Consider the following 72,089-nt stretch of genomic DNA (forward strand, 5'->3'; position numbering starts at 1 on the left):
TACAAATGGCCAGCATCAGATGATTGTAACAAGACACACAGGCACAGGCCACTGTGAGTATGAACAAGGAAAATCAGGTCAGGCTGTACAGTGGACACTTGTACTACATTTCACGTCAATATACATGGTGCCAGGGGACAATGGCACAGAGCACAACCTATGCTGTAGACACTGAGAGTTTCCACATTTTGTGATGACACACATGACACCTAGGAAAATATGCCCCAGGGGACAGTAGTGGCCACACAACTCCATGGTCCTGAATGGGAATGACTGCAACACACGCCACCATCCCTGCACTATGCGTATCGCACACTCATGCACATCATGTCACAGGCCACAACATAGTACATGCGCGCTGTAAGGCATGACACTTGAGAGACTAACTCCCATGTCTGGACTCAGCATCAGTGCCAACTGACATGGAACCCACATGCAGTGAACTGGACAGGGCACAGGCAAGGTCCCAAAACCTGTTACACACCACCCCCACACATGATGCTACAGGCATAGTTCACGTGGAGAAAGCGCCAGCCTACATTACCTTGTAAAGGAGTGACTACACACAGACCAGGGAACACATTGCAAGGAGGGGAAGGGAGGCAGGAGAGCACCGCTATACTGTGGGTAACAGGATCTGCACAGCACCTTTAAACCCTGGCAGTGTATCCATGCAACCGTGCACTTACAAATGCTGGTGACACACAACAAACACACATGTACCTACCCCCTTCCTGCTGCTGCTTCTCCTGTAAGCGCCTCTCCAAGTCTGGAAATACCAGCACACGCTTGTGGATGTGGGTCAGACAGCGGCGCCCGCGGTTCTTATGGGTCTCAAGTGAGTCCCCCAGCAGGACCCGTGCGATCCTCCGCGTCCAGCACCGGATATCCTGCCAGCGTTTCCTCACCTGGGACAGGCGCCGCTTGCGACCATCCGCACTCCTCACGGCACTAACGGCGGTCAGCCATATCTGCTCCTTGGCAGAGGCGCCTACCTGTGAGGATGAACAAGTGACACTACATCAATACACCAGGCACATGTCACAGAGAGACATATTAGAACAAATTTGCTGTTTACAACAAGGCATAGTATGCATCCAACGCATTGCACCTTTGTCATAGGGACATGATCCTCTGGGGAAGGGCACAAGCAGTATGTGCCATTGAAAGTACACAGGTGGAATTAGGGCAACTACACAATCAACGATCCAGGCTCACACTGTGCATCACACCCACCCCTCCTGCGTCTGGGCACTGCTGTGAGGACTCTGCACCCACCCCTCTCATGTCTGGGCACTGCTGGGAGGACTCTGCACCCACCCCTCTCATGTCTGGGCACTGCTGGGAGGACTCTGTACCCACCCCTCTCATGTCTGGGCACTGCTGGGAGGACTCTGCACCCACCCCTCCTGTGTCTGGGCACTGCTAGGAGTGATAGGCACACACCCCTCCTGTCTCTGGGCACTGCTGGGAGGACTCTGCACCCACCCCTCCTGTCTCTGGGCACTGCTGGGAGGACTCTGCACCCACCCCTCCTGTGTCTGGTCACTGCTGGGAGGACTCTGCACCCACCCCTCCTGTGTCTGTGCACTGCTGGGAGTGATAGGCACACACCCCTCCTGTCTCTGGGCACTGCTGGGAGGACTCTGCACCCACCCCTCCTGTCTCTGGGCACTGCTGGGAGGACTCTGCACCCACCCCTCCTGTGTCTGGGCACTGCTGGGAGGACTCTGCACCCACCCCTCCTGTGTCTGGGCACTGCTGGGAGTGATAGGCACCCACCCCTCCTGTCTCTGGGCACTGCTGGGAGGACTCTGCACCCACCCCTCCTGTCTCTGGGCACTGCTGGGAGGACTCTGCACCCACCCCTCCTGTGTCTGGGCACTGCTGGGAGGACTCTGCACCCACCCCTCCTGTGTCTGGGCACTGCTGGGAGGACTCTGCACCCACCCCTCCTGTGTCTGGGCACTGCTGGGAGGACTCTGCACCCACCCCTCTCATGTCTGGGCACTGCTGGGAGGACTCTGCACCCACCCCTCTCATGTCTGGGCACTGCTGGGAGGACTCTGCACCCACCCCTCCTGCGTCTGGGCAGCACCTCAAAGCAGTCACATGCCACAGGCCACTGACGTTACCTCAGCAGAGTACACAGACACACACAGGCACAGGACATTCACCTGCCATTGCCAAATGCAGCGACAAACCTCACTCTGCACATGTGCCACTAGACGGGGGGGGCTCACAGGTGTGGGCCTGGCCCTGCACATCAGACACACAGCACTGCTCCCTGCTCACATCACATGGGCAGGGTATATCCATCCCTCATGCAGCCCGGGTGCCACACTCCACATATGCACCCACCCACATGACAGGGGACTTACACACACACCGATGTCCAGGGTACGAACACATCATGTGGACACTATCAGCACAGGTACACTGAACAAACACACATCTGTGGGTACAGTCACCTGTCACACTGGTCTGAGCACATAATCACATGAGGACTGTAGAGGCTACATTCCCAGGAGGACAAGACAGGCAGAATGTGGCATTCACCATGCAGTGATTGTCACATTAAACACAATGCAAGTGAGGACGGCAGACATGCACCACAGCATGCTCTGGCTGGGAGACATCACGCATTCCCCCCCCCTGAGACTCCCCCTACAGTACATAGCATGTGTGTCACACCTGGACACAATGGCAGAAGTCACAGTCACAAAAAAGGGACACAGTCTGTGCTAGTGGACTCTGCACTCACCGGATACCCTGGTCGCCCATTCAGCAGGGGGTACTGTGGGAGGATCACATCCAGCAAAGCCAGGTTCTCCTCCAGGGTGAAAGGCTGTGACCTCTCCACAGACCTTGACATGGTTCCAGGGAATCAGTAGCAGCAGCTGGGTCGTCGAATACAAAGATGTGCAGGCAAGTGCTCCCTCATGGGACCTGGCTGCCTTATATCTGCCTTGCTGGCCTGTTTCATGCACAGGAGTACAGAGTGATTGGTCACTCACATTTGCATCCTATGTTTCCTCCAATCCCTTCAAACCTAGCACAGTCAGTGTGTTCTTATTGTATTTTTTTCTTGAGCATGATGTCAACTCCAGAACCACATTGCAACAAAGTAGATTCATTCAAACTGACTACTGCTGTGCACCTGCTTTAAAAAATTCAAACTTTAAACTTGGTCTCCATGACAACCAGCATGCATGTAGGCCTTTATACTTGTCCCTCATGTGTCCCCTATGTAATTTGGAGCTTCACACACAGGTACGGTGCGTCCCGGGGCCCTAGGGCACCCCAAATGCATATCAACGGCTCGTACAGGCGTGTGTACGGTCCGTACCACTATGGGTACGCATACGCGAGAACACCCATAGTGAGACGGACCGTACACACGCGTGTACGCTCACTATCACTATGAGTACGCATACGCGAGAACACCCATAGTGGTACGGACCGTACACACGCGTGTATGCTCACTATCACTATGAGTACGCATACGCGAGAACACCCATAGTGGTACGGACCGTACACAAGTGTGTACGCTCACTATCACTATGAGTACGCATACGCGAGAACACCCATAGTGGTACGGACCGTACACACGCGTGTACGCTCACTATCACTATGGGTGTTCTCGCGTATGCGTACCCATAGTGGTACGGACCGTACACACGCCTGTACGCTCACTATCACTATGAGTACGCATACGCGAGAACACCCATAGTGGTACGGACCGTACACACGCGTGTACGCTCACTATCACTATGGGTGTTCTCGCGTATGCGTACCCATAGTGAGAAGGACCGTACACATGCGTGTACGCTCACTATCACTATGAGTACGCATAGGCGAGAACACCCATAGTGGTACGGACCGTACACACGCGTGTACGCTCACTATCACTATGAGTACGCATACGCGAGAACACCCATAGTGGTACGGACCGTACACACGCGTGTACGCTCACTATCACTATGGGTGTTCTCGCGTATGCGTACCCATAGTGGTACGGAGCGTACACACATGCGTACGCTCACTATCACTATGGGTGTGCTCGCGTATGCGTTCCCAAAGTGATACGGACCGTACACGCGTGCGTACGCTCACTATCACTATGGGTAGACATACGGCAGCACTCCCATAGTGATAGGGAACGTACACAGGCCCACTTAGCGAAAGTACGGTGCCTTTCACACATCACAGTGGTGACAGGCAGCACACAGGAAGGAATAGGGCTGACATACTTGTCCATGGATGGACATCAAGGCATTGTCTGGGCAGTACTACATGTGTGGGGCACAGGTGTGAAAGGCTGTGATGTGGCACATGACTCCTGAGTCGAGAAGGCACCAGATGTATGATGAGATGTGTACAGATGTTATGTGTGACGGTGCAATGTGTGCCAGGCATGCCCTTGACTCCTTTGACATGTGTGCATGTCGTACTGCACACTTGGGATGAGCCTCACTGGCATGGCACGGTCAACAACACACGCAAGTGTCCCCTGATGCCCGCTACAGGGGTTACCACACCAGACATGTCACTACCCACGGTGCACGATGTGACTATGTCATGTATGTGTCGGGGGTTCATATTAGCTTGATGTTGGAGCTCCCTCAAAAGCATCAGTTGTTGCAGCAACCAACATGTGTCTGTGCGTAGATGGACATGGCACACTGTTACGCACACCAGGCCACATGTGGTATCGGATGTGAGGTGCGTATGTATGCATGGGACACGGAGTAGCGTAACAAGGACATGTCTGCATCCTCTCTATGAATGTGTGGTGAGTCATTACATGTACACCTTCATGGCAAGGTGTGTGGGCTGTCCTAGTGTAATGTCATGTGACCTGTGGCTCTAGTGTTCCGCTACCAGTCTCTGCAATCGACATCCTACTTCTGCTGATGTGTGGATGTATGTCACTCCTGTGTTGCGTCTGGCTGTTCACTTATACTGGGACACAGCTAATCCCATGCCATGGCATGTGGAGGTTCACAATCTCCGTGTGTAGCTGGGTCTTGGTAGGAGTGTCACCTGGCAGCCATACGTGTCCAGGGCAAGTGGCACATACCTGACTCCGTATGTCGCATATGTGTATTGACAGATTAACATGTGCTCAGCACCAAAAAATTGTTGTTGTAGTGCACTCACTCTTCCTTGTCACTTCCAAATTACTGCAGAGCGCCGCCTCTTCCCAGAGCAATTCCGGACTTGGCTGACATGCGGGAGAATGACTGTATCCGGTGCTACCGCTTCCCCCAACCGTTGATTCTGGAGTTGACGGCGAGGCTGGCACCACACCTGCAACCGCTGCACAGGTATCCTACGGCACTGACACCCAAGCTGAAGGTAATGGCAGCCCTACATTTTCTTGCCACGGGTACCTTTCAAAATACCATTGCTCATGTTGGTGGCATGTCCCAGAGCATGTTCTGCCGTGTGCTGCATGATTTCTTAGAAGCCATGTTGCTTCACCTGGATGAGTTCATCCATTTCCCAACCCCTGAAATGTTGACTGGTGTCAAGCGTGGATTCTATGCCCTGGGAGGGATGCCCCATGTCATTGGGTCCATAGATGGGACACATGTTGCTTTGGTACCACCACAGGCACAGGAGGTAGCGTACAGGAATCGCAAACACTACCACTCCATCAATGCCCTTGTGGTGTGTATGTCCGACATGGTGATTTCACATGTCTGTGCTCGTTTTCCAGGATCAGCACACGATGCCTACATCATGAGGCGTAGCAGGGTGCCTGAAATGATGACGCAGCTGCGCAACGAACGAGCATGTGTTGTTGGTGGGTACACTCTGTCTGTCCTGTATTTTGCGTAGACTTCCAGCACGACCGCTTCTCCTGTCCTACTTATGTCCATGTGCTTTCCATGTAGGGGACGCTGGCTATCCCAACATGCCATGGCTGATCACACCTCTCCGCAACCCCATCACGCCGGCCCAGCTCCGCTACAACACCGCCCATGGCCGGACAAGGCGAGTGATAGAGAGGACATTTGGCCTCCTGAAGAGCCGATTCCGATGCCTCCACAAGACCGGCGGCGCCCTCCCATATGCCCCGGCGAAGGTCTGCAAAATCTTCATGGTGTGCTGCATGCTGCACAACATGGCAGTTGAGAAAGCTGTGCCACTCATCCTGGATCAAGATGATCAGGACCATCCACCCGTGGAGGACGAAGGTCTTGGCAATGGGGCTAGTGATGTGGAGGATGTGGTTCCGCAAGAGGACATCCGGACTCGGCTCATACGCGACTTCTTTACTTAGTGGTGAGTACCAGTGTCTGTGTGTGCACGCATTGGTCCCCGTGTGGCATGTGTTGCGATGTGTGTGTCCATCTGCATGTATGCCACGTGAGTCAGAGGTGTGTGTGGATGTGTCACTGGAGTGATGGTGCCAGTGATGTGAATTTCCCCAGTCATAATTGTGACGTAGCATGTTGTCATCCTTACATGTGTCGAGTACATGCACATGCAAGTGGCTGTGCTTTTTGTGGCTGACTTCTTGTGTGTCTCTCTTCCCCAGGTACTTGCGCATGCCGTCTGCTGGTTGCATTGTTGTGGGACTGCTATTCCTCATGGACACGTCATCGTGTGCTGACTCAGCGCTACATGCACGGACAAGTTTGGAAGTCTCCTTAGGGTAAGGGATGCATCAGGGGTGTATTGGGTGTGGCAGTTGTTTACGATGTATGCACACTGCCCCTGTCGATGTTTGGTTCCTCTGCAGACATGTCGCATCACCATGGTACACATGACATGCAGCTGGGTACACCTGAATAGATGGTCAGACTTGTTGACAGTCATCAGTGATGGGATTGTGGAATGTGATGATGGCATCAATGTGTGTTACACTGCCCTCGGACACATACGGTTTGCATTGGCTTGACATGGTGTGGGACTTCCACATCAGCGGATCAATGGTGTATGGCAGTCTCTCCGTGAGCAGCAGGGGGTGTTTAGCTGGTAGTTCCATGGCTATCACGCATTTGTGCTGCAGAAGGGGGGTGCCAGTGTTGGACCCACATGTTACTCCACATGACCCGTTCATGTGTACTCCGAGTTGCCTCTGCAATCCCAAATACATGACTAATAAAGGTGTCCCTATGCCTCCAAGGTGCCTCTTCTCAGTCAATGCTGGTGTGTTGCCATGGTGCATCCGGCATGTCTGGCATGGTTTTCCGCGATAGTGGCTATGTGTCTATGTGTCGAGTAGCAAGATGCAAGCTGTTTGTGTGGGATTAGACTGTGTATTGTGCATGATGTCCATGACTGTGTGGGTATTGTGACATGTGCCATCCCCATGCATCCAACGTTGGCCAGGCCACCATTCTCTGCATCCACCTGACTCAAGCTTGCAGGACATGGTTCTGCCACCTGTCCACAAATACCTGGGTGCCCCCCCGGACACTCCACATGATCCCTGACCTCTGCGCATGGCTGTCGCTGTACTCAATATGTCTGTCGGCACTGTTGTGCGGCCACCCCCTCAGCTGGTTGGGCCCATCACGGGTGTGTATGGTGCTCCATGTCTGTCTTGCCTAATACAATGTGACCCATGTGTGTCCTGTGCCAGACCCAGGCCCTAGGGTGTGGATGGTTGAAGTCAAATGATAACTCAGGCATGGTTAAACTTTACAAGACACATGTAAGGTAATAATGCAAGATGTAGGCATCATCTCTTAAGCGTGTTAGTTTTTATTTGTGTTGGGGTAGGTGTGGGGGGGGGTATGTCAAGAGGGGCTTTCTGGGTGTGTGGAATCCAAAGTTCACTGGGGGAGTTGGTGTCCTTGCCATTGAAAATCCTCAGGGTACATGCCACAGTCTTTTGCCACATTGGTCAGACGGTGACCAGCAAGTCCATGTGGCAGAGAATGTCATTTGCTGCTGTGCTGCTGTTGCTCCAGTGGGCCAGGTGCCAGGCCAGGTGTCCTGGGAGATGGTGCTGGTGCTCCGACCCTCACGGTCTTTTCCGTGGACGACCCGCCCTCCTGCGGGAACCCTCAGAAGCAGGCCGTGACGCTGCTTGCGAAGCTCCATCGGATGTTTCCTCCTCCTCCTGATCACTCCCTGTGGGTGGTGATGTTCTTCGCCTGGTGGCACAGGGAGGGTTGCCCATGTTGTCGGCTATCCGACGGAGTGAACGGTCAATTCCCGTGAACAGCGTCACAAGCTCAGCCTGTCTGTCCTCCATCCGCCCTTGGTGTCGCAGTAGACAGGCATGTTGCTCCGCATGTTGCTGGGCCTGCTGGGTCTTGATCTCCTCGAGTATGGACACAACCTGGGCCATGCCCGTGGTGTCCTGCCGGTATGTGTCCATGATGTTTCTGACATGGGCATATACTGGTTCCGCAGCCAACTGGTCAGGCTCGCGCCTCCGCTGTCCTCCACTCCCACCACCCCTGCCCACTTGCGCCTGGCCTGCCCTTGTGGGCACATCGGGTCTCCGGGACCCCTGAGGGGTGGCATTTGCGTTGTCGCCTGCCTCCTCCTGGGTGCCTGGTACACCGTGTCCCTCCTGGTCAGCCTGGCTGCGTTGTGGTGGAGGGGCAGGGATCCTGGGTGTCTCCTGGGATGTGGCAGGAGTGGGGGTGGTGGTTGGCCCAGTTGTACCTGACGCAGGTGCTGCAGGTGGTTGGACACCAGAGGGGCCAGGTTGGTCGGGGTCGTCCACAGAGTGGTGAGAGTCGTCACTGCCGGTGGGGTCGTGTTGGACAGGCCACACGAAGGGCTTGCTCCCTCCCCGCACGACAGGGCCCCAGCTCCGGCCCGCCAGGCGTAACCCACGAAAAGCACCTGCACCCCGTCTCCCGACGGATCTTCTACCCTCGGACTCCACACATCACGGGCCCCAGCCCCATCGGCTCCCCCGGCCGGGTCAAGCCGCCATCTTGGGCCCTGCACCACGAGGCCGCGTGGCCTCGGCCCGACCCTAACCCCGGGCCTGGCCGGCCCCGACATCCCGGCACCGCCATCCACCCAGGAGGTGAGCGGACCACTTGGCAGGTCAATGGGAGAACGAAGCGTCAAGAGCTCTTCCCCCGCCAGGTGCCGATCGCCTCCAGCTCCCCCAGGCGCTGGCTCCACCCCCTGCTGGGTGTCTGGACACCTTCATCCCGGGCCCTCCGACCTCCAAGTGCGAGGGTCCGGACATCAAAGGGCGCCTGCCCTATAACTGGGGCAACTCCGGAGCAGGAAGGCAGTTGTATCCTGGAGTCGAGAGACACCGAGAGAACTCAGCCTTGACGGACTACTGGCGCTGCCGTAGCCTATCCTGCGAACCATCGTCCTGCCTGCTGGCGCTGCCGCGGCCTTCTGCAACATCTATCCTCGTCGGGACCTGCTGGCGCTGCCGCGGCCCGTTGTAACGACCATCTTTCCGGGACCTGCTGGCGCTGCCGCGGACCGTACATCGACCATCTTTCCGGGACCTGCTGGCGCTGCCGCGGACCGTGTACCGACCATCTCGACCGGGACCTGCTGGCGCTGCCGCGGCCCGTACCAGCTAAACCACCAAGCTCGAGGATTGTGAGCTAATCATCACCTCATCCGAACTACCTGACTGGTAAACAGACTGTCCCGCTACCCCCTTCCCTACCTTGAGAGACTTGAATCGAGGGGACCCCTGAGTCCAGACCTCCTTGTACCATTCCACCGTACCTTAAGAAGTGCTTATAAAGAACGCTGAATCTTATCCTTGAGTGGTATCTGTCTGTGGGGGGGGAAGTTACTTGTCTGTACGATCGCTGGAGACGGCTCTCCCCGGAGACCTCTCCCCCTGACCTCGGCCGACCCTCCCGGTCCGTCTAACCTTTCTAACATTGGTGGCCAGCGGCGCGATCCGAATCAACGCGTAATCGTACAAAGAGTAGCTCACCCCACGACAAAACCACGATGTCGGCCAAAGATAGCGGTTCCACTGAGAAATTCCAAATGGATAAGTTAGAAGAATACAGCCACCGCGAACTGAAACAATTCTGCATAGAACTTGGCATTGCTACCACCGGCCTGAGTACCAAAGATGATCTAAAGCGCGCCCTTGAGTCGTGGACAGAAACTGGGATCGCCGGACCCTCCGACCAAAACAGTGTCGCACCAGAGGGGAACGCCACGGCTCCCGAGGAGCGGGGAACGGGCCTCTCGCAGGAGGAGATCCGAGAAAGAGAAAGAACCAGACTGCACGAGTTGGAAATGGCACGACTCAAGATGGATGGGGAACTCAAGTTAGCCGAACAGAAACTCAACCTAGAGCATATGCGGCTCCGAGAAGAACGAGAAGAGAAGCAGAGACAGAGAGAGCTGGAGGAGAAGAGAATAACACTCGAACACGAGCGCCAACTGGCGGAAATAGAACTTCGGAAACAGAGTAAAGAACTGGGGGTGCCTGAGCGACCGCACACCCCGGGGCCAACTGAGAGAAAAGTCCACATCCCCAAGGATGTTGTCCGCGAGTATGTCCGGGAAGACGACATACAACAGTGGTTTAAAGCCTACGAGATCGCCATGACCTCCCACCGGATCGACCGGAGTGATTGGGGAGCCGGACTATGGGGGAGGTTCGTCAACGAGGGTCGCGATGCCCTGCTGCAGCTTCCAGATCACCAAATGTCGTCCTACGACCACATGAAGGCTGCCCTCCTCACCCGCTACGGCCTCACACCCGAGATGTACCGCCAGAGGTTCAGAGATTGCACCCGGATCCCAGGTACAACTTGGGTAGAATACGTGAACTATTTCAGCCGTGCCTTCGAGGGTTGGATCAAGGGGAGCCATGTCACCACCTACGAACAACTCTTTAACCTTATGGTATGGGAGCACCTGTCAAACAACTGTTTCGTCGAGCTCAGGCAGCACCTCCTCGACAGTAAGCTGACTGACCCCCGGCAGCTCGCCGCCGAAGCTGACCGATGGGAAAGCACCCGAGTGGGCCGGAAAGGGCCACACGAGCAGAACAGAAGCAACCAAGGCCAGCACCGTCCTCGGGGTGGAGGAGGAGGCCAGGGGCAAGGGAGAGACGCCTTGCCGGCAACCCCCGTGGCCAGCACCCCGCCTCCGGCCGGCCGGAGCAACCCCCCGTTGCGTCCTGGGTTCCGGGCCAACGTCACGTGCCACCGATGCCAGCGAGTCGGCCACTACGCCAATGACCCGAGCTGCCCGCAGAACCAAACACCCAAGCCCCGCCAGGTAGCTGCCGCCGCCCTGGGGGAAGAGCGATTATCGGAGGAACCAGAAGAGTATGAGCCGGCCCAGCAAGAGTGGGAACCGGCCGCCATGGTCCTGGCGTGCTTAGGGGGAAGAGACATGATCCCGCGGGCTCCCCTACCCGCTAACACCCGGAAATACGGTCAGTAGGTGACCATTAATGGACAGCGAGCCGAGGCCTTGCGTGACACAGGCGCTAGTGTGACGGCCGTCCACTGTCACCTGGTGAAGCCCGAGCAGATCCTGCCGAACATTCTCTGCCCTGTCCGCTCGGCAGACAACTCTGAAAGTATGTGTCAAATGGCCTGCGTCCCATTCGAATGGGGAGGGGTCTCCGGCCTGTTGAAGGTGACGGTCCGGGACGATGCCCCCGTGGACTGCCTCCTGGGGAATGACCTCGAGAGTTCCCCGTGGGCCACAGTTGAGAGAAGAGAGCACCTGGGGATGCTGGGCCTCCCGGACTGGGCCTGCATAACCACCCGGTCCATGGCCGCCCGTGCCGTCCCCCGATCAGAAGAACCGGAATGGCCAGCACCTCCGCCCCCGGTCGCCCCAGTTGAAGACCACGACGAGGCCAGCCCCCCAGAGCCAACGACCGAAGGGGACGCGCAACCCCAGGACCTTCCCGGCCTGGCTCAGTGGCGTCAAGAAGGGGGGCCCACCCAAGAACAGTTCCGCCAGGAACAAAAGACCTGTCCCTCCCTCGAGGGACTCCGCCAACAAGCCAGCGCCCAGAACGCAGGGGACTCCACCGGAACTCACTGGGTCTACTGGGATAACGACCTGCTATACAGCGAACAAAGAATCGCCGAGCTGGGGGCCGGTCGAGTACTGGTGGTACCTCTCCGCTTCAGAGACTTCCTGCTCAACCTGGCCCACGATGTCCCCCTGGCTGGACACCTGGGCCAGGACAAAACGTACAGCCGCCTAGTGACCCACTTTTTCTGGCCGAAAATGAGGAACGACGTCCTGAACCACTGCCGATCTTGCCCCACATGCCAAGCCAGCGGGAAGAGTGGTCGGAAGCTGAAAGCCCCTCTGCAACCCTTCCCTGTGGTCACCACCCCGTTCGAGAGGGTGGGGATAGACATTGTGGGGCCTCTGGACCCCCGCACGGCACAAGGACACAGGTTCATCTTAGTACTGGTGGACCATGCCACCCGCTACCCCGAGGCGGTGCCCCTACGGACCGTGACAGCTCCGGTGGTTGGCCGGGCCCTAATGGGGATCTTCTCCCGGGTGGGCTTCCCCCGAGAAGTCGTCAGCGACCGAGGCACGAACTTTATCTCCAAATACATGAAGTCCCTCTGGCAACAATGCGGGGTCACCTACAGATTCACGACCCCCTATCACCCCCAAGGGAACGGACTAGTGGAGCGGTTTAACCGCACTCTCAAGGGGATGATTGGGGGATTGGAAGAGCCCCTCCGTCGCCAGTGGGATGTACTACTCCCGTGCCTCCTCTTCGCCTACCGAGAAGTCCCCCAGAAATCCCTCGGCTTTAGCCCTTTTGAACTCCTGTACGGGCACCCTGTGCGAGGGCCCCTCAGCCTAGTCAAGGAAGGTTGGGAGATGGCCCCCCTAAAGACCCCTCCAGACGTCTTCAAATACATCCTGGCCCTACGCAGTCAGGCCCGGCGCTTCAGGGAGCTGGCCAAGGCGAACCTCGAGGCCAGCCAGGAGGACATGAAGAGGTGGTATGATCACAATGCCTCCTCCGTTGAGTTCGAGCCTGGTCAACAAGTGTGGGTGATGTCCCCCACCGAACCATGTGCCTTGCAAGATAAGTGGACGGGGGCCTTCAAAGTGGTCGAGCGCAAAAGCCCCGTCACTTACCTCATCGACATGGGGACCTCCCGGAACCCCCTTCGGGTCCTCCACACCAACAGACTCAAACCACACTTTGTGCGCTCAGAACTCAGCCTCTTGATGGCTACGGACAGTGGGGCAGAGGAAGACTCCGAACCCCTCCCGGATCTTCTGACGACTCAGGAGAATGACGGCTCCGTGGACGGGGTCCGGCTCTCTGACGCCCTCACTTCGGAGCAACGCCAGGGCTGCCGGAACCTCCTGCTGCAGTTCGCTACCCTGTTCTCCCTCACCCCCGGGGTCACCCCTTGGTGTTTGCACGACGTGGACACCGGGGACAGTCCCCCTGTCCGACACCGGGCCTACCGCGTACCAGATCGGGTACGGGCCTGCATACAGGAGGAAGTGGCCAAGATGCTCACAATCGGGGTCATCGAGCCCTCGGACAGTCCCTGGGCCAGCCCGGTTGTATTGGTTCCCAAAGCCGCTGCCCCCGGCACCACACCTGAACTGAGATTCTGCGTCGACTACCGGGGTTTGAACGCTGTCACCCGGACCGACGCTCATCCGATTCCCCGAGCAGACGAGCTGATCGACCGGCTGGGGGCCGCCCGCTACCTTAGTATCTTCGACCTAACAGCGGGCTACTGGCAGATCGGCCTCACACCCAGGGCTCAGGAACGGTCGGCCTTCTCTACCCCCGATGGCCACTACCAATTCAAGGTCATGCCCTTCGGCATGAAGAATGCCCCCGCCACGTTTCAACGCCTTGTGAACCAGGTCTTGGCGGGGCTCGAAGAGTTCAGCGCTGCCTACCTGGACGATATCGCTGTATACAGCCGCCACTGGTCCGACCACCTCCTCCACCTCCAAGAGGTCCTACAGGCCCTCCAGCGGGCCGGCCTCACGATTAAGGCCGGCAAGTGCCAAATTGGCCAAGGGTCCGTGACCTACCTTGGGCACCAAGTGGGAAGCGGGCTGGTGGCCCCGCTGCAACTTAAGATTGCTGCCATCCAGTCCTGGCAGCCCCCCGTCACCCAGACCGAGGTCCGAGCCTTCTTGGGGCTCACCGGCTACTACCGGCGGTTCGTGAAGGACTACGGCAGCATCGTGGGGCCCCTCACGGGTCTCACGTCCAAGAACCAACCGAAGCGGATTAACTGGACCCCCGATTGTCAAGCGGCCTTCGAGAAGCTGAAGGCCGCCCTGTGCACCGCCCCTGTGCTCCAGGCCCCCGATTACAGTCGGGAATTCGTGGTACAGACCGACGCCTCCGACCACGGCATCGGAGCCGTTCTTTCTCAGTTAAACCCCGAAGGTCATGACCAGCCGGTGGCCTTCATCAGTCGACGTCTCCTGGCCCGAGAACAGCGCTGGAGCACCATCGAGAGGGAGGCCTTCGCAGTGGTGTGGGCCCTCAAAAAACTCAGGCCCTATCTCTTCGGTACCCACTTCCGGGTACAAACCGACCATCGACCCCTGCAGTGGCTGATGCAGATGCGGGGGGAGAACCCAAAACTATTGCGCTGGTCCATTTCCCTGCAGGGAATGGACTTCACCGTGGAGCACCGACCGGGCCAAGACCACGCCAACGCGGATGGCCTGTCACGCTTTTTCCGCCTCGACGAAGAGAGTCCCCAAGGAGATGGGTGACTCTCCCCGCCTTCAGCTGGGGGGGACGCATGTTGGACAGGCCACACGAAGGGCTTGCTCCCTCCCCGCACGACAGGGCCCCAGCTCCGGCCCGCCAGGCGTAACCCACGAAAAGCACCTGCACCCCGTCTCCCGACGGATCTTCTACCCTCGGACTCCACACATCACGGGCCCCAGCCCCATCGGCTCCCCCGGCCGGGTCAAGCCGCCATCTTGGGCCCTGCACCACGAGGCCGCGTGGCCTCGGCCCGACCCTAACCCCGGGCCTGGCCGGCCCCGACATCCCGGCACCACCATCCACCCAGGAGGTGAGCGGACCACTTGGCAGGTCAATGGGAGAACGAAGCGTCAAGAGCTCTTCCCCCGCCAGGTGCCGATCGCCTCCAGCTCCCCCAGGCGCTGGCTCCACCCCCTGCTGGGTGTCTGGACACCTTCATCCCGGGCCCTCCGACCTCCAAGTGCGAGGGTCCGGACATCAAAGGGCGCCTGCCCTATAACTGGGGCAACTCCGGAGCAGGAAGGCAGTTGTATCCTGGAGTCGAGAGACACCGAGAGAACTCAGCCTTGACGGACTACTGGCGCTGCCGTAGCCTATCCTGCGAACCATCGTCCTGCCTGCTGGCGCTGCCGCGGCCTTCTGCAACATCTATCCTCGTCGGGACCTGCTGGCGCTGCCGCGGCCCGTTGTAACGACCATCTTTCCGGGACCTGCTGGCGCTGCCGCGGACCGTACATCGACCATCTTTCCGGGACCTGCTGGCGCTGCCGCGGACCGTGTACCGACCATCTCGACCGGGACCTGCTGGCGCTGCCGCGGCCCGTACCAGCTAAACCACCAAGCTCGAGGATTGTGAGCTAATCATCACCTCATCCGAACTACCTGACTGGTAAACAGACTGTCCCGCTACCCCCTTCCCTACCTTGAGAGACTTGAATCGAGGGGACCCCTGAGTCCAGACCTCCTTGTACCATTCCACCGTACCTTAAGAAGTGCTTATAAAGAACGCTGAATCTTATCCTTGAGTGGTATCTGTCTGTGGGGGGGGAAGTTACTTGTCTGTACGATCGCTGGAGACGGCTCTCCCCGGAGACCTCTCCCCCTGACCTCGGCCGACCCTCCCGGTCCGTCTAACCTTTCTAACAGGTCGTCATCCCGCAGAGCCGGGTCCTGTGAGTCTTCCCCCCCAGTGTTGGGGGGTGATCCACCACGTTGACCTGTGTGTGTGAGAGACAATGTTATTATTGTTCCATGCAACATCCATGTTTCATTCGTTTCAAAGTTTGCACATTTCCTCTGGGTATTTGGATATGTCTTGCATTCCACTCACAGTGCACTTGTGCATGAGTATGTCCCTTGTCCACAGCTTTTGAGACTTTACCTATGTGTGACACAGTCTTACTTGCTGCGTCAATTGTGACTGCAGTCAGCAGTGGAGTGGGCAGGTGTGGCAAGCCATGCATTGGCGCCTTCCGTGTTGCACTGTACGTGGGCACATGGAGTTGTTCCACACTCTTATGTAATGCAGGTAGCTGTCGGTGTGCTCGTGCACAGGTTGAGACATGGCCCAGTGTTTTGCCATGGAGAAGAGAGGAGGATTCATGCACTGGCCACCCTTGTCTACATGCACGCAGTCCACCTGCTGACGAGAAGACATTCCCACACCACCCATGGCTGGATTGTTCTCCCTGTGTATCCCTTTCTCACTCCCTCTCTGTCCCCCTCTCCCTCCCTCCCTGTGTCAGCCTCCTCCCTCTGTCCGTCTCCCTGTGTCTCCCTCCCTCTCTCTCCCCCTCTCCCTCCCTCCCTCCCTCCCTGTGTCAGGCTCCTCCCTCTGTCCGTCTCCCTGTGTCTCCCTCCCTCTCTGTCCCCCTCTCCCTCCCTCCCTGTGTCAGCCTCCTCCCTCTGTCCGTCTCCCTGTGTCTCCCTCCCTCTCTCTCTCCCTCTCCCTCCCTCCCTGTGTCAGCCTCCTCCCTCTGTCCGTCTCCCTGTGTCTCCCTCCCTCTCTCTCCCCCTCTCCCTCCCTCCCTGTGTCAGCCTCCTCCCTCTGTCCGTCTCCCTGTGTCTCCCTCCCTCTCTCTCCCCCTCTCCCTTCCTCTGTGTGTCACCCTCTGTCACCTCAGCCCAGCGTCCTAGGCACACACTGTTTGCAGATCTTTGAATGGCCCTTGGCTTGTTCATGTGAGTTTGTTTCTGATCTCCAGGCACCCATTGGGTGTAGTGTCTGTGTCTGCGCTGCTGCTGTGGTGGTGTGTGCTGCCACTCTTTCACAGTATTGGCTGTTCATTAGCTGCTGTCATGTGCGAAAAGTGCCTTCACCCCCATGTCTTCATGCAAGGCGTGCGCCATTTGCAGGCAAGTCTTTCCTGTGTGGGGACACACTGTTTGTCTGGCTGTGACCTAGGCCCTATGGCCTGAGGGCATAGTTGGCTGCTTCTGAGTTGCACTATGTGATTTTTGAGGCCCACACTCCCGCCATCCGGGTTCCCGTGTCTTGTGTTGGTGTTTTCTGTGGCCTGTGACTTGGGATTGTCCAGCTGGGTGCATGTGGCATGGTGGCGCTAGTGGCATGTGCGTGTTTATGGAGTGTGGGTGAGTCATGCGATAGCTTGGAGTGGTTGCGTGCATGATTGTGAGTTTGGTTGTGGATGACGTTCCCCCCATGTGAGGTGAGTTGTTTGTGTACTCACCAGGCTCTCGGAGTCCTTCTACTCCGTCGACTGCCACCACCGGCAGTATGGCCATCACCCTCTCCTCCCAGGGCTGGTAGTGTACCGGTCTGCGGGGCGGCCCTCCTCCAGTGATGGTGGCCTGGTTGTGGTCGTCGGTCATTTTGGCTCGGACCCTCCTCCGCAGATCGTACCACCTGGATTGGCATTCCTGCCTGGTCCTTCTGGTGGCCGCAACAGCATTCACAGCATCGACGATCCTCCGCCACATGGCTGTTTTGTCGGAGATGCTGGTCTGTCTGACCAATGTTCCAAAGAGGTGTGGCTCGACTCTGAGGATTTCATCGACAAGGACCTCCAACTTCTCGGCTAGTGAACTTTGGATTCTTGTTAGTGGGCATGGTGAGGGGTGTGGGTGTGGATGGTTGTGGGGGGTGTGGGTGTGGATGGTTGTGTGTGTGTGGGTGTGGTTGTTTGTGTGTGTGTGTGAATGTGATGAGGGGGTGTTTGTGAAGGTGTGTGTGTGAAGGTGTGCAAGCGTAAGGTGTATTAATGGTTCAAGTCTGGTGCTGTAGGTTGTCTGTGGGGTCTGGCAGCAGTGAGTCTGTTGCAAAGGCTCATGGTTTGTGTCTGTGGGCCCTTTTTATTGGTCCATTGGTGGGTGTGTCTGTGTTTGAACTTTGGGTGGGAGTGTTATAAGGAGTGGTTGTGTTTTGGGCCAATGTTTTGGATTTTGGCATTTGCAGGTCAGTGAATGTGTTGTTTTTGTGCTTGTTAGACATGTTTAGTGGCTTTGTGCCATTCGAATGGTGTATTCTTGTGTTGTTTTGCTTTGTCCTGGTTGTGTACGTGCGTTTTTAACGTGTGTACGGTGTGTACTTTGGGCATTTTGTTGTACGGTGCTGTCCTTGTGTCTGGCTTGGTACGACTCGTACATGCGCGATGTTGTGTGAAGGTGCTGGTGTTGGGGCCTGGGGTGCGCTCCGGTTGGGGTGGGGGTACGCTCCATGCATACGCGGGTGGGGGTACGCATCGTACATGCAAGGTTGGGGTGGGGGTACGCTCCATGCATACGCGGGTGGGGGTACGTGTCGTACATACATGGTTGGGGTGAGGGTAAGTGTCGTACATACACGGTTGGGGTGGGGGTACGCTCCATACGTCTGCGGGTGAGGGTACGGGTCGTACATACACGGTTGGGGTGGGGGTACGCTCCATACGTCCGCGGGTGGGGGTATGCGTCGTACATACACGGTTGGGGTGAGGGTACGGGTCGTACATACACGGTTGGGGTGGGGGTACGGGTCGGACATACACGGTTGGGGTGGGGGTACGCTCCATGCGTACGCGGGTGGGGGTACGCGTCGTACATACACGGTTGGGGTGAGGGTACGGGTCGTACATACACGGTTGGGGTGGGGGTACGCTCCATACGTCCGCGGGTGGGGGTACGCGTCGTACATACACGGTTGGGGTGAGGGTACGGGTCGTACATACACGGTTGGGGTGGGGGTACGTGTCGTACATACACGGTTGGGGTGAGGGTACGGGTCGTACATACACGGTTGGGGTGGGGGTACGCTCCATACGTCCGCGGGTGGGGGTACGCGTCGTACATACACGGTTGGGGTGAGGGTACGGGTCGTACATACACGGTTGGGGTGGGGGTACGCTCCATACGTACGCGGGTGGGGGTACGCGTCGTACATACACGGTTGAGGTGAGGGTACGGGTCGTACATACACGGTTGGGGTGGGGGTACGCTCCATACGTCCGCGGGTGGGGGTACGCGTCGTACATACACGGTTGGGGTAAGGGTACGGGTCGTACATACACGGTTGGGGTGGGGGTATGCTCCATACGTCCGCGGGTGGGGGTACGCGTCATACATACACGGTTGGGGTGAGGGTACGGGTCGTACATACACGGTTGGGGTGGGGGTACGACTCGTACGTACACGGGTGTACATACACGGGGGTTCGACTCGTACGTACACGGGTGTACATACACGGGGGGGTACGACTCGTACGTACACGGGTGTACATACACGGGGGGGTTCGACTCGTACGTACACGGGTGTACATACACGGGGGGTACGACTCGTACGTACACGGGAGGGGGTTCGGCGCGTACATACGGGGGTTGGGGGGGTGTTCGGCACGTATGTGGGCACATGTCTCCATGGTTGCTATGGGAGTTCGGTGCGGACGGTGTATTTTCCATCCGGTTGTAACATCGGACGCACGGGATGGATCGTGATTCCGCGGTCGGACTACACTTTTCACATTTGTACGGTAAATCGTCCGAGGACGTGTCGGACACATTTTCCGACCCGAGGACGTGTGGGGAATAATTCCCAATGCGGTTCGTATGGACTTTTTACCATGCGAATCGTGATTGGCAGTTTGTACGGCACTTGTACGATTCGTACGGTAAAAAGACCGGATACGAGTCGTACGGGGATTTTTTTTACCGGATCGTAATCGGCACCTATATATATTATATTTCGATATTTCTAACAAAACTTATTATTCGATATTATCTACAAACGATATTACTACATCGATATTTCATACTTCGATATTTTACAAAACAAACAAAAAAACAATATTAATTACATCGATATTCTACACTTCGATATTAATGTTATAGGGATATTTCTTCATCGATACTATTGTTATTCGATATTTAAATTTCGATATTATGTCAATATCAGGAGGGAATATTTCACGAATACTCATTTGTTGAATAAGCTCATTACTTGTATTTGCAGTACAGCTCACCGCGCACTACATTAGGCACATATCACAACAACGCTCTCCAGGACTGAGAAGAGATATACCTACGACTCCAAGAAAATGGTGTCTGATCTGAAAGGCACGCAAGTCTCTGTTTGGTATTTTGTCCCAATCCCCTTCCCGTCTGGGGCGACAGTTGATTCACGGTCAAAATTCTCTGATCAAGCCCCACCCTGAGAGAGATAGGAGTCTCTGCGGACAAAAGTCAGGTGAGTGATATGACACTGAGCTCTGCCAGCTCCAGCACCACCTCAGGTGCACAGATCACTGCTCCATCCCTCCTGGCCAACATGATTTCCAAGCCTCTTCTCCCCACAATCCATGACAGCCAGCAGTCGAGGCGGTGGCGATGCAAGCAGTCTCGTCCCTGCTTCCTCACACAAAAACTCCTTTTCAAACAATGGGGCATTTTTACAAGCTCCTATCACCACAGGCACATCACCTTTATCAATGTTCCTGTGGTGATAGGGGCTTTGCCTCATTTACAAGGCGCAATTAAGCCACTTACGTGGCTTAACACCGCCTTTATAAATAACGCACCTTTTCACGCTATACTTAGTGTGAAAGGGGTGGGCAATGGGTGTTGGGCTGGGTGTTCCACTGCAACACCCATTGATTTTGACGCAGTCCAATATTTAAAAGGGTGGCATAAATATGGGGCATTACCGAAATTAAGACCAGGGAATTATTGTTTATGTGCTGGAAGGTGTCCCTTCCTGCACATAGACAATCATTTTAAAAATGATGCGGTGCAACTTCTATGTGAGCTGCATAAAGCAGCACACATAGAAAGTTACACATTGCCATTTATGATTGTTTGTGTGTTGGAAGGGACACCTTCCAGCACATAAACAATAATTCCCACAATGCAGGCACCCTTGCACTATGCAAGGGTGCCTGCGTTGGTGCTAGGCAGCTGAATTTAGCTCCAGTGCAGGAAGAAACACAGGCCCGCACCGTATTGTAAATACGTTGCAGACCTGCATTTCAAAAGTGGCGGAGCGCAGCGTTAAACCAAGAAGGCTAACGCCGCGCTCTGTCATTTTTGTAGAAAATAGGCACTCATGTGTTCAGTAGTAGTCTGTTTTTCACATTTGTTACCATTAGTTTTGGGGTTTAATAGGCATGATTTTCCAGAATAACAAATAGGGAATCAGGAGCTTCTCAACTATGCGACCAATCAGCCATGTTGCTAGGCCGTTTGAGTAAATGAAAAAAAACTTTTCCCCAGTCTTTACCACAGGGAGATCTTCATCAGAGTGGCAGAGATCTCCAGCAATGGGGACAGAGATCTCCACCTACGTGTGAAAAGTTACAAGTATTAACTTTACAATTATACAGTTGAGTCTGCCCCTATTTTCAGGGGACTGAGTCATGTAAGTCTACACTTTGGAGTAATTTTGCACTTAGAAATTGGATATTGTGAAAAGTCAAAGTAGTCAATTTACTCCAAAGTGTGAGAGTAAATTTACTTTTAATGTGCCCAAACATTTCTTTTCGGCCACTTGCAAACAGAAGTAGGCCAAAGGCTCATCAAAGATTTCTCTATTTGTTCTAGGTCTGCAGACAGGGCAATAAGTCTGGGAGCAGATCATCCAGCAACAGCAGAGGCATGAACTGCTATGGAAATAATAAAGGGGTGTACTCAAACTCTGCAGAGAACATTCTGTCTCTTTTTGAGAATTCAACAGGCTTGGTTGCTCTGGCTGGGAAGATTGTTAAAACCTCTGGCAGATTTGACCATGTAGGATTTAAGGAATATGGCACTCTTTTCATGGGACTATGTCCCGGTATCATGAATATCATAGTTGTTATAAGAAGCTGCTCAAGTTCCAAGGTGGATGAGTGGCATCAGCACCAAATTGACTATAAAAATATTTCCAGCAATTGCATCTTTCTTTCCATATTACTGACCAATATAAACTTTCGTAACTTGCCCACCCTTACTCTCACAGGAATGTACCTCACTTCCACTTATTCTCTAGGCTCATGTTCCTGCCATATGAAGATTGCCAATTTGGAAGAGCAAGCTCTCTCCCTCAGCACTCTACCTGTTTAGGTTCACAGACACTGCTGCTGAGTGATGAGGAAGAGGCTGGATTGGTTTTGAGTCTTATTGAAGTAGTTACACTACGCAAAGTTGTACACTGATCCCTTCCCAGTGCAATGTTATTATCCCCATTCTTCATTAGCAGATATCTGACATCTCAGGAAATACCAATTCACATACTTACTGAGAGGCTGCTGAAATATTAAAAAAGTAAGAGGTGATTGTTTGCTCATTGTAATACAATTTGAGTCTTGACACTGTGTGTTCTGTTTCTCCTACAGGAACTTGAGGCTTGAAATAGAAATGAAAGCCCACAACTCAACCACAGTGACAGAGTTTATCCTCCTGGGCCTCTCCGATGTTCCAGAAATGCAGACCACACTATTCGCTCTATTCTTGGCACTGTACCTGCTCGGGGTGCTGGGCAATGGTACCATAATCCCACTCATTACTGTTAGCTCCCAACTTCACACACCTATGTACTTCCTCATTGGGAACCTATCGCTGATTGACCTCTGCCTCATGACAGTCATTGTCCCTAAGCTTTTGATCAACATACTCTCAGAACAGAAGACCATCTCATTTGTCAATTGCATGATCCAGTTGTTCATCTTTCTTTTATTTACTGGGATGGAGTGCATCCTGCTTGGATTGATGGCTTATGACCGCTACGTCGCCATCTGCAACCCTTTGAATTACTTCATGGTCATGAACAGGAGTGTGTTTGCTCTCTTGTTGGTCGGCTGCTGGATGACTGCTCTCTTGAACTCCCTTCTGCACAGCGTGGCAGTAGCATTGCTCTCCTTCTGCAGCTTGAACAAAATCGAGCAGTTCTTCTGTGACATCCCACCACTGCTAAAGCTCTCCTGCTCCGACACCACCACCAACGAGCTCCTGCTCTTAGTTGAAGCTTCAGCCATTGGTATGATCTGCATTCTTTCCATAGTTGTTTCTTATGTCAACATCATTGCTGCCATCTTGAGGATGCGCTCTAGTGAGGGGAGACATAAGGCCTTCTCCACCTGCTCCTCCCACCTCATCACTGTTACTCTGTACTATGGCACTCTTGTTTTTACCTACATCCGCCCTACATCCGCCTACTCGCTCGAAAAAGACAAGGTTGTGACCGTAATGTACACTGTTGTCACCCCAATGCTGAATCCTTTCATCTACAGCCTGAGAAACAAGCAGGTGAAAGAGGCTTTGAGAAAGGCCATTGGCAGATCTCCTTCTCAATAGAAAGAAACATCTCTTTTTTACTTGTGCACCTATGCATAATTTCAGACTCTAACACATTATTTATTATATCTGACTTTTGCATTTCTCCCTCTGAAACAAAATCATATGCAATCCCTTTACATGTCAAACCACTCTTTCGCACAGGCTACTCTAGGAGAGTAGATCCAAAGTATACGATTTATTGCACTTTCCATGAGATGGCATGCTGGCTGTCTCAAAGTGAGAAGTTTCGACCGACTGCTGTCTCTTCTCCAAGGCCATACTTGAATTACTTTTCTTGTGTGACTGAGAGACACCTCTCCACACAGGTGACTCTGTCAATAATAAACCATACTCTTTAATTCTATGTAAAGGTTCTAGGTTAACTCTTTATATCCATGTTTTGCTTATAGAAATAAGCATTGACAGGTCCAGATTGGCTGTCTTTTTAAGTGTATGTGTTTTGTATTATTTTAGAGTATTGTTTTGAGCGGAGATTGGATCAGTGTGTGCTTTGGAATGGATTTTTTAAACCAGTGTCTGAGTAGGTTTGATACATATGTTTTTTATATGTTGGGTTGTATGTTTCTTCTGGAGAGATATTTAAATGGGTGTATTACTGTTTTAAAGTGAGAATGTTAGCATCTGCCAATGGTTCCATCATATGGGCAGGTGCAAAAAAAGCTGAGCACAGGAATGAAAGCTGTGGCATTCACTGCGCTTTGTAAATAATTATAACATAAGAAAACAAATGATGGTCTCTATTCTATGGGGCATTGACACCACTTTGCTATATGTTGCAAGCTCGCATTACCCATCGAGGTCCATCCTCACATAACATCTGCTCCTTTGTGCAGTGCATAGATAGACCAGGCTCGACTAGCCTCTGGTACCATCTGGAAGTATGAAAATCTGAAATGAGTGTGCTGTTCCCTTAGTTAATCAACTCGACACTGGTGTTGGTACTACACATCTGATACTAGAGGCACACAAAGCTAGGCACAGGGACATTCTCGACTGTTTGAGCAAAAGATCTCTGGCAAGGAGCCCCCTTGTAGATGCCCGCTGGGCATTGCAGTGTCCAGCCAGTGAGGAGCACGGCCTGAGGATGAAGCATGCCGCTACGATGGGTGAGGGCCTGCACATCCTATGAAGGATCACTCTAGTGTCAGGCAAGTAGGACCAACACCAAGGAAATAGCACACTCATTTCAGATTTTCAGCAAAGGAAGAGGGGACATATGCTGGATGGTCTAATACTCTTCATAACACTACTCTTGTTTTTTGGACATCTGGAAGAATGCCTTGAAATATCATGGCATACTGACACCACTAGATCTACTTCTAATCTCAAAGATGGAATTTGATGTCCATGTCACATCTATCCTACTACCTAAAGCAGGAAAAAATGTATTCTGTCATGTAATGACACCTGAACCCAGGAATTATAGAAAGCAAGTTATTTACACACCTGTGTCAAGTAAAACTTGCCTACTTGCTCATTTACCTCTAGTGAATGCTACATTACCATAGTGATGGTATACAACACAACTCATCTTGGTGAAGGGGGAGTGGTGTGCTGTTTGAGACCCCTCTGCGAGGAGGAGTCTTTGGGTTCTTTCCCTGTACTGCATTTCTCTGGTACACCCCCACATACTCGTGAGTTGTGAGGAGATGTGCGAGTGGTAACTAATAGATCTGCTCTGGATAAGGTCAACAATAGGTTGGTCTTATGTAAGGAGTGTTCAGTCTGTCTGTACTGGCCCTGTAGTACCAAATGACCATTCAAGGCTGCAGAGTATGTGGGAGGGCAGTCGCTGCATTTCTAGATACTTTTTACTAACAAACATTGATAAATTGATCAGTGCGCACGGGTCGTAGCTGGGGTTCAATGCTTTGGGGGCAAAACTAAAACATAAAAGGGGCATGGGGTTTGGACAGGGTTGTCCGCTCGGCACACAATATCCTTTAAAAAGTGTCGCAATATTGTAAGATTTTATAGAACATAATATTTTGTTTGTGCTTATAATAATCTATCTTTAAATCCGTTTGTTGTAAATGGTGTCTTTTAAAGCACAGTGTGCGAGGAACATTCGGAAGTTTCTGCAAAAGTGTATCAGATGCTGATGGAGAAAACTGAACAGAACACAAATGTAACTATACATATTGCTGTGTGACCTTTCTTGAGACGCCTTTGAAGAAATGTGTGGCAAATGCTGCATTTTTAGTTACATTTTACTAACAGACTGGTAATAATTGAGGCTCTTATTTATGAGGGCTTGCACCGCCGTTGCATCACATTTTTTGTGACACTACAGCGGCGTAAACAATGCGCCACACTGCGTCCGATTTACATAGTGACACGTCTAGGCAGATGCGTCACTTTGTAAAGCCCTGCTCTAGATTATACCTGCGCCAGTTATAATGTGTGCAGGGTGAGCGTTTCCATGTAAAAAAGAGATTTCACTGCACCACTTCTACGACTAGACGACATCACAATACTTACGCCTGCTTCAATCAGGCAAAAGAAGTGATGCTGGGCTTTTCACATGGGAATTGTACATGTTCAATGACACATTGCCGGAATTGTGTCTGTTATCGGACACACCCCTGCAATGCATCATTATTGCTCCAGCAGATCCGTCAGGATTCCTGATGTATCTGTTGAATCCTTGCATTATGGACTACTCAAATCGATGGTGGCGCAAGGATGGTCCAATGAAAAGTGACAGATCACTGTTTTACCCCAGAGATGCGCCACTTTTCATAAATGAGGCTTCAAATGGGATTTAAAGGGAGTTATAAACACTATGATACGTAGTTATGAGTACAGAGAAGTGGTGTCAGTGGTTAATTTGCAAAGCTGGCACTATTAAATATGGGTGCATTGAACACACAGGTTGCATTAGGGTTTAATCCACCTAGTGTATGAAAAAGGGCCCCATGTAAATGTTAGGTGCTCCTAGAACAGGGAAATAACTCATGAAAAAAGCAGCATTTCTAGGTAGCAAATAATTTAAATTTATAGGTTTAAATCAACATAGGAATCTGATCTATTGAAACAGTGTACTCTCACAAAAAAAAAATATATAGATCTTTTTATTAATTTTAAATAAAAGTCTGGCTATGTGTACATAGATATACTTCAGACAGGTCACATAAGACATGAACAAAACAACATAAAGCAATCAAAATGACAAATCGTGATACATAAAATCAATACTTAACAATATATACAATACAACACATAATGGCTTGAAAAACAGTAAAAGATGTTTTTTTCAGTAGAGTGATGTAATCCACCTAATGCTGTTATCTCGCTTGTGCAGGGGCCTGTTTTCTTCTTTTGTGATGGTTTTTCTGTCTTTCTCTTCCTCCTTCTTAACCTTTTCTGTGTTTTCCCCCTCTTACTATTGAAAAATGTCTGATGAGGAAAAATAAGTGCTGATCCCCAAATATTAGCGCCTCAAATCCCCCCACCCCCCTCCACCAGCAACTACCTGCTCAAATTAAGCACTGGTGGTTGAAGTAAAAGTCATGGTTCAACTGTCAGTGAGCACTGGCTTCTGCAGGTGAGACCTCGATGTAACAGTCAACAGAGCAGGTGGACAAAGTAGGCAGAGGGGTTGTGGGAGCATGGACACACAACTCAGGAAGTGTAGAGAATGTGGCGACGAGCCAACTTCCGCCAGTCACAATAACAAGAACTCACTAGGCAGCCACCCAGTAATCACTCCTGGGCCATAGAGCAAGTGCTTCATTTGTGCACATGGTTGCAGAAAGTTTTGGGGCTCCAGACATATTTTCCATTGTCAGTCTTTGACCGAGCCCAAAAGAGACAAAAGCAGAAAATGGGAGAATGTCGGAGGTAGAGAAAAATAGGAAATCAGTGACAAAGGGGAAAAGTTGAGGACGAAACCAACCTACAACTAAAGAAAGGGAAAGGGAGTGTATGGTGGTGGAAGAAAGCAGCATGAGTTGGAATCAAAACTAGACAGCCTTACTTTTCAGCAACCTCTACTTCAGTAGTGCTGGTTATGGATTCCTAAGCAAAGTGTCAAGGAGCTTCGCTTATTATTATTATTATTATTTTATTATTATTATTTATTTACAAATTAATTACTAATTGGACCCTACAGTCACTCACGGTAAGTGGAGATGATACATTTTTGGGGTCAGGACCCTCAGTACTGGTCTCTATCTCTCTCTTCCTCTATGTGGCTCCCTGCACACTCTTTCCAAAATTACTGGGCAGGTGGTAAGCAGTACAATTCCTACGATGATAAAAGCTCACCTAATGAGGGAAAAAGCTCCCCTCTTCTTCTCCACATGCAACAAGCCTAACCTGACTGAAGCCCCCTCCCCTTTGTTTACAATGACAGCAGAAGGCATGTGTCCTTCTCCAAGTGCTGCCAACTGAAGAAAGTGTATTCTGGGAACTCACATTGGCTGTGGCAGGGGCTAGGGTTATTTTTGAAAGGGTTGATTGGACATCTTGTCTAGAAGCTGATAGGCTGCCCTATTTATGGCAGGTATAAAGGTAAGGACGTATTGTTGATGAGTAGCTTTTGCCAACATTGTGCCCACAAGTGTTAAGTTGGGGACACAGGCTTGCATGTTAATATGTTGATGATCTAGGTGTCTGTTGTATCCTGGCCTGTCTCTCAGGCCTAGTCTTTGCCTTCACAGATTAGTTAGTGCCCCTGTGCCCTTTTGTCTAACTCCCAGCGGCCTTAGGTAGTGTTCCATCCCTGTGTCTGAGACCCTATGTCTCTGTTTCTTCATCTCCTAAGGTCAGTGTTACACTGTTAGTAAGTCAGTGTCAGTCACAATGTCTTTCTATCAAAGCCCGGCTATCATTGTCCAGTTTTCATTGTCCTAATGCCCACATGTGTCTCTTTGCCAATGTCAGTGTTATTGTCCCAGTGCCTATATCCCCATATCAATATCACCATTCCAATATAATTTTTCCCTGGTGAATTTACCTATTATAGGGTCAGTGTATCCCTGTAGATATGACTTTGTCCCAATAGCAGTGATGGAATTCCCAAAGTCTGTGCTAGTGATCCAGTGGCAGTATTGATAGCCCTGTGTTGCTAGCCCAATGAATTATCTTATCTATGCTCTTTTGTCAGGGTACCAGTGTCACTGTCCCTGTGTCAATGTGCCTCCTATCGGTAATCATGTGCAGGAGTTCATGCCCCAGTGTCTGTGTGCACCTTCCTAGTTTCCCTACGTCAGTCACAGAAGCCGGCTCATCAAAATCCTTGGGGTAGCGGAATCAACATTAAGTGCCCTCTGAATACCTGATGTCATCACATGAAGTGACATCATATGATCTTAGACCCTGCTTATACCATTTGAAGAAATGTCATGTTATCTTTAACCTTATTCGCAGTACAGGAAGTGACTTTGCTGAAGCTAGAAATAACTACAATAAGTAATAATGAAAAAAAGCATACTAAAGTAGGTAAATGTACATTTTAGTAACCATCTATGTGCTAAGTAGGTTGCTGTCATGGTATAACAGGGGCCCCAACATGTAAAGCCATCATAGATTAGGGATAATCCCATTATAGGCCAGCTACAGACACCATGGGGCATATTATCAAGCAGCAGCGATAATTATCGCTGGACGCTGTTAGTGTGAGATTTATTATCGCCGGCTATCGCTGGAAATTATGTTATGTTATGTTATGTTATAAAAGCTTGTATAGCGCGCAGCTACCTCCAACGGAAGTGTCCAGGCGCTGTAACTAATCATGAGGACCTGAACTGAGAAAGGAGCTGTGATCAGTAGGAGGAGAATTAATGCATAGGAAAAAGCCAGGTTTTCAAGGCCTTTCTGAAAACATTTTCTTTCTCCAGTGCTCTGAGATCCTTCGGCATAGAATTCCAGATGGTAGGTGCCCGGACAGAAAAAGACCGACCACCCATTCTGACCTTTCTAAATTTAGGTACCTTAAGAAGGTTCAAATTATTGGATCTTAGAGATCTATTTTGTGCGTATCTTTGAATTCTAGCCCTAAGATATGGAGGGCCGGTATTATGCAAGGCGCGATGGGTTAATACCATCGCCTTGAAAATCACTCTTTTCCTCATAGGTAACCAGTGTAAACTGGCCAGATGAGGAGAAATACTATGGCGGACAGGAATATTTCTGATTAATCTAGCTGCTGCATTTTGAATTAGCTGGAGCCTGTTTATCAGATAGTCTGGAAGTCCAATAAATAGACTGTTTGCGTAATCCAAACGTGAAGTAATGGTGGCATGTACCACCGTTTGACGACAATCTACAGGCAGAAAGTAAAGAAGACGGCGTAACATTCTAAGTTTCCAAACTGCGGAGAGCTGAGCAATGTGATCCTTTCCTGAAAGCCATGCTAGCGCTGTATTAACAACGCATTGCGCAATGGCGATAATTTTCCAGCGATAGCGGTGTTTTCCATGGAACATCGCTGGTTTTTCAGTGATGTTCCATGGAAAACGGCGATAACCTTGCTGATACCCTGTGGTCGTATCAGCATAATCCACCCCCAATGGTAAGTATAGCTAAGTCAGGATTTTAGCAGACGTTAGTTTTTGGCGAAAACCACGGTTTTCGAAAAAACTAACGTCTGCTAAAAGCCTGAGGGCCACCTTGTAAATATCGCAAAGGCCCGTCAGCGATATTTTACAATGCAGTTTCACGTGGCACGCCTACCTTGCATCTCATTAGCGATGCAAGGCTAGGCGGAAAGAAGCCGGGCGCTAAGGCAAAGAAACACGCGCTGGCGTGTTCTTGCTAATAGAGCGATAAAATTATAGCCGCTTTTCGCCTGAAAACAGACGCAAAAGCGGCGATAATTTTATTGCGGCCCCTTGATAATATGCCCCCATATTCCTAAACATAGCTTCAAATGCCCAGTCAAAGCCATCATTGGCTACCCATCAGACCCATCATTTGGCAGGGACCGCCACATTATGCATAGACATAGCAGCAAATACATGCGTAAATCTTTAAAAGCCTAGACAGAATCTCTTCATGTGAAGGTAAATCTAATATATGCTCTTGCAAAACCTCATATGTAGGCCTAGGTGGAATTTCAATTATGGCAGACTAAAAGGAATTTTGGTAATTCCGCATTACTCTGTGATGCATAATTACTGATAATAACGAACATTTGGCCTCTTGCATAATTAGAAGTAATTTGAGGGAATAAACATCCTACCACAAGAGCACGTTTAGCAAATGAAGCTTAATCCCCACCTCTACTCATATGAACTGATGCATCACCTATGAATGCTAACAATTATATCCAACACAGGTCCAGGAGAGTTTGATCCCAGCCCAGTTTTCAGGATATCTATTGGCTCTGCAAATATTTTGCATTTAGATGAATTCATTGTAAATTTATGTTATGTTGCAATCATAAAAATCTGGTATGGATCAAATTTGCTTGGATCTGTGTTAGACCGCACTGATATGCACTTATTTTGTTAGCCGTGTGTATAACGCATAACACAGATTGAATTGTGCTTTTGACTTTAATAATACATGTCCCGCAACAGAATATATTTCTTTAGTTTAAGAGTTTGTACCTAGCCACTTCCACGCACACACCCAAGTACCTCTCATGTGTGCACCTATAGTTACACACCTCTAGCTTGAACGCACCTAGCTCTCCGGTTCCTGCATTTACTAAGCTATATATCATATATGTACTTCCCCTTCTTACGTTTATCCCCACAGAACATGTCCATAGCCTTATCTCAACTATCTGCATCACCTATATGTGTGTAGATTCTTCTCTCAGGTTTAAAGCATGTCCATTTTAACTGTGTGTGACTGTGCTTATCACTGCACCCACTTAACACCATTCACCTATGTGCAAATAAAACTCCCTCACCTATAGATGTGGGGTTCCCATTAGGGCATCTTTCTTTCTCCTTTGAGCGCCTTACCCATCACCAGTTTGCACAGAGCCACACACAGCTACTCAGACTTATTTGGGACATATCAAGTAAGTTTTTCACGGTCACACAATCCCTCTCATGTAGCTCCTTACATCCTTTGTGCACATAACCCTACAGCCACGTGGATAAACATATTTTCTGTTCACCTCAGTGCACCTAATCTCCATTCATGAGCGGGCATTTAGCCCTTCTTACCTGTGTGCTTATGGCTCCTGCTGACCTGTAAGCACTAATCCCTCTGTGACCACATGCAGCTAACCTCAATCATCAATGTGCACCTCATTTTTAGATTTCGCTTGTACATCGCTTGCGCTCTGCTTGTGAAATCTATTGTTTTTAATATAAATCTTAAAAGGGACTTACATCCCGCCCGCTCACCTTCCTGGCTTTTTTTTGGTTCCTGTGCTTGCCACTGCCTCTTCCTCCATTTCTATTGCTGTAGCATATTCCTGCATTTACCAATGCTTGCTCCTTGTCTGCTTCTCTTATCAGTTTCCCGTAAGCAAACTACTGTTAACATCCCTTTGGTGGAATTTTTTTTTCATAAAGTTTTGCCTCTTTCTGCTTTTTTGGCTTGCGTGATACTGTCAATTAAATTAGCAGATTTACATAGCCAATTTATCACCAGGAGAGATCTAGTCCCAAATTAGGATGTCAGTCGGAGTCCACTCAGACCGACATCTCTGCGGTGTCAGAACTGGCTGACCTCGGGTTGGTGGGCCGAAACTGCAATTATGATTTAACCGCACATGGTGTGGATGCAGACTCCTATTTCCCAATGGGAGCTTGTACAGCGGTCGGAAACTGGAGGCAGCATAAGCTCCCATAGAGAAATGGGAGTCACTGCAAATCCCTGCACCATATGGCAGGTACTCCTCATAGAGGGGCAGCATATGTGCCCCCTCTGCCCCCAACTGGAAGCCACAGAAGAAATGGGGACCTGCTAGAGGTCCCAAAGTCGCTTTCTGACAGGCTTTCCATGTCAAAATGCCCGACATGGAAAGCCTGTTTGAAACCTACATCATAATCCCAACAACGTAAACGCCGTCCGTAAAGGATTATTTTCGGTTTCCAACTGGCCGACAGGCTCCTTGAGCCAATTGGAAGCCAGCCATATTGACCAGCCAGTTTGATTCCGACTGCCATAATCTTAATACGTCAGTTGGAATTCAAACCAAGGATGTCAGTCGGTAAGCCTTTAATGAGGGGGCGGAGGCTCAAAACAGACATTCGAATTAGGGCCTAAGTGATTTGCCCAGTATCACAGGATGTTTTCCTGCGAAACTCAAACCAGGATCCCCAGCACTTGAGTCAGCAGCTCCACCTGTGATACTTGTTAGGGACCTCTTACCTTCATCCCGGACGGTGATTGATAAAAACAGCTTATTAGTCATCACATAAGCGAAACCTATGCATTACCAATGCCTGTTTTACCTGCAACTAGTTCCATCTCAGCTGCATACATATAGCCCTGGACTCACCTGTACCCACTTAGCCTTTGCTTACCTATGTGCACAGATCTACCTCAAACCTTTGTGTGTTGATTGGTCTTATATGCCCATCTCCCTAATCTGTTTGTATCTCCAGTTTCGACCTTGAACACTCTGCCACCACCCTTAACTATATACCCACATCCAAACACATGTTTGTCACCTGGTCACTGGTGTCTGCCCTAACGTCTAATCGGCGGGGCCCCCGAACGCTGGGGGTGAGATGAGGGGGATTAAGGGGTAAATAATAAATTAAAGCACTTACCTGCTGCTGCCACCTTCGGTGCTCCCCCCCCTGATGCTGGGCACACTGCACAGGCTCCCAGGAGTCAGTCAAGCCACTGCTCTGTACTAGTAATACCAGCATGAGAGCAGCGCCATGATTGGCCTGAGCTGGCAGACTTGACCTACGCTCAAGCACAGGTAGCCTGTGCCATTCTGCCACCTGGCTGTGCAAGGCAGCTGGGTTGGAGAAATGCAAGTGTGCATGTCAGATTGGCCGTCCTCAGACGGCCAGCCAAAGCGACATACATGCACACTTATAGTGCACACTACTCCACCTCCCTCTGCAGTTGAGTGACACCCCGTCAGGATGGCCCCGCCACCATCCTAATGCTGGCAATTCGCTCAGTAAGAAAAATAAAATGATAATAAAGAAGTTTTAATATCAGTCCATTTTACAGTGGGGCTTTTCTTCTCCGCCACAATGGAGGAGCAGCCCCTGCACATGGTCACAGTCAGAGACCAATTGTTCTTACCACACACCTTTTATTAACACAAACACAGCCAAACACACATTCCTAGAACACAAATACAGATGTACATACCTTAATTACACAACTAGTCCGACAGGTCTGGACACACATTTTGAAGAAAACAGCGAGGCACACTTTCCAAACACACATTTGTTACACACTCTGTCAAGATGCTACTTCTAACACAGGCACAGTAAAACATGTACTCCAAACACACACAGAAGACACATATAAAGGGTTACAAGCAGCAAGGCAGGAGTCACAAGCTGAAGTCTAAAGTTCACAGCTGCAACCCCCGGCGACCTCTAAATGATATCCCCTGTGTCTGTGATGGTGCTTTATTGCCAGCAACCCACTGTCAGTGCTTACCTGCTCGTGTGACACATCACTTCCTAGAGTATGTGTCTATATCAATATGTTGTAGCATTCCTGTGTCAGTGTTTCAGTGCTAGTGTAAATGTCTCAACATTAATGTTTGCGTGGATATCTCAGTGATCCTAGGTTAGTGTCAACAGTGGTAGTGCCTATCTGCGTGTATTGGTCTGTTTGTCCCACTGACATACAGCGTTTTGGACCTGCCTCCACGTTATGATGCAGGCGGTCCTACCCTAAAATCTCATAGGACAGACTGCCACCTCTGACACGATCTACGGATCCCATTGGGGCAGCAGTCGGAATCATGATCCTGAATGGAAGCGATGCCTGCCAAGGCGCTGTCGTCAGGATCACAATGTCCCTTTCCGAATGCCTTTTTATGGTGGTCCCACTGCCATGAATAGGTAGATGGAAACAGACTCTGGGGGCCCCAAGTAGGGACCCTGTCCTCCGTGTGCCACTGCTAAGTGGCCAGGGGCCAAATGATTCCTGACACACGTTGCATGGATGTTTGTAAATCTCCTTTTTCTACTGCGGCTTGTGCTGTAGCCCTTTTCCTGGCTTCAGCACAAGCCGCATGCTCTTTCGACTGCCATCGTAATGTGCCCCATACTCTTTTCTTATGTAATATTAAAGTTGAGGATGAGCTAGGCTGCCCAATAAGCAATTTTATGTTTGAAAAACTGAATCCACGAAGGGCAGGGGCGGAGAAATTGATGACGAACCCCAGTTTGCCACAGCAGATGATGTGATGGGGAAGAGTCATGCTCAAAGATCTCTGCATGGAGAGCAAGAAGGCTGGACACCCCTCCTCCATGTGAACCCTCCTCCTTCCAGCTTTATAGAGGTGCAGAGCATGTAGCCTGGCTGCCTGGCAAAGAGACCTTTATTGTGAATGACCGGAAACTGAAAAACTGGAGATGGGCAACAGAGACCGTACAAGAGTGGATTTGGTGAGGAGCTACAGTTAAAAACACACAGGTAGTAAGGAACAACTCTGTCTACTCCCAACTCATAAAAGTGGAGGAAAGGTAAATGAAATACCAACAGTGAGTGAAGATTCTGAGGTCAAAAATAAAACAGATATAACAAATACTTTCAATTTGACATGTTAACCAAGACAACAAATTCAATCAATCAATCATGGAATTTATATCGCACACTACTCACCCGGAAGGGTCTCAAGGCGCTTGGGGGAGGGGGTCTGCTACTGCTCGAACAGCCAGGTCTTGAGCTGTTTCCTGAAGGCGAGGTGGTCCTGGGTCAGCCGCAGGTGGACGGGCAGGGAGTTCCATGTCTTAGCCGCCAGGTAGGAGAAGGATCTTCCTCCGGCGGTGGCTCTCTGGATGCGAGGGACGACGGCGAGGGCGAGGTTCGCGGATCGTAGCTGTCGGGTGGGCGTGTAGAAGGTCAGGCGGTCGTTGAGGTACCTTGGGCCCAGGTCGTGGAGGGATTTGTGTGCGTGGGTGAGGAGTCTGAACGTGATCCTCTTGTTGACAGGGAGCCAGTGCAGGTCTCTCAGGTGGCTCGAGATGTGGCTGCGTCGGGGGGCGTCCAGGATGAGACGGGCGGAGGCGTTCTGGATACGCTGAAGTCTTTTCTGAAGCTTGGCTGTTGTACCGGCGTAGAGGATGTTTCCGTAGTCTAGTCTGCTGGTGACGAGGGCCTGGGTGACAGTCTTCCTGGTCTCGGTCGGGATCCATCTGAAGATCTTGCGGAGCATGCGGAGGTTGTGGAAGCAAGATGAGGAGACGGCGTTGACTTGTCTGGTCATCGATAGGGAGGAGTCCAGGATGACGCCCAAGTTGCGTGCGTGTATGAAGCAGTAAAAATACTTTAAGTGGCCAGGCGCCTGAGAGTTTTTCTTATAGTCTTGCTTGACAGCACAGCTGTTGCCAGACAATTATGTGAGCATTATTAAAGAGATTGGGTTTTGTCTCTGCCCACATGTTGGGAGTCAGGAGTATATGGTTTGACTGGGCAGAAATTGTGTGCTTCTGCCCAATCAAAATGTTATCCTCAACACAGCTGGGATCATTTTGCTTATTTATCCAGCTGGCTGAGCTTGAACTTTCAGGGGCACACACATGATATTGTAATGCTGTAAAAGTGTTTTAGATAACTAGATTATTTATGGTGTTTGTCTATCTCTGGCAGCAGCACAGATGGGAGGTGGGCAGAAAATTAACCTATGTGGACTTGACAGTGCAAACCTCATCTGGTTTTTCAACATACACTATTATTGTTCTAAAGCTCTTTCTTTGCTTCAACATAAATATATATTCATTCCCATGATATTAACTTGTAATGCTTTACATTACCATACAATATTCATTTAAAGACAGACCATTTGGCATTCCTAATGCTTAGTTAAAAATGATAAAAGGCAGAAAAAACAAACATGACACATCTATACTAAATAAACTTAAAGAGGCCCAAAAAGAAAGGGGGGAAAAGATGCTCCCAATGAGGAACATCGGTTAAGGCAAATAAAGGACCTGTATGAAACAGACAATACACATCTAACTGAAAGGCACTGGAAGGGGTTGTGAAGAGCATAAAGTACAACATCACATGGAGGGCTACTGATAATTACGTTCACACTATGGAAACTTCTAACCCCCTCACCCCATATGCATACTAAGCATTACACTTAATAAGAAGTAAATTTCCACCTTCAAATTGGGAAAAGGACATAGCCCGGTAACAGCCCTATTCTGTCCTACACCAGATGCATGTCACACACTATAATGTATTACATGAAACTAAGAAACTGCTACCACTAACAACAGCAACAGCCTGCCCTCAAAACCAAACTGAATACTCAGAAACATTTATCACAATGTTAGAATACCATGCAAGAAATGTAATAGTATGAAACCCTTGTGACAGCTCCTCTTCACAAAGGTAGATGGGGAAGTGAGAAAATGCCCCTTACTGCATGGTCACTCCTATTTCTTTGCTGAATTGTATTGCTGCTCTTTCTGGGACAATGTTTTCCTGGGCCTAGTGTGGGTGCTTCTGACCCCTAAATGAAGAATCTGGCTAATCCCTGATTGTCTTATTTATCTTTAATATTAGGCCACAGTATATGGTGTAGAAACTGCAGCCAGGGCATGTAAAGTTAAATGTCACTAATGGACTGCCGCACTTATTATGCAATTCTATTGTGAAAAGGAGAGCATTACCTCAGGCCTAACCTTGTAGGCCTTGTACTACATAAGGCGACGTGCTTGGTATTTAAAAGTGGGATGTGTATACAATTTGTGTTACCATGTCCCTACAGTGAAAAAGTCCTAACAACTATTTTAAGTCCTAGCTGTCCTATGTAGAAAACCAGATTACAGAATAAAATACTAGTGCTGCTAACTCAGGAATGGGATAAGCCAGAAAAACAATTGAACAACTACTTTTTATTAGTTCTTAATGATTCGAATCAATGGTGAAGTCAGATTTTTAATGAATACTAAGGGAAAAATACTTTGTAAAAGTTACCCTTTACCTGTATAAATTGCAATAGCCTAAATAGCATAAGCCGCTGCCAGCTCCCAGCATGTGATCAAGCTCAGGAATAGGTGTGCAATACCTCACAGGATCAAACAATAGGCTGCCCTGAATGGGCATAGATAATTCCTCTGAACCACACAGAATAATAGACATTAGCCATCCTGTACATACTACACTGTCAAAGCCTGCTTAACAGTTGTATATGTAACAAGTCCACATGTAACACTTGAGGGGCACTTGAAAGGGAGAGAACAGGATGCCAAAACAATTCATGTGTGGTCCATGTCTGGCTGCTGATGGGTCTTGCTTTTGTCCTACCAGACATCTGTCTCTGAAATTGTTGTGATTACAGTGCCTGCTTCAAACAGGATTGTACTATTAGTTGTGGGAGGACACTGATGATTTCCATTTGACACTCTCACATACACCCTCAGTACTCAGAGCCAACGTTTAGTGTGGCTGAAGACCTTCACCATGCTGAAAATACCCTGGCATTTTGTGCCTGTTTGCAGCAAAGCAAACATGAATCATTGTGGGTAGGGGTGACCCATTGGTTAGGGAGCTTATCCCTCATTCCCTTTTTAGATTGCAACACTATATCTAGCACAATTCTTAAAACATGGATGGACACTGATGGGCAATATCTTTGCCAACATAATAATGACTGGGTCATATTGAGAAACATACCAGAAGATCACAGGATCCTGGGCATATGGGACTCACCAACCTCTTAGACAAAGAATACACCTGCTTATCATTTGCACATGGTACACCAGTGGTATACTATCTCTAAAACATTGCCTTCCCATGCACATGCAACTTTATGATTTTGGAAATTTCCCTTTTGGCCGCACACACATCCAACCCACATTGGAATGGAGAATTGGTCTACCAATGAGGGTATCAAGAAGGAGGAACATATCCCATTTTAAACTCTTTGAGGTCACGGACAATATATTGAAGACAACAAAGGTTTTGTTGACTCTCCACAAACCCTATGAGCAGCCAAAAATGCAACAACTAGGGGTAAGTCATGAGGGATGCAGCCATTGCACATAAAAAAAGAAAAACAAATTGAAATAGTAAGGGGAATTTAAAACATAGCGACAAATATATGTGACAAACCCCAGTATTGCCAATTGGAGGAAATTAGACATGTCAAAACCGGTCCTCTATACACTCCATACCTCTAAGGTGGAATATGTATTTAACCATCCTAAAACCTTACACTATGATCAATCGGAAAAAAGCGGGTAGACTATTGGTGGTCCAAATGAGACCAAGAGACGTGACAGTAACTATCCTGGCTGCACATAAAGACAATGGAAAACTATCATGCTTCCCTCACAAGGTAGCAGACACTTTTGTAATCTATTACAAAAACCTCTATAAATCAAAATCCATAAATGATCTTGAGGTTGAAGAGCAGTTCTTTAAGAAACTTCCAATTCCAAAATGAACACCAGACAGGAGAGTCATACTAGGAGTGGTGATATCAAATTAGGAGATATTGAAAGTCATATCAGATTTTCCAGATAATATAGGACCACATGAAGATGGATTCCCGTGCATAATGTATAGATGGTGCAAAGAGGATATAATAAACATATAACACAAGGGTTATAGAAAAGCAGAAAAAAAGTATCCCTTAGGGCCATATTCAACAAATCATTGATTTATGTACTCCTCAAATCAAGTAGGGGTCCACTTCACTCCATCAGTTATCATCCTTGATATTTATTTAAGGCTGATATAAAAAATCGATGAAATACACAAATAATCAATCTCAGGTAGGCATTGTACCAGGAAGATCATCTAGGAAACATATGCACACCCAAGCCCACCCTCTTTGGCTCTCTAAAGACCTACCAAAAGAAATTACAGCATTATTGTTAGACGGCGACCTCAGAGGAGCCCGGGAGGGAGTCCTGACTACCCTGAGACCCACCCTCGTAGTATCGTAGCCGGGCACTGGCGGGAGACTCCCCAGGAGGAGGAATCTCACAACTAGGATCGTACTGGTAGTACCACACAACACAGAGTGACCACACTGGGTTTTCTCAGAAAGTAAGCTTTATCGAGTAGGTTATCACGGCAAATATGTACAAGGTGAGCACGGGCCCGAGAGTCTCGGAAAGGTAGGGGGTAGCGGGACAGTCTTTGCAAGGTTCCAAGCAGGGAGGTATCCGGCGCACAGCTCACAATCCTCGAGCTGGGGAAATGCGCGGTCGTAGTCGGGGTCCGGCGGGACCGTGAGAGTCTGGGGGAGCCGCGAGTCACTCAGCAGGCTCCGGCACAGGCTCGGAGGTCTTACGATCTTTAAGGAGCCGCGAGTCACTCAGCAGGCTCAGGCACAGGTTCGGAGGTCTTACGATCTTCAAGGAGCCGCGAGTCACTCAGCAGGGCTCAGGTACAAGTTCGGAGGTCTTACGATCTTCAAGGAGCCGCGAGTCACTCAGCAGGCTCAGGCGCAGGTTTGGAGGCTTTACGATCTTCAAGGAGCCGCGAGTCACTCAGCAGGCTTCGGTCGGTTCAGTTCCAGGGGCCGCGACCACGTCAGCAGGCTCTCGTTGTTCCAGCGTCGAATCTGCCGGACAGACCCAGAGCACCCCTTGTTATAGGTCGACCCCTCTTTGATGTCCGGAGTCTGTGCAGGCAGGGGTCTTGTCACCTGGGGGTCGCTTGTCGGGATTTCCTGCTATAGTCTTTTGATCCTTTCAGGGCCGGGTCGGGAGGAGTCCCAGACCCCCAGCAGGCACGGAGCCAGCCCTCAGGGAGGCCGGAGGGCCGATCGAAACCCATCGTCCCAGGGGGGTTCAGAGGTGCGATAGAAACTGCTCCTCCCTCTCTCATCCCCTGGAAGCGTGAGGTCCTCCAGCCGGAGTGGCGCCTCTGGGCCCGGGTCGTGCCGGGGCCGGGCGGCCATTTTGGTGCATGAAGTGGGCACGCGGGCCCGGGGTGGCCGAAAGGAGAGAGGCCATGGACGGGGACGTCCGGGTCGGTGCGTGTGTCTTGGTGGGGAGGTTCGGCGGGGCCGTGTGCTTGGGCTGCAGGTACCAGGTTTCGGTGGTGCGGGGGCACGGAGGGCCATTCTACGAGGCCGGGTCCAACACGCGTCCCCCCCAGCTGAAAGCCGGAGAGAACTGCCCATCATCTTGGGGGGTTCTCTTCGCTGAAGCGGAAGAACCTGGAGAGGCCGTCAGCGTTGGCGTGGTCCGTACCTGGGCGGTGTTCGACGGTGAAATCCATTCCTTGGAGGGAGATTGACCACCGCAGTAGCTTGGGGTTTTCTCCTCGCATCTGCATGAGCCATCGCAAGGGCCGATGGTCAGTTTGGACTCTGAAATGGGTGCCGAACAGGTAGGGTCGTAGTTTTTTGAGTGCCCAGACCACGGCAAAGGCTTCGCGCTCTATGGTGCTCCACCTCTGTTCTCGGGGCAGCAGCCGCCGACTGAGGAAGGCGACGGGCTGGTCTAGGCCTTGGTCATTCACTTGGGACAGGACGGCCCCAATGCCATGCTCGGAGGCATCGGTCTGGACTACGAACTCCTTGGCGTAGTCGGGAGCCTGGAGGACGGGGGCAGTGCACATGGCCTTTTTTAGAGCATCGAAAGCTTCCTGGCAGGCGGCCGTCCACTGCACCTTCTTTGGCTGTTTTTTAGACGTGAGTTAAGTGAGGGGGCCGACAAGGCTGCCATACCCCCGAATGAATCTGCGGTAGTAGCCCGTGAGTCCCAGAAAGGCTCGGACCTCCGTTTGGGTGATGGGGGGTTCCCAGGCCAGGATGGCGTCGATCTTTGGTTGTAGAGGGGCGACCTGGCCACTCCCGACCTGGTGCCCCAGGTAGACTACGGATCCTTGCCCTATCTGGCACTTGCTGGCTTTTACTGTGAGGCCTGCCTGGCGCAGGGCGGTTAGCACTCTCCGGAGGTGCTGGAGGTGCCCACTCCACTCTGAACTGAAGACAGCGATGTCGTCCAGATATGCCGCGCTGAACTGTTCTAGCCCGGCCAGGACCCTATTCACCAGTCGCTGGAAAGTGGCCGGGGCATTTTTCATCCCGAAGGGCATCACGCGGAAGCGGTAGTGCCCATCGGGGGTGGAGAAAGCGGACCGCTCCTTGGCCCCTTCGGTGAGCGCAATCTGCCAGTATCCGCAGGTGAGGTCGAAAGTGCTGAGGAACCGGGCTGCCCCTAGTCGGTCAATGAGTTCGTCGGCTCGGGGAATGGGGTGGGCATCGGCTCGGGTAATGTCATTGAGCCCCCGGTAATCCACGCAGAATCGGAGCTCAGGGGCGACACCGGGGGCCGCTGCCTTCGGGACCAGGACCACGGGGCTGGCCCAGGGACTGTCAGAGGGCTCGATCACCCCCAGGGCCAACATCTTCGAGACTTCATCTTGAATGCAGGACCGGACCCGGTCAGGAACCCGGTAGGCCCGGTGTCTCACCGGCGGGCTGTCCCCGGTGTCCACGTCATGAACGCACCAGTTGGTGACCCGGGGGGTCAGAGAGAAGAGATCGGCAAATTGTCTTAGGAGCTGGCGGCAGTCCGCTTGTTGCTGGTCAGTGAGGGCTGGGGAGAGGTTCACCCCCTCCACGGAGCCATCCTGCTCCTTGACGCACAGGAGGTCCGGGAGGGGATCCGACTCATCTTCGGCCCCGTCATCGGTGGCCAGCAGGAGGCTCAGTTCTGTCCGCACAAAGTGAGGCTTGAGGCGGTTCACGTGCAGGACCCGGAGGGGGTCCCGAGGCGACTGGACGTCCACCAAGTATGTGACTTGACTCTTTCGCTCAACCACTTTGTAAGGCCCAGTCCATCGGTCCTGGAGGGCGCCAGGTTTCACGGGGGCCATGACCCACACCTGCTGGCCCGGCTGGAACTCGACCAGAGTGGCATTCTGGTCGTACCAGCGCTTCATTTCTTCTTGACTTGCCTCCAGGTTGGCCTCGGCCATTTCCCTGAACTTCCTGGTCTGGTTCCGGAGGGCCAGGACGTATCGGAACACATCTCGGGGGGTGGTGTGGGGCGCTGCCTCCCACTCTTCCTTAACCAAACTGAGGGGACCTCGGACGGGGTGCCCATAGAGCAACTCAAACGGGCTGAACCCTAGGGACTTCTGGGGGACCTCCCGGTAAGCGAACAAGAGGCAGGGGAGTAGGACGTCCCACTTACGCCGGAGGGGCTCTTCTAGGCCCGCGATCATCCCTTTCAAAGTCCTATTAAACCTTTCTACTAGGCCGTTCCCTTGGGGATGGTACGGGGTGGTGAACTTATAGGACACTCCACATTGTTGCCACAGTGACGTCATATACTTTGATATAAAATTAGTGCCGCGATCGCTCACGACCTCGCGGGGAAAACCCACCCTGGAAAAGATCCCCATCAGGGCCCGGCCCACCACGGGGGCCGTAATGGTGCGTAGGGGAATAGCCTCCGGATAGCGGGTGGCGTGGTCTACTAGGACCAATATGAAACGGTGACCTTGGGAGGTGGGGGGGTCCAGTGGTCCCACGATGTCGATTCCGACTCTTTCGAAGGGGGTACTGACGACCGGGAAGGGCTGGAGGGGAGCCTTGCGCTTCCCCCCACTCTTCCCACTGGCCTGGCACGTGGGGCAGGACTTGCAGTGGGCCTCTACTGCTGCTCTCATCTGGGGCCAATAAAAATGGGTTACGAGACGGCTGTAGGTCTTGTCCTGACCCAGGTGGCCGGCGAGGGGAACGTCGTGGGCTAAGCCCAGGAGGAGATCTCGGAAGCGGAGGGGTACCACCAGCACCCGTCCGGATCCCAGCTCCACCGTCTTCTGCTCACTATACAGGATGTTATTCTCCCAATAGATTCGGTGTGTCCCGGTCTGGTCACCTGCGGCTTGGCCCTCGGCCTGGCGCCGCAGCCCGACCAGGGAAGGACAAGTGGCTTGCTCCCGGCAAAATTCTTCCCGGGTGGGCCCATCCTTGTGGCGCCACTGGGCTAACTCAGGTAGATCCCCCAACCCGGGGACCGGGGCGGGGTCGGATAGGGCGGGTTCGTCGCGGGCGACGGACCCTTCGGCTGGGGGGACGGGAGGACCCTCGGCGGGGACTGTACTGGTTTCTTCGTCCGGGGTGCTCTCGGCTTCTCTCCGGGGAGTGAGTTGGGCTGACATAGATCGGGTGGTGGCGCACACCCACTCGGGGAGTCCCATCATGCCTAGGTGGGCCTTGCGCTCTACGTGCTTCCAGGGAGAACTCTCCAGGTCGTTCCCTAGGAGGCAGTCGACCGGCTGGGAGGTTCTTACGGCCACCCTGAGTTTACCTATCACCCCTCCCCATTCAAATGGCACCAGGGCTACCTGACACATACTTTCCCTATTGTCGGCGGATATCACGGGGCAAAAGACGTTGGGGAGGATCTGCTCCTCGGGGACTAGGTGCCGGAGGACACCGGTGATACTGGCCCCGGTGTCCCGCAGGGCCTCTACCTGGTGGCCATTGATCTTGACGAGCTGCCCATATTTCTGTGTGTTGGAGGGTAGGAGGCTACCAGGGATCATCTCCCTATCTCCCAGGGATACTAGGGCCATTGCTGCGGGTTCCCACTCCTCGGCTTCCTCAACCTCCTCCCCCAGGGCCACGTTGGCTATCTGTCTTGTGGGGGGGATTGTGGTCATGGGGCACTCGGGGTCATTGGCGTAGTGCCCGGGTTTCTGGCAACGGAAACAGGTGACGGTCACCCGGTGTCCCCGTCTCCCAGGGGGCCCGGTCACTGGAGGGGGGGGCGCCGGGAACGGTGGAGGTTGTGTCTTCGGGGGGCTAGGCTGGGACTCTCTCGGCCCTCCCTGGTTTCCTCCCCCCCTCTGGCGGGGTGGTCCCTGACTGTTTCGGGGGTACTCTCCTACCATGCCCCGGGAGACCCGGGTGTTGGTCCAGCGGTCGGCCTCTACAGCCAGCTTCCGGGGATCTGTGAGCTTGCTATCCAGCAGATGCTGACGTAGCTCTATGAAGCAGTTCGCAGCCAGATGTTCCCACAACATGAGATCAGTGAGTTCGGCAAGGGTGGTGACTTGGCTGCCCTTGATCCACCCATCGAAGGCCCGACTGAAAAAGTTTACATACTCCACCCAGGTGGTGCCCGGGATCTTCCTGCAGTCCCGGAACCGTTGGCGGTACATTTCTGGGGTGAGGCCATATCTTGTGAGGAGAGCCTCTTTCATGTGGCTGTAGGAGGTCTGCAGGGCGAGGGGTAGGTCGAGCAGGGTGTCCCTTCCTTCGCTCAAAAACCGCCCCCACAACCCCGCCCCCCAGTCCTTCTGCGGTATCCGATGGGAGGTCATGGCGACCTCGTAGGCCCGAAACCATTGCTGGATGTCATCGTTTTTATAATATTCCTTGACCACATCCTTGGGGATGTGGACTTTCTGTTCCGCTGGGGAGGCCGTCGCTGGGTTTCCCGTGGGCCTCCCTTCCTCGTTTCGGGCCTTGAGCTCGAGTTCCTTTAAGCTGCGTTCGTGCTCCAGCTGGAGCTTCCTTCCTTCGTGCTCCCGTTGGAGCTTCTTTTCTTCCAGTTCGCCTTGTACGCGCATTTGCTCTACCGCTAGTTTTTTCTCCGCTAACTTCAATTCGCCCTCGATTTTGAGTTTGGCTAACTCGAGTTCATGATTGCGGCTTCTCTCTCTGTCCGCGAGTTCTTCCGGGGATAGGCCCCCGTCTGGTACGATGCCTCGCACCCGATTGCTGCTGCTTTCACCTGAGGGGGGTTCGGCTTCGTCGGGGTGTTCCCCCGTGCCTTCCGAGCGGGAGGCCTCGGTTTCCACCCAAGTTTTCAGTGCTTTCTGCAAATCTTCCTTAGTGTTGAGACCAGTGGTAGCGATTTTAAGCTCTTTGCAAAATTGCTTTAGCTCTTTGTGTGTATATTCTTCTAGATGCTCCACCTGGAACACTCTGTTGGCGTTGGTTTCTGCGGGGCTCATGGCGCTTTCTTCTGCCATCTTTGTCGGTCGTGCGTCCGTTGTTCACTGTACGATCTCTAGGTGATGGGCCCGAATCCCGTCGCTTGCCACCAATGTTAGACGGCGACCTCAGAGGAGCCCGGGAGGGAGTCCTGACTACCCTGAGACCCACCCTCGTAGTATCGTAGCCGGGCACTGGCGGGAGACTCCCCAGGAGGAGGAATCTCACAACTAGGATCGTACTGGTAGTACCACACAACACAGAGTGACCACACTGGGTTTTCTCAGAAAGTAAGCTTTATCGAGTAGGTTATCACGGCAAATATGTACAAGGTGAGCACGGGCCCGAGAGTCTCGGAAAGGTAGGGGGTAGCGGGACAGTCTTTGCAAGGTTCCAAGCAGGGAGGTATCCGGCGCACAGCTCACAATCCTCGAGCTGGGGAAATGCGCGGTCGTAGTCGGGGTCCGGCGGGACCGTGAGAGTCTGGGGGAGCCGCGAGTCACTCAGCAGGCTCCGGCACAGGCTCAGAGGTCTTACGATCTTTAAGGAGCCGCGAGTCACTCAGCAGGCTCAGGCACAGGTTCGGAGGTCTTACGATCTTCAAGGAGCCGCGAGTCACTCAGCAGGGCTCAGGTACAAGTTCGGAGGTCTTACGATCTTCAAGGAGCCGCGAGTCACTCAGCAGGCTCAGGCGCAGGTTTGGAGGCTTTACGATCTTCAAGGAGCCGCGAGTCACTCAGCAGGCTTCGGTCGGTTCAGTTCCAGGGGCCGCGACCACGTCAGCAGGCTCTCGTTGTTCCAGCGTCGAATCTGCCGGACAGACCCAGAGCACCCCTTGTTATAGGTCGACCCCTCTTTGATGTCCGGAGTCTGTGCAGGCAGGGGTCTTGTCACCTGGGGGTCGCTTGTCGGGATTTCCTGCTATAGTCTTTTGATCCTTTCAGGGCCGGGTCGGGAGGAGTCCCAGACCCCCAGCAGGCACGGAGCCAGCCCTCAGGGAGGCCGGAGGGCCGATCGAAACCCATCGTCCCAGGGGGGTTCAGAGGTGCGATAGAAACTGCTCCTCCCTCTCTCATCCCCTGGAAGCGTGAGATCCTCCAGCCGGAGTGGCGCCTCTGGGCCCGGGTCGTGCCGGGGCCGGGCGGCCATTTTGGTGCATGAAGTGGGCACGCGGGCCCGGGGTGGCCGAAAGGAGAGAGGCCATGGACGGGGACGTCCGGGTCGGTGCGTGTGTCTTGGTGGGGAGGTTCGGCGGGGCCGTGTGCTTGGGCTGCAGGTACCAGGTTTCGGTGGTGCGGGGGCACGGAGGGCCATTCTACGAGGCCGGGTGCAACAATTATCTCTGGATGTCAAGAAGGAGTTTGATCACTTGTATGGGGCTGTTTGTTTTGGACACTTCACAGAGTGGAACTATGAACAAATGTATTTGTAACTATCTTGGAAACTCTGGTAACAGCCACATGTCAAACATGTGATATATTGTGGATAGCGACAGAAGCAAGAACATCAGACAAATTGTTTTTTACAGGCAACATTCTGCTCACTCTTGCAGGGTTGGAATCCTCCCTACCAGCCCTTCAGAAAATTATTGATAACTGCTCCAGGATATTAGGTAATTAAAGTGAAAAGTGTGGAAAGAGGGAAGCACTACATTTGTTCGGAGCTACTACACCTACTTCTATTTAGCATTAAAACGTTAAGTGGAAACCGGATCAACTGAAGGATTTAGACATTTTCATTAGTTGCGGTGTAAAGCAGGCGGTGAAAGACAATGTGCATCCATTGATTGCAAAACATCTAATGATTATGCTAGGTGGTCACAGCTACAGTTATCATTATGTGCCAGGGTCAATAATGTTAAGGTGGTTGTCGCCCTAAAATTTAATTCCATATTAAATATTAAGCATGTTCCCTAAAGAAGTACCAGCCAACACTTTAAAAGATCATGACGCTGGACCCTTTATACTGGGAGACAGGATGCTAAGACTGAAACTCTATAAACTAATTGCAAATAGACAATCAGAGGGATCAGGCTTATCAAGCATAGAATATTATCATGCAGCATTACACCTTTGCAATGAACACATATGCTTCCAAAAGCTACAATGAACATATATCCAAAAGCTACATACTTCCCAATTTGGTATTGCTTCCATTCTTCCATTACTCCGTTTTAATTGAGGACTGCAAGGATTATTACCCTTTTTATGCCCTCCTTAAGGAGAATTAATATTGTATTATTCACCACAGTCAGAATATGGTTAACAAGACACGAAGGGCCAGATTATGACCTTGGCGGTGTGGGAGTGGGCAGCCACATCAGCGTCAAGCCCCAAAATTGTTAAAGTCAACCACAGCCCGCCCACCAGAATACGAGTCATTTCGTGGTATCCCTTACCGATTAATGGATATCATTGTGGAACACTCTAAATGAAACTTTAGGCTAGCAACTAGTGACATCCAGCAGACTAGCCATATTACATGACAACACTGAGGCACCTAACCCATCCCAGCTACACTGATGCTGGCTTACAACAGCACTAGCACTGGCAATTATGCATATTGAGACACTGGTGAGCCCCCAACATCACATCAATGGCTTATAGAGCTGTTTAAGATAGTTTTGCATAAATAAATTATACATACATTGCATGATAGGATGCCTGTTTTTTTAACTATATTGTCATCCTTTCTAGATTAGAAGAAGTTTCCTGAACACAGAATGCTAAACACCAAACAAATGATGGGGAACACTGAAAGAGAAAGAAATGAGGAACATCTCAAGTTGTACAACAATATGTATTAGAACATTATCATAGAAAGGTGTTACAAGAAATACCCTGGCTATTGCATGGCATTCAGCATGAATCATCAATAAAGAATTACAACATACAAAACATTAAAAATAATTTAAATATATTAAACACATAAACTTTAGGACAGAGAAATAGAATAATGTAAATATTAAGATGTGTAGATATTATCCTACAAGTGTAATGTGGTATTATTTACATACTACATGTGCAGTGTGATTAAGTGACAGAACATTCTAAGTGTGGCTGAATGATCTGTTTAGTTGTAAGACATAATATTTGATGAATACATGAGCGATGCATTGCAAATACCAATTGTCTGGTGTATCAGGGTGGTGTAAAAGTCCACCATTCATCAGTGCATGGATACCCTCACAGGTGACAGGTCGAACTATACAAGTACAGTATGATTGACTGACTGATTGATCAATGATCAGTGACTCAACACAGTTACAGTATTGTGATGAATCAACCAAACTTGCAGCTCATGAGAAATGTGAGACCACTAGTTGGTCAAACACCTGGAGGCCCTGTTGTCTGTATCGCACCATGCAAACTTAGATGAGGCCATAGTTTAGAGATAAGATCAAAAGGTAAGCCCTGTTGCATTGTATTGTTGTACAGTTCCACCTTCCCTGCATGATAACAACATATGTAGCGCAACAACATATGTAGCGCAACCTGAGGATATCAAAAGTGTACTCAATGATAGCTCCCTTTCATGTGTTTGCTCTGTTACTCCTCTGTTCACGGCTGTGTGGTTGGTATGTTATGTTGTTATGTTATGTTATTATGTTACATTACGTTATGTTAAGTGTGCTATTTTTATTTTTATAGTGCCATATCATCTCTGAGTGTATCCTGGTGCTTTGTACGTCTGTGGGACTTGCCTCGAGGGGCCTACTTGAAGAGCCAGGCCTTCAAATGGAAATCATGAAGGGAAGAGTAGGCCCTAATGTGGGGTGGGAGATCGTTCCATACTTTGAGACCATGTGAGAAGGCACACGACCAACAACCTGACCTGCTTTTGCATATGAGTGGCACATGAGCAGTGAGAGTCTGTCTGAGTGCAGTTGCTTGGAGGGTTGGTTGAACTGCACAAGGCTGTTCAGGTAGGCTAACCCTGTGTTGTGTAGTGCTTTGCAGGAGTGGGTGAGGAGGTTGAATTGTGAGCACTGATATATCGAGCCAGTGTAGTACTCTTAGATGTGATTTGATTTAAGTTCATTATGGGAGGATGAAGACCAGTCAGGTTGCTTCATTTTAGATGGTCTGACGTCTTTTACTGATTAGGTTGGTGATTCCCTCCTAGAGGGTGTTCCCATAGCCTAGTTTGCTGTTGATGAGGCCCTCAGTGATTATTTTCCTGGTGTTATTAGTTAGCCACTTAAATATCTTTTTTAGCATCCTCTAGGTGTGGAAGTAGTACAAGCTTACAATGTTCACTTGGGTGGACATGTCTAGCTTGCTGTTGATGAAGATCTTGAGGTTTCTTGTTTGTGTACTGTTGGCAAGGGGGTGTGTCTAGGTCCATAGCCCACCAGGCAGAGTCCCACGATGAGGTATCCATTCCAAAAATCAACACTTCTGTCTTTTCCATGTTGAGTTTAAGGTAGTTGGACTTCATCCAAGTGGTCACTTTGGTAATGCATGAGTTGAAGCTATTCCTGTTTTTTTCTCCAAGGACAAAATCAGCTGAGTGTTGTTGACATTGGTGAGTATATCTATGTTGTATGTATGGATTACTTCTGCCACTGGTGTCATGTAGATATTGAAAAGGGTTGGCTGACTAAGGAAGCTTGCAGAACTCTGCAATTGAGCTTCCAGGCTTCTGAGGAGTATGGTAGCAAGATCACTATTTGCGTTCTTCTAGCAAGAAAAGTGCATATCCATAGGAGGACGAGTCCATGGTTGCCAATCTCATGAAGTCGTCTGATCATGACTGTATTGAAGCCTGCAGAGAGGTAGGGTAGAATGAGAGCTGTGGTCTCTCCTCTTTCGAGGATCCTCCAGATGTCAATTGTTACATCTTTGATGGCTAAATCTGTGATGTGGTTAAGTCTGAAACCTGATTGCATTGATTTGAGAAACTGGTTGTTGGTGAGGTGGTTGGCAAGGTTTCTGTTGAGATTTTTTTCTAGGGCTTTGTCTGGGTAAAGAAGGAGGGAGATCGGTCAGTAGTTCGTGAGTTTGGATGGGTCTGCTGAAGTCTTCCTGAGGAGCGCTTTGACCGCTGCATGCTTCCAGGCGTCAAGAAAGTTGGCTGTGTCAATGGAGGTCTTGAGAATGGGTGTGGAAACTTTGTTGGTGGGGTTTGAACCTTTGTCAAAGGTGTAGTGGGGGAAAGGGTCTGCTACGGCTCCTGAGTGAATAGTCTTTTTCTGTGGTGATAGGGCTCCATGTTGTCAGGGTTCCACTTTTGTCTGATGCTGGAAGGTTTGTTGCAAGGTTGCTGGAGTCCGGTTGTGGGCTGAAAAGTGTGTAGATGGCTGTGATTTAGTTGCAGAATACTCTGATAGGTTGTTATGCAGTTCTTGGGTTGGGGTGATGCTGCTGGGGATTGCTGCTGATGTGGTGAAGTCTTTGATGATAGCAAAGATTTGTTTTCAGTTGTCAATGCACTTGACTGGGGCTTTCCTGTTCCGGATTTGCTGCGGGTAGGATTTTTGGGTGGCTTTGAAAACAGCTTTCCGCGATTCTTCCTGGCTTGCTCTACATCTCTGTTCCAGTTGTTTGCAGTGCCATTTTGTCATTCTGTGTTCTTCCATGTACCAGTTAGCCTGATTTGGTGTTCCTGCTGTTTGCCTCCTTTTACAGGGTGGTAGGGTAACAGCGCAGGCAGTGATCCAGTTGTTAAACTTAATGATGTCATCTGATAGAGGCTTGTGTGCTTTGGTTGTGTTTGTGGAGGCCAGAGGCCCAGGCCACTTCATATAAATAATTCAAGTTTGGGCAGTCAGGGCTGGTTGTGGAGGTCCTGTGGCAGTGAGGGCTGTGGATAGAGAAGCTGATGATGGTGTGGTCAGACCAGGAGGTAGGTGTGCTGATTGTGATACTGATCCAGCGGCGCACCAACAACAGATAATCCAATACCATATATTTACTTGGGCCCATCAATAACATGTACACTCAAATTCACCTGGTTAGCCGCTGGGGTTTTTGTTTGTTTATTTCATGAATTGATCAGTACTGCAATAATTTGTATTTCTTCCTAATTATTATCACTGATCAGTAAGTTCTTTCCATTTGGTCGATGGACCAAATTAGTTGGAACTAGTTGATGGTGACGATGCACATAACCTCTCTTGCAAATAATTCATCTATAATAATAAACACAGACTCAGGAAGTTTTCAAAACCTTTATCTAAAGTTTAAATGCGAGTGAGCCATTCAAATACACCACGGACACCATCAATCATTAGGGAGGAAGTTTCTATCAATTCAAATACACTCACAAATTCAATAGATTGACGTTGCTCAGGAAAGAGAGGATAGAGACAGCAGTACATAAGGAAATATACAAAATTTATAATTACCACAGATGATGTGAAGACCAACCCCCTGGCTAAAGGGCTGGTAAGGGTCCCAGGGTAAAGATCAGGGATAAAGACTTCAGGACAGGAGTCAGGACAGGACAGTGAACCTCTCTAGACCGCCAAAACACTTCGCACCCCTCTCTGACACTCTCTTCCTCCTCGAGATTGTTCCGCGATCTTCTTCTAATCAACTGCTTTAGACAGGTAATTCTCTATTTGAATCTTCTTCAGCATATCACAGCATCAGCATCATCAATAACTCCGACAGCATCTTCCCTCTCAGCATTCTCTCAGGATCACGCACACCCAACTAACTAAACTACCTTAGTTATACCTTTTGAGATTCATGTACCACCCCCTAAAGTTGCAATCTCATAAAAATATGAATTCTGATTGGACAGGCAAGGGGCATTCGGTCATCACACCATGATGGCATAGCACTTTTCTTTGTTCCCAAACCCATCCCCTTATTAATATGCATTTTACTTTATTTCCTCCCGAGTTTATTCACAGTTGAAACATTTTTATCAATAATGTTCATATGACTTCAGCCACTGCACTTCTGACATCTGGGTTCCCAGGGTTTAGCGATCAGTGGCCTTGGATGTGGTCCAATAATGGGATTATTCTTCCAGGGGAAGTAGCGGTCACACATGCGCAGAAGGCTTTCACTCAATCACTCGGGTTATGGCAAAAAGGCCCAAAATACGAACGAATAAAAGGTCAAAACAGAAAATATTAATTCAAGAAATAAATGATTTCACTGTATACCACCAATGTCTACTCTATTTACCTTTATTCATTAGTACTTCCCCTGCATTATCTCTTAGTAAATAAAGCGTTTTCTAATTAGCAAAGCAGGTGCCATGCATGTGGGTCTTGAACACACCATGTTAGTGCATTCTGCTCATCCGCGAGAGATTCCCTCCAAAGCTGTTAAATGTCACATTACGTAGATGCAATTGACGCATGCGCAGTAAAGTTTTCCCTGTTAGAGCTGCGCTTTTTGTCCGCTATCTGAATTACTGGTTAGAAAACACATAGGCAAGCTTCTCTGTCTTATATATGTAAATGTAATATGCAAGGATTAATCACAAAACACAATTAATAATTCATGTTAATAAATTAAAACAAGTGAATTGAGTCTGAGCAAGTCTCATATAAACGAGTCCTTGCTCCATCAATACCACTGAATGAAGTTGACGGGATTCGGCTGTGTGGGTGGGGCTGATACTTGTTGGGTGAGTCCGAGGTTTCCAAGGCTATCGAGGAATGAGTTGGGTTGGTGAGGTCTTCTACGTGAAAGTTGAGGTCTCCTAGAAGGATGTGGACGCCAGAGTTGATAGCGAGTGAGGCAATGAAGTCAGAGACGTTACTCATTGCATTGACTTTGGGTTCTGAGGTTTGGTAGAGTTCCACTTATTGTGAAGTTGGCTATGACATGTAGTTCACAATTGAGGTGTCCCATGTATTCGATTCCGGTTTCTAATTTGGTGCTGCTGCTTACAGTGACTTTAAAAACGATGGCAATTCGTCCTCAGGGTCTGTAATAGCTGTCCTGCCTGATGATCCTGTAGCCTGCAGGGATTTCTGGGGAGTTGTCTGGTGTTATTGCGGTGATTATCTATGTTTCAGTGATGAAAACATGGTCTGAGGATGCGTCGTCCACTAGGTATCAAATCTGCTTGACATGATTGCTGAGTGAGCGGGTGTTTCAGTGAGGAAAAGAAGGTCTGGGATGCGTCGTCCAGTAGGTATCAAATCTGCTTGACATGATTGCTGAGTGAGCGGGTGTTGAGGAGCAAGCATGATATCGGGGAATGTGGTGAGGCTGGATGTTTGTTAGCTGGTGAGATGTTCAGTGCTATCAGTGTGTTTGCTGTGGGAATTGGGGTAGTGGTGTGATAGTGCATGTGTAATGTCAGGAGGTGCAGGAGAAAGCTCCTTCTGTGTTGTGAGATGAAACTGGTAGGACAGTGGCAAGCAGTGGCCAGGGTTGACAGCATGGAGGAGCTCGGAGGGGTGTTTGTGGGTTGGGATTCTGGTGCTGAGCATGGTACAGTCATGGACCGGTGCAGATAGTATTGCTTTTGGTGTGCCTTTGCCTTGCCTTGTCAGTGGCGCACCCACTGCATGCATCAACTGCATGTTCAAGCTGCAGCCACCATTAAGTAGGTCCTGGGAGGGGAGGAGGAACACAGGAGCTGGTGAGCCGGGCTGGATGGTTTGGAGGGGATGGAAGCAGGAGAGAGGCATGCAGGCAGGAAGCAGGTGGATATGGAGGGAGGGAGTTCCAGACAGGGGTGGCTCCTCCACTAAGGCGGAGGAGCGTCGCCTCACTGCATTTCAGCATGGCAAAAAAGGAAAAAGGAAATTATAATAACACAATGTTATTATCATTATATTTTTCTGTGCTAGGGCAGTTTTGTGGGGTGGGGCTAGGGTGCACAAGGGGGAGTAGTGGTGGCACCCACCTCAGTGCGCATGAATGTTTGGCCCACTGTGGGGCCGCCCAAACATTCATGCGCACTTTGCATGTTCTTCACTCAGGCTGCATTACAGCATACGATACGATGTTGAGTCCGTGTGAAGTGATGATGGATTGAGGGGGCCATGTAGACGTTGAACAGGGTGGGGCTGATGAAGGATCCTTGCGGGACTCCGCAGGTGGTCGCTGGGGGTTCCGATAGGGAAAGGAGGGAGTCTGACCCGCTGCGTTCTGCCAGAGGGGAATGAGCGGATCCAATTGTGGGCCTTGTTCCGGATACCGGCGTCATGGAGTCTACGGGCTACGGTGCAGTGTGAGATTGTGTCAAAGGCAGCGGAGAGCTGCCTTCGACACAGCGGAGCTGGTTCACTCAGCTGATTCTGCTTTGCAGTACCAGCATCAAGCACAGTGATTGGCTTGCCCTCATGTCCCTAGCAACCTACTGAAAAAAACAGTAGCCAGACATTGGATTGCAGTCAGTAATATGCTAAGCCCATGGATTCAGTGGGCTTGTGCTATAGGTGAAGTAAACTCCTGCTTCCAATCTGAAACCATGTCAAGAATCACAACAATTACGCTTTCCCTGGATATGTAAAGGATGTTGGTCCTATGCCCGTATATCCTTTCTCTCAAAATATTGTTCCCTCAAAATGAGGGCAAGGAGACAAGGATATTCACCAACATTGTGAAAATAGATTTTCGTTTTGGCTTGCTGGTTTTTTATGGGCACTATGTGTGTGAGTGTATGATGATGTGAATTTCACCTGTTGTTGAGAATGAAAGTGCCATGAGTGTGGGCTCATGCACAACCTTGCATTAGAAAGTGTGCTGTATGTGTTTGGAGTCATGTTGCTTTATGTGTTCTCAACTAATTTTAGCTAAATTTACTGTTATCTGCTGTTTATTAACGTTTTTAAAGAACCACAAAAATACAAAATGGAAGCAAATGAAAGATAATCTTTGGCCTCACAAAAATATGCTTTGCTCTTTTCCTATTTTCCCCATGTGTTTTTCATCTTATGCCTTGCTTCCGTTGTTTGAAGAACAACTTTAAATACTTAAAAATGCTTTGCTGAATAGACTTCTTCATGTTTAGCACTTTCATTGTGGACTATTCATTATGCTTAACCCAGCTAAAAAACTGACCATCTCGTACTTTTGCATCCTACCAAGATACCCAAAAAAGGAACCTTCCATCTTCCACCTGAACACCCAAATGTATCAGGCAGAGGATCCATTTTAGAACCTTTATTCAACTTGTGTGATTGCTTCTTAAAACTTATAGTAGAGATAATGCCATTATATTTCAAGGGCACAAAGGATGTATTCAGTCTGAAAAAAGAAGTTCTGTTTGACCCATATATTTACCAATGTGAATGACTCTTGATGTGAAGGCTTTCTGCACAAATATTTACAACAAATGCTCCTTAAATAACTGAATAACTATTTATAACAGTAAATGGCCAAACAATATCCACATACATTTCATAAAGGATTGTGCAGATATTGTACTAACTAGAAAACACTTTAATTATAAAGAGCACTATTAATTGAAAATTGAGAGCATATGAATGGGCAATTTATTCACCCCAAGCCTGTCTAAACTTGATCTAAAGTAATTTAAAATGACTAACATCTACATCAACTTCAATCCACGTAGACAGAATATATGATTATGGTACTAGAAAAAGGTTATATACACCTAATAGGGGGAGGGAGGGGTCAATGGTCACTTGGATTTAACTCCTGAATAAATAGCAGAGTTTCTCACCTTCCCTTCACTTTACAAACACCAGCAGCAGAGAAACTCTAGCATGATTTATTAATCATGGCAAAAGATGGTTAATTACTTTTAAAGGTTAATTTTAAACCAACAAAAAAGGTTCTTCTTAGTTTTGAAAGTAACAAAGCCCTCTGGGGGAAGTTTAATTTTATTTAATTTCTATGGAGCCATACAAAGCACATTTTGATCTTCTGACTCCAATTCAAATAGGCTCAACTGGGTCAATTCTGGCAGTTCACATAGTTTTCTTAAAGAGGCACCCACCACTAATGATACATGCTTACATTGTTTAATGATACTTTTTAGCAAGATAATAAAAAAAGTCAGAAAGGGCTTGGGGCAAAAGCTATAGCTCTAGGGGCTCTCTCTGGCACCCATCGCCAGTGGCTACATGATCTGGGGCTGCACCTCGACCCCCGCTCTAGTGATTACACTTTTTACTCCCACACCCCGGGGGACCTATGCACGGCTTGATTATTTTCTAGCGACCCACTCTCTCCTCCCGATAGCACAGGACTCGACGATTGCACCCAGGCTCTATCGGACCACGCAGCCCTCACTGCGACTCTGCAGTTCCCCCCACTCTCAGGCCGTCGTAGTCCTGGAAACTCCGGGACTCACTCCTCCATCGTCTCGATGTTATCACAAGCCTTACAAAAACACTAGAAGACTATTTAGCCATAAATGATACACAAGACACCTCTATCGTCTCCCTCTGGGAAACCCTCAAGTTAGTGTCCAGGGGCGACCTCATAGTAACGTCAGCCACCGATTACAAGGAACGCAAAGAGAAGAGGAATGAACTCTCCACACAAGTGCTCGAACTAGAAGGGATTCACGAACGGACAAGGGCACCTCGCATATGGAGGAATGTGGAGGAAATTGAAAGCAGCCAGGGCGCAATTCGACCTTGATAGGGCGGAAGACGCCACGCTCCTCTTGAAGCATACATTTTATGTCGGGTTGGACAAATGCGGACGACTATTAGGCCATTAAATATGCGGGCAAAGGCAGGCGGTGACAGTTCCACTCATTCTGACTGACGTGGGCATCGAACACACGCGCGGTGAGGCGGTAGCAAACACATTTCGAGATTTTTACACAAATCTGCACACTGCACAGTCCCTACCCGAACGGAATCCATTTGGGTATTGCCAGGGTATAACCCACTCTATGCTAAATGCTGACTAGGGGGTGACCCTAGACAGCCCCATTAGAACAGAGGAAGTCATCTCAGCCATAGCTCGACTTAAGCTTCTCAAAATCTCCCGGCCCATACGGATTCCCTGCCCTTTTTTATAAAACTTTCTGCTCACTTATAGCTCCAATACTAAGGTGCCGTACCTTATGGTTTGGACTTGTGATGTAGTCTTGCATAATTAGAATACAAAATACCTTCTCGAATCACCTGGAGAGGGATCAAACATCAACATGGTTAAACAACAAGAGTAATACATAATATGGAGGTCATGGTATGCAGTATTCAGTTAGGGAACGTTGCAGTGAACAATAGTACATGAATCGAAACGTGTATACAATTGGAAAGATAAAAACTGGTTAATTAAAAATAGATCCATGTTCGCACACAAAAATACATTCGTTAATCATTCATGCAGATATTTTGTCGGTATCTAAATGAAAGTACAAGTGGTTAGTGTGTACTTTAAAAACGGGAACGGGCTGCCCAGCGAAAGCGGCGGATGGTGTGCCATTGCGAGAGTGGCCAAGTGCATGTGACCCTCTCCCCCTGCCCACTGGGTTGTCTGACAAATGCTTTTAGTCTGTGCGTTGACTTACCTAGAAGGGGGGGCTACTTGCCCCAGCGATGACGTTCAAAATGTTCTTACAGTGGCGAGACAGGGACCTGCAAGAAGACGTGCAGTTAGGAGCCCGGAGGTGGCGTTGTTGGTGGGAAGGGATTGGAATAACATGGATACCTCCGATAGGGGGCAGCTGTTTGCCCTTAATGTGGGTCGATAGCAAGCGCCCCTCAATCCCATTGATTGGTGAGGGCAGGAGGGCGATTTAGGATGGCCACAAATAATGGCTATTGGAGGCTAGGGCTGGATGTCCAGGTGTCGGACAGGAGAGAGAAGGGGCCAGAGAGACTCATCCCCCGAAGATTGGCCACAGGCTATGGAACTTGTCCGAGACCCAAGATGGAGCAAGACGGCCCAAGCCCAATAGTATTAAGGGATCACAGGTGCTTGCGGCGTAGAATCGTCACCAGCCCCATGAGGGTACTTACTCATGTTAAAGTTCCTGAAGTTACGGGAACTACCTCGCGTCCGGCCATCATAGAGGGTGCTGTTGGCCTTCTGGACGGGATTTTTTAACTCCAGCATGCAAAGCGTGGTTACCAGAACTAGAGCGCGGGTGTACTATTGAGTCAGTCAAACCCAGGTGCCATATTGGAGTTCTACTTATGGGCACCATCTTTTAGTGGTGTCGAATGATATGCACGGTACTCAAAGACATCTCTGGTGTAGTAGTGAGATGCTGACTAGCCACTGCTTCTCAGATAATAAAACAGGGAAAGATTGTTAGGAGTAGTGTGATGATGCATGATAGGTTCACATGATCAGTACCTCTCGTTACTTGGTGGTGACTTGGGGTCTTAGCCTTCAAGGAAGGTGTACATACGGCAGGACTCGTGGGACTGCAGTTGCACACAAAGATTGACCCGGAGGTTACAATCTCTTTAGTGGAAGCCGATTGCATAAAAAATATGAACTGCCAGGGTGGGCATGGCACAGGGCTGTCAGACTTGGGTGAGTCATCCAATTAAAAGATGTGGCTGGGGTAGCTCCAGTGGAGTGGAAGAAGCGAAAACGGTACAGAACCACCTAAACTAAGGTGAGGTCAACGTGGTGGGGGGCTCAGACACAGAGGTAGGGTGACAGGGGCACATGCGGTATCTATGGTACGGCAAAGTGGCTGGAATCAAAGGGCAGGGGGTAGTGTTACAGTGACACATCTACCCATGGTATGTTATTGTTTAGTCTTGTGCAATGGGTTACAAGACGGTAAACCCATTGTTGCTCTTTGAAGAAAGAATGTCTCATAAGTGTTTGGGAAGATGACTGTTATACCTGAGTAGAATATTGCTGTCCATAGGTTTTTTGTACGTCTTGGTCTTGGGTAGTCCTCCTGTAAGCGAAATCAGTAAGTCTAGAAATGGTGGTTCTGTGGTGGAGAGATTCTTACTAAACCTCAGATATGGGTCCAGTGTGTTCATTCATTCACAGAAATGCAAGCAGGTTGTTACGGTGCCCTGTCACAGAATGAGTATGTTGTCAATATATCTTCGCCAGACCTGAATGTCAGTCTGATAGGGATTATTCTCCCCCAGGATGTGCTTCTTTTAAAAATCGGGTATTGACAGGTTGAGAGCCTGTATGCAACTGAGCACTGTTCACAAAGTGTCCTTCCTGACACTGGTTTGTTTGAAACTTTTGTTTTTAATTTTCAGCGTTAAATCAAAGCTTACTCTGAACTTTTATACATAGTTATCAGATGTGACAGCTTTCAAAAATGTAACAGTTTGTCCCAATACAAATTAATATCATTTGTACAAGAATAACATTGATACAATCATTATCCACATGTTACCAAGTTGTATATGTTGAACATGTTACAATAACATAAAAACTTATACACAGCAGAAAGATTTTGTAAATGCCCAATGCATTTCGGAACCAGCCGGTTCCTTCGTCAGGGGCCAATCTGAAAAATAAACCGAACCATATTTCTGGTTAGGATCATGTGGTGGGGGCTCAATCTCAATAGCTCTGATACAAGACAGACGTGTTTAACAACAAGTTACCTGTTTGACTGTGTGATTGGATGTTCACTGAAAAGGACGGAAATGTGATTGTGTCAACATAAGTTCATAAGATGCAATTTGCAAACAAGAGGAATTTAGATGACGGTCAGCTCTGGGCTTACCTGGGTGTAAAAAACGCATATGTCTAAAAGAATGAGAGAGTAGACCGGATTGTGTTAATGCAAGTAATCAGAACTGAGGTCCTAATACAAATAAGCGGAAATCGGTGTCAAGTTGCAAAGAAAACGGTCTATTCATACCTTAAGTGAGGTCATCGACTGTGAAGCTGCAGAGAAAATAACAGTACCGTATGTGAACTGATAGCGAGTCAAGTAAATTCAACTCGACGTGCACACTGTTTAAGATAACACGCAAAGAAAACTTGCCGTTATAATGGTAGTAGTTTGTTCGTACCTTAATAGAAGTTTTCGGCTGAGAAACTGTTGAAAAAATAACAGTACCGTGTATGAGCTTTCAATTGGGCTTTAGCGTGCATAGTATTCAAATGTACACGCACAGAGACGTTGCCGTTAAGGCTAGAGCTTAAATCTTACCTTCGTAGATTCGATAGTAAGCTGCGTGAAGACAAGAGAGAAAAAAGAGACCGAATTTTGTAAGTAAGCGGAAATGTTAGCAGAATAATATGACGCGCTACAACAACGGTCTTGGGCTTCAGAAAGTGCGTCGTTGAAATCTCACCTTGAGAATGTTTCGTAAACGGAATAGCAGACGTCTCGGAAATACCAGTGAACAGGTTGGAAACGCCTGGATGGCATACATTTATATAGGTGGAGCTAATCGAAACTAACACCGGAAGTCACCGTCAATGACAACGGACTCGGTGAACTCAAATAAGGTCTAAGTAGCTGATGTTCTCAAGGTCTGTACGGGGGCCATATTGGAACGGAGGCGTAACGCGATGATGTAAGAAGAAAGAAACAGAGTGCAGGGAGAAACGTAAAGAATACAAACTCTCAGAACTAGAATAAGTCCCCAGATAATAAAAGATATGAATGAAAATTCAACGAAGGTAGCAACTAGAAGTATTAAAAAACGTATGAAATTAAATCTGCATGGATGTACTTGAATCCGAGGAGATTGATTTTTCGGACTCATAGACCCGTAGAAAAATGTAAACAGAAGAGTAGTGTACAATGAATTAGCGCGCGGGTGTTTAGGTGTGCATCAGACTGTGTTTGGAGAGTATTGTCAGTTTCTTAAACCACTACATAGTGCTTGATGGCCTTGGTGGATCTGTGTGGTGATATGACACAAAATTGGAAGAAATGTAGTTGCGGGGTTAAGGATGAATATAGTAATTATGATGTTAAACCTTAAGGAATGCTGACTGGTTAAGGAAGTGTTTACAATCAGATAAAACATGACATATCCATCCGGTCATTAAGACCGGTCGGGGCCAGAGTGTTCAGATTTTTGATCCAAAAAACTTCCCGCGCGCTAATTCATTGTACACTACTCTTCTGTTTACATTTTTCTACGGGTCTATGAGTCCGAAAAATCAATCTCCTCGGATTCAAGTACATCCATGCAGATTTAATTTCATACGTTTTTTAATACTTCTAGTTGCTACCTTCGTTGAATTTTCATTCATATCTTTTATTATCTGGGGACTTATTCTAGTTCTGAGAGTTTGTATTCTTTACGTTTCTCCCTGCACTCTGTTTCTTTCTTCTTACATCATCGCGTTACGCCTCCGTTCCAATATGGCCCCCGTACAGACCTTGAGAACATCAGCTACTTAGACCTTATTTGAGTTCACCGAGTCCGTTGTCATTGACGGTGACTTCCGGTGTTAGTTTCGATTAGCTCCACCTATATAAATGTATGCCATCCAGGCGTTTCCAACCTGTTCACTGGTATTTCCGAGACGTCTGCTATTCCGTTTACGAAACATTCTCAAGGTGAGATTTCAACGACGCACTTTCTGAAGCCCAAGACCGTTGTTGTAGCGCGTCATATTATTCTGCTAACATTTCCGCTTACTTACAAAATTCGGTCTCTTTTTTCTCTCTTGTCTTCACGCAGCTTACTATCGAATCTACGAAGGTAAGATTTAAGCTCTAGCCTTAACGGCAACGTCTCTGTGCGTGTACATTTGAATACTATGCACGCTAAAGCCCAATTGAAAGCTCATACACGGTACTGTTATTTTTTTCAACAGTTTCTCAGCCGAAAACTTCTATTAAGGTACGAACAAACTACTACCATTATAACGGCAAGTTTTCTTTGCGTGTTATCTTAAACAGTGTGCACGTCGAGTTGAATTTACTTGACTCGCTATCAGTTCACATACGGTACTGTTATTTTCTCTGCAGCTTCACAGTCGATGACCTCACTTAAGGTATGAATAGACCGTTTTCTTTGCAACTTGACACCGATTTCCACTTATTTGTATTAGGACCTCAGTTCTGATTACTTGCATTAACACAATCCGGTCTACTCTCTCATTCTTTTAGACATATGCGTTTTTTACACCCAGGTAAGCCCAGAGCTGACCGTCATCTAAATTCCTCTTGTTTGCAAATTGCATCTTATGAACTTATGTTGACACAATCACATTTCCGTCCTTTTCAGTGAACATCCAATCACACAGTCAAACAGGTAACTTGTTGTTAAACACGTCTGTCTTGTATCAGAGCTATTGAGATTGAGCCCCCACCACATGATCCTAACCAGAAATATGGTTCGGTTTATTTTTCAGATTGGCCCCTGACGAAGGAACCGGCTGGTTCCGAAATGCATTGGGCATTTACAAAATCTTTCTGCTGTGTATAAGTTTTTATGTTATTGTAACATGTTCAACATATACAACTTGGTAACATGTGGATAATGATTGTATCAATGTTATTCTTGTACAAATGATATTAATTTGTATTGGGACAAACTGTTACATTTTTGAAAGCTGTCACATCTGATAACTATGTATAAAAGTTCAGAGTAAGCTTTGATTTAACGCTGAAAATTAAAAACAAAAGTTTCAAACAAACCAGTGTCAGGAAGGACACTTTGTGAACAGTGCTCAGTTGCATACAGGCTCTCAACCTGTCAATACCCGGTCTTGATTACAGTAGGAGAGGACAAACTCCTACAGAACTGATGCACCGCTGTCTTCTCAAAATTGATAACTACTGATTAACTCACCATAACAAAGGAGTGCTCTCCCCATACAATCGCTCTTTTAAAAATCGGCCATATAGAGCCAGGCCAGACTTGGGGCAAAGGTGCTACCCATTGAGGTGCCCTGTGTTTGATGGTACAGCTGGTCTTCGAATAGAAGAAATTCTCAATTGAGATGGCATACACAGGACGATACTTGAGGCCCCTGCCAACATAACTAAAGATGCCCTTTTCTTCAAAGAGCAACAATGGGTGTACCTTCTTGCAACCCACTGCACAGGACTAAACGACGATGTACCCTGGGTAGAGATGTCACAGTAACACTACCTTCTGCTCTGTGATTCCATCCAGCCACTTTGGCGTACCATTGACACTGCATGTGCTCCTGTCACCCTATCTCTGTGTCTGAGCCCCCCACGACCCAGACCTCACCTTGGTTTAAGTGGTTCTGTACCATTTTGGCTTCTTCCACTCCACTGGACCCACACCAGCCATCCCCCGTACTGCATCCTTTAATTGGATGCCACATCCATGTCTGACAACCCTGCGTCATGTCCACCCTGGCAGTTCACATTTTTTTATGCAATCTGCTTCCACTAAAGAGCTTGTAACCTCCTGGTCAGTCTTTGTGTGCAGCTGCAGCCCCCCAGGTCCTACCATATGTACAACTTCTTTGAAGGCTAAGACCTCAAGTCACCACCAAGTGACAAGAGGTGCCGATCATGTGAACTTATCACGCATTACCACACTACTCCTAGCAACTTTTGCTGTTTTTAATATCTGAGAAGCAGTGGATAGTCAGCATCTCATTACCACAACAGATATGTCTAAGTACCGCACATATCGCTCAACACCACTAAAAGATGGGGCCCATATTTAGACCTCCAATATAGCGCCTGGTATATGATTGACTCAATACTACACCTGTACTCTAGTTCTAGTAACCACGCTTTACATGCTGGAGTTAAGAATCCCATCCAACAGGCCAAAGGCACCCTCTGTGATGGCTGGACGTGGGGTAGGTCCCTCAACTTCAGGAACTTTAACAGGAGTAAGTACCCTCAAGGGCCGGCGATGATTCTCCGCCGAATGCACCTGTGAAACCTCGATACTATTGGGCTTCGGTCACCTTGCTCCATCTCGGCTCTCGTCACGTCGACAAGTTCCATAGCCTGTGGCCAATCCTCGGGGGACGATTCTTTCTAGCCCCTCCCTCCCCCATCCGATATCTGGACTTCCGGCCGGAGACCTGAGCAGCCATTATTTGAGGCCATCTTAATTCACCCTCCTGCCTTCACCAAACAGTGGGATTGAGGGGAGCTTGCTATCGACCCAAACTGAGGCTAAACAGCTGCCCCCTATTTGAGGTATCCATGTTGTTCCAATCCCTTCCGACCAACAAACCCCTCTAGGCTCCTAATTGCACATCTCCTTGCAGGTTTCTATCTCACCACTATGCGAGCATCCAGGATGTCACCGCTGGGGCAAGTAGCCCCCCCCCCCTTCTAGGTGAGTCAACGCACAGCCTAAAACATTTGTCAGACAACCCAGTGGGCAGGGTAAGAGGGTCACATGCACTAGGGCACTCCCGCAATGGCATACCATCCACTGCCTTCGCTGGACAGACCCTTGTTAGAGGCCCACTAACCACTGGCACTGCCATTTAGATAGCGACAAACTATCTGCATGAATGATTAACAAATGTATTTCCCTGTACCTACATGGATCTATTTTTAGTGAATCATTATTATCTTTACAATTTTATACACATATTTCGATTCCTGTACTATTGATCACTGTTTTTTGAGTGTTCTGCAACGTTGCCTAATAAATTCTAGATAGCATGACCAACATATTATGTGTTACTCTGATTATTTAACCATGTTGATGTTTGTTTCCCTTCCAGGTGATCCCAGAAGGTGTTTTGCATTTCTATTTATGTAAGGCGGCATCTCGAATCCAAACCATAGGGTACAACACCTTACAGGCACACACCTACACCATCCCTACTTGAGTAGACAAGGATCCCCTGGTCCTGATGAAATGGCAAGATCAATTGGATGATAAGAGGCATGAAACATGTTGACCCCCTCACTGCACACACATAATTTAGAGCTCGAGAGGCTGTAAGTCGCCCTCACTAGCAACGACTATTCAGTCTTCTGTTTGTACTATAGCATGGAAACCCAGTCAATAAAGGAATCCTGTGGGATCCCTATAGCTATTTATAACCCATACTCACCCTCTCCCATTTTTATTCTACTCATATCACCAATTATACATATGCCCCTCCACCGCTTAGACTTCACATCAGCAAAAAGAGAAGACCTCTGGCAAAGAGCCCCCTCGCAGAGCCCGTTGGGCATGGCAGTGCCGGTTGAACTAGAAGCTGCCCCATAATGAAGCATGACACCTCCTGGGGTGTGTGAGGGCCATTGCCCCTAACAGGAGCTATTCCACCTCTATCTTTTCCCCTTGTGGACACCTGCCACACTGTCCTCCCTTACCCCATCTTCTGCTTCCTCTAGGAAATGCATACCCCTGTTTTTGCTACTGCATTTCATAAGTGACCAGCATAATTTGATTTTTATGGACATTTGGTTTCAACAATTCTGAAAACAGTCCTAATTCCTCCAATGACAATAAAGAATCAATAATAAAATTCTTTCTACCGATGTGTTCTAGGAATTCTGGCTGGCCAAAAAATTCAGGGTGGCCCTTGTCACTCATACATTTTTAAAAATAGTTCAGCCATGGTTTTTGGAGCGTGAAGTGAGATTTAAGACAATCTACAATAATGCCACTGTTGAGGGTCATTTTCTCGGTTGTCCAGATCTTGTGCCACAAAAGAATTGGCTGGATCTCAATTTGATCAGTTAAAAAGGTTAGCCCCGGCTCAGCATGGCATACATAAGAGGAACAACTAGTTGGTACTGATAGCAGAAATCTCAAAAGGCATTCTCCACCACTTGCAGTTATTGACAGTAAGTATACCCCCATACTGCTGCCCCATATACCGCTGTTGATAAACACTTTGACTTATAAATGACTAATTAATAGTTCTTTGGGTGGCTTTTTGCCTAATTTCCTTGAAACATTTGAAAATGCTGCAATATTTTTCATAAACAGCAACTTCCTAGCATTAACAGCCTCTCTTCATGTATCATCTTGATCAAACAAGATATCTAGGTACGAAAATGTCTTTGTGAAACCAATCTTCCCATCTTCAATAAAAAATATCCTGACATTTCAAATTCCTTTTCCCACACTTCTTTATAAAGGTCTTATATTTGTTCACTAACAGGCCTACGTTCTACATGGAGTATGCAAAGCTTGTTTATTAGCAATGGACCCCACATGAGTGCAGGCCATACGCACGACATCATCAGTGTAGGGGAGGGCAGGAATCGTGCGATGGCTGATTTGTGGTAGATCACAACACTCTTCAGTGGGAGTCACCCATGCTCCACACAAAGAAACAGAAATGCTGGCAGACCTACCATGAAGGACAATTGCCCACGCGGGAGACAAAATAAGACCTTATCCCCAAAAATAAATGTCAGTTGCCCCCACCTGCACCCACTGCAACAAATTACCCCACTGTTCTACAGTCAAGCTTGGAAAGAGCATGTCTGCAGAGGAAGAGACTTGCAGGTAAAATTTGACATTAAACGCATGTAGGTGATCCAAGATCTTAGATTATTTGAGAGTTGTGGCTAGAGGTTCATATCCGCCTTGGAAAAAATCTTTGGGGCAGATAAAACCTCAATGGGACAAAAGAACCTGAAAATAAATGCTTCCATAATAGAGATTATTGCTTTTGGGGCACATAAAAAAATAACTCTAAGGAACCTCCCTCTCCAATAACCTATCTGGCAACACATCTTTTTTTCATAGAATGTAAAAAATCTGGGTGTGATTTGTTTAGAAATACATGTCCTTGATCCATAATGTCAACACATTAGCCATTGCCTGTTTCATCCATCTAAGTAAACCACAACACAGCATCCTTGTTCCCACCCTAACAACAAGGACTCGATTGGTCATTCCTTTTGTAAATACATGCCTGGGTGTCTGCAATGCCTTACATGGTGGATTGCCTGCTGGTCAGATTCACCACCTTCATACGGTCCAGAATACAACTATTCAGTTTGTTTTGGTCTTGATTAAAAGGGGTCACATTACTGCAGCCAGAAGATTTGCAAACTTGCTGCTGGTGAAGGAATGGATCTAGTTTAAAAGACATTGAAGTGCCTACATTGCCTTTCACCATCCTCTCTCATGTAAAATATTGAAAAACATACGTGTACAAAGTTTACCTTTACCTATATGACACAGTACAAGTAGCACCTGCCACAAGAACCAATGGAAAGACACAACCACTACATACACAAAGTTTGTTCTGACGCTCACTGGCTGTGAAGCGAGATTATGGATAAACTCAACCATGTTTAGCACCCAAGTCAATCACTGTCGGAAAGGGGCTGGACCTGACTAGGTCCAGATCCTGGAAATACCTATTTCATGCAAGCAAGCATGCTTCTGGAATCACCAGAACCAGGTTTAAAGGCCTCATCACCCTTTCCAGAGGACAAGTGATAATATCAGTAGCAGGGTACCAAATGGTCTAATGCAAGAAGTGTCATGAGAAGTACATTTTGATGAGATTTCCTTTTTAAGAGGTACATAAAGAAAGAAGAAAAATAATGATGTGAAAGCTTGCATAGATTGCATCACCACTTTAATCAAAGGGACCAATTTAGACCAGCACAGCAGATGATGTCTCTGAAAGCATGACTAGAAGCCACTAGTTCACAATCATAGATCTGAAGGGTGGATATCATGACTGTTCCTTCTTCTATTTTCCTTCCAATCTCTTGTTGCTCTCAGTCTCTCATTTGCTCTGTGTCTGAAATTGCTGCCATTCATGACAGTCCTCCTTGTTGGTTGCAGAGCAGGTGCATCCTCCAATCAGCAAGACTGAATTAGTTAGCTGAGCATGTCCTTTGGCTAGACACCTTCTCTTTACAAGCTCACGAAGAGTAGTTGTCCGGGCAGTAGACATGCTGCAACTTTAAAATATCCTGCCCTACCATGTCCATTTAGAGAAGAATCAGTGATGTATCTGGATTACAACTGCAGAGTGAACATTTACACAAAGTGTGCGTATTTTGTAAGTGAAGCAGTTTCCATCTAGGTTAATAAACTTGCTTGATTATCACTCCTCAGTGAACGCCACGCCTGTGACCTATGGGCAAGACTGACTTCCAAAGGTACCTTGTGATAAGTTGGACTGTGTTGTAAAGTCCTCCTTTTTGCCCTGATCACCGTCATTTTTGAATGACACTGGTGGTTACTGGCTCTGAAAGTGCCCAGGGCTCTGTGCACTAGGCCCTGGGCCAGTGCCCTGTCCTTAAAAGATATATGGTAACTGGTGTAATTGTAATTGGCTAAGACAACCTACCTGTAAGTCCCTAGTATATGGTAGGGCATGTATGTTTAGAGACCCCAGTGGACTGAATGCACTTATGTGTGCACTGCTGTGCTGTAGTGTCTGGTGGGGAAACAACCTTTACAACGCAGTCATTTCATCGCACTACATTTACAACGCAGTAATTACATCGCAACATCCTTTACAACGCATGTCACTACAATGCAGCCATTACATTGCATGTCACTACAACGCATGACACTACAACACATGTCACTACAACTTTGGCATTTCACTGCATGTCATTACAACGCATACCATTACAACGCATAGTACCCCTACACTATCCAACACTTACCCTACTGTTGCACCCCCTGGAGTTAGAATAGTAATTTTTACCCCTACACTATCCAACACTTACCTTATTGTTGCACCCACTGGAGTTAGAATAGTAATTTTTACCCCTATACTATCCAACACTTACCTTAAATGCAATGTAATGGTATGCGTTGTAATGGTATGCGTTGTAAAGGTAAAATGCGATGTAATGGAATGCGTTGTAAATATAGTTTAAAAAAACTTAATTGTAATGGCATGCAATCTAAATGTATGCATTGGAAAGGATGCTGCGATGTAAAAACTGTGTTGCAAAGGCATGCGTTGTAAATGTATGCGTTGTAACGTCATACATTCGTCTGGTGTCCTTCTAAAAGCCTGACCTCCCTTGAAAGCTGTTTTTTTTTTTTTTTAAATAAAACTGTGTTCAAATTCGACTTTGAAATTAAAAGCACACCAAAGGTCCCAAACTACCTTTTTATTACATACATGTTATTCCTAAGGTCTACCCTAGGTGCCCCAAGCATAAGTTGCCTTGTTATGAAAAAGCAGGAACATTATAAATATGTTTAAATGCCCTTGTGTGGGAAAAGCAGCCAAAGTTATGTAGCCCGGCTAGCTCCACAGGCTAACATAGGAATGCTTTATTAAGCTTTAATAAAGTCTAACTCTTGATTCGAAGTATCTAGCAACATATTTCAACCTATCAAAATAATAGTTACAATAAATCTTAAAACCTTCCAAGGTCGTATTCATTATAACTATAGCAGGAAAGTAGTTTTACAACTTACTATCCTGAAGTTACCTAAAACAGCACTGTTCTGACTGGCCAGCCTCTGGCAGCCTGAGCCAAGCTGCTCCCTGAGTAGGTGTGAAGAGGCCTGGGGTTGAAACAATCCAGCCATTTGGTGGGAGGAGATTTGCTTCCTGGAGAAGTCAGGGACAGGAAGGGGTCTGGGGAGATAAACCGAACTTCAAAGGTAGAAGCTCACATGTCAGAGAACCCAGGCCGGGCCCCAGTTCCTTGATCCCAATTCAGATGGGACCTCCCCCCTATTTAGATTAGGAGAGGGCCTGGAAGGGGAGAGTAGGCTAACATTAGCCACACCTGTGTTTTGTTTTAACCAGACCTGCACTGAAGGAGATAATTTCTCCATTTTGATTTTTGGAGAACTATGCATTCTGCGTCAAAAATTTATCACCCTTTCCAGGAAGTAGTCATAGCAGAGGGCGGCAACGTAAACCCCATTTGTTGGGGTGCTCCCCCCTTGCCATCCCAGATTGGAGGATAAATCTGGGTGTTCTGCAGGAGCCTCTCAGGACAATGGCAGAAGCATCTGTACAATAAGGACTGCCCTCCTATACCTTTGGATTGCACCATAGAAGGCTTACACTAAAAAGGGCTGCACCTGCTTCACTCTCAAGGCTCCACACAAGAAGGACTGTACATGTCTTAAAGGATAAGGAGTGGACTCCCTGAGCAGCAACAGGTAGAAAAGTGCTGGCAGAAGCCACCTGCAACATCCACTGAAAAGACTGCTCCAGTTGGCCAGCGTCACCTGGATTTTCCTGGACTGACCATGTGCATTGTGGGAGATTAAGTCGAAAACCCCAAGAGGCAAACCAGTGATTAACATTCCTTGGCTAGTTCTACTGGACACTTTCTGATCCTTACGAAACCTTTCAGAGGAAGGTCTAAAAGTCTGGGAACTTTTGACTAAGTTTTGTGAAAAAGCTCCCGAGGAAGACTAGCATCAACGATGAGAGTCCAGCCGGTGATGTTGACCCACAACTCAGCCTTTGTGCCGCTGAAAGCTTTGGAGCTACTTGCCATTGACGACGAAGACAAGGGCCTCTGGGGCTCACCTAGGCAATGAGCTAAGGCAGGTCCTCGTGGTTGATGCAAAATCTAGATCTAAAGAACTGATCACTCGAAGTCAAGAGAAAAATCTCCAAAAATGACTGAGTCAGAAGGTAAAAACTTGACCGGGCCCAACCACTCACCATATCTGACCCACGCTCTATTGTGGTCAGCCTAAAATTGTGTCCTTGTACTGCTCCAGCTCGACCAGATGGCCACAAATGGTGAGCAATGCATTTTGGCACTAGAAATTACATTTTTTTAAGTTTCACTTTAAAAATTCATATCTCCAGTTTCCCACATTGGATTTGTGTCGCTTTGGTGTAATTTTGAAGATGGAGGCTCCTCTTAAGTGGTGGAAGGGCATTGACCCACTGCTTTCATTGGCAACTCGCCCTGGAAATATAGATATAGCAGTCTTAACTGGAAATTCCAATGTTTGGTGCATATAAAAACTCATGGGTGGAGCTTCATACTGAGGCAGATCTGGCCTGCAATATAGTCAATGCCATCACAAAGGGAGGTGGCATGGTGGTTGCCATAGGGAGCTGCAACACTCTGTATGACAGACTGACGAGTCTCTGGACTCGGCCAGCCTGACAAGCATACTTCAGGATTCTCAGTCTAAATCCACTCTACCCCGAAGGAAGGGGTTGTGCCAGCTGCGCAGCCCTTCATTGCATCAAGAGGGAGCTATGTTGCCTTAACCAGCCAATCAGGAAGCAGCTCTTATTCTATTTAATATAATAAATATGATAACAGCTAAGTCGGCATTGGATCTTATCATGCTTCTAAAAGCTGACACGCACTGCAGACAAGGCGTCTGTGGCCGCCTTACCACCAAGTGCACAGTGGCTTTATGTTTTTCCATAGCTGTGAGGTGAGCATGCGCTCTGCAATTAATTAAACACCGGCTAAGCCTGATTGCCCTTCAAGACAAGCATTTGCAATGCAATAGGTCTCGCATTTACGCGAGTTTAAGCTATTGGCATTGTAAATGATAATGCCCTTTATTTATGTTTTTAAAAACGAAAACAAAAATAAAAGGCATTGTTATTTGCAATGTCAATAGCTCAAACTCGCATAAATGCGAGACCTATTGCATTGCAAATGCTTGTTAGATTAGTGAGTAGAAACGCTCCCTTTCGGCCCGGGACCATAGGGGAGGGGGGTGCGGTATGGTATTTCCCTACTGTGGAACAAAGCAAACGCTTTCTCAATGAGATAGTGACAGAGCGTCTACATCCTGGACAAGAGGTTTCCAGACTAAGAACACTGGAAGAATCCTTCCAGGGATAAAGAACTACTACTACTACTAGAACAACGGGGAGTAGGTTTTCCATCTGAAACAATGCAATGTTGTCTCTACTCAATTAGTGGGATTTTTCATCAATAGAAACAAGGAAATAGATGTTTCCCATACACGAGGAAGATGGAGAGGATT

At 48.9% G+C, this 72,089-nt stretch overlaps 1 protein-coding gene across 1 annotated transcript; it reads left to right on the forward strand.

Moving 5' to 3' along the window:
* Positions 1-22,506: 22,506 nt before the first annotated feature.
* On the forward strand, positions 22,507-23,442 carry LOC146796982 (olfactory receptor 5V1-like). Its single transcript, XM_085631485.1, has one exon. The coding sequence runs from the start codon at positions 22,507-22,509 to the stop codon at positions 23,440-23,442; it is 936 nt and encodes a 311-aa protein (XP_085487611.1).
* The last annotated feature ends 48,647 nt before the right edge of the window (positions 23,443-72,089 follow it).

The sequence above is a fragment of the Triturus cristatus genome, chromosome 10 (genome assembly GCF_964204655.1).
Source record: "Triturus cristatus chromosome 10, aTriCri1.1, whole genome shotgun sequence".
NCBI classification, from domain to species: domain Eukaryota; kingdom Metazoa; phylum Chordata; class Amphibia; order Caudata; family Salamandridae; genus Triturus; species Triturus cristatus.

Bases quoted from the DNA above. Each gene is read 5' to 3' on its own strand.
- LOC146796982 (XM_085631485.1), top strand. From the start codon at position 22,507: ATGAAAGCCCACAACTCAACCACAGTGACAGAGTTTATCCTCCTGGGC.